The sequence below is a fragment of the Ipomoea nil genome, unplaced genomic scaffold, assembly GCF_001879475.1.
Source record: "Ipomoea nil cultivar Tokyo-kokei standard unplaced genomic scaffold, Asagao_1.1 scaffold1101, whole genome shotgun sequence".
Classification (NCBI taxonomy): Eukaryota; Viridiplantae; Streptophyta; class Magnoliopsida; order Solanales; family Convolvulaceae; genus Ipomoea; species Ipomoea nil.
Window position 1 is genome coordinate 454,775 of NW_017617529.1, and position 72,089 is coordinate 526,863.

Below are 72,089 nucleotides of genomic sequence, written 5' to 3' on the forward strand. Positions count from 1 at the left end.
GTTCCTTATACGAGACTCATGTTACTAACAAGTCATACGGAGATTATTGAATTGCTTTTGGAATTGAAGAACCTTGAAATAGAATGCTAGGAAGTTGAAAATAATGTTGCAAAAGTGGTTTCAATATAAGAAAGTGAATAAAATGTGAATTTCCTACTTTACCCCTAAAATTTTAAATATTTTTTTAATTTTTCCGCCAGTTTTAACAGTCAGGGACCAAATGCGCCACTTCGCTCATAACTGAGGGATTAAAAATGGATACGGTCATAACTCAGGGACTGAGTCGTCACTACTATTATAACTTAGGGACCCAACTCGCCATTTTCCCTATTTTTAATTATTAAAATAAAATAAAAAAATTTATTTTATTAATATGATAACATCCACGTCAGCGAGCTAACAAGTAAACATGTCATTTTTGGATCAATTGCAATATTTTGCGCTATTTAGGGACCCAATTACATTGTTTTTTAGTTCAATGGCCTAACTGCATTTTCGTGTGTAGTTCGGTGGTCTATTTGACCCTTATTCCTGTACAAAATGACTAGTTCACGTATAACGACAGTTGAGGTTCCAACCATATACACAAAGAAAACTTATGAATTCATACGCTATAATTTCATTGCATAACTCTTTAATTACTTTTTGACGAATCAGTAAGTCTATTATAATCATGTCACTTTAAAAAAAAAAAGTTTTAATGACTCATCAGTATCACATTAAGAAGACTTAATTTATTTTAAAATGAAAATCGTTACGACATAATTTTTTATTCTCGATTATAATTATCTATAACAATACTCATCTTTACTACTACTTTTATTACAAGTTGAAAATACTCTTTTTTATTATATTGAAAATAATTATTTTTATTTTATATTAATTAACTTTGATATTTAAAAATTATACTAAGTATTTACTTTTTAAAATTTTCGTGTTGACATTAATTTAATTGCACAATGCACTCATTATAACTAGTATACTTGAATATGAATGACTGAAGCATTGACATTGGACACTAATCAATGATTTTTTTAATTTTTTTTTTAACATGGGTGAAAATGTGTAAAATCAGTTTGAGTATCCCTTTTACCCTAAAATGAAAAATATATACACAGTTTTAATTTAGAGTTCTATTACATGTACTTCCAATTATTTTTTCCTCATTTTTACTTTCAATGTAAAAATTGGAAGTAAAAAATAGGAGTACACATAGTAATTTTTTTTAGTTTAATTTTAAAAATGCCTCCAACTTGTAATTGGGTGTATTTGTATAAAATGGGAATATGTTACCTATTTTATATTTAACCTTATTTGCTCATAATATATCTTGCACTTGTTTTTTTTATTTAATAGGAAGGGGCTACCCAACATGAAAAATATAGCAGGCTAGTTCAAATATTTACAAAGCACTATAAGAGAAAACCATTATAATCATCATCAAGAAAAGGTTCAACCTCAGCAGGGGCTGCGGCATCAAATGTATTACTCGATGCCAATTTTCAGCAAGCTTAGCAAGGGCATCAACTATATCTTGCACTTGTTTCATTGTTTGGTTGTGAGTAAGCAAAAAAAAAAAAAAAAAGTCAAGAGAGGGGATGAGACGGTGAATAGATTTTTTAAAATTTTTTGAAATGTAAACGTGATCAAGAGTTTTCGTAGCGGAAGAATTAAGCTTTCCTAATTTGATTTTGTATGTAGCTAATTTGAACTTTTTGCAACATAAGAGATGGAGAAATTGAGATGATATTTTATAATGGTTTGGGAACTCCCTACTTGACTATTCTCCTCAACACAAGGAGATTTCCCTAGTATTATATGAATACAAGTGGAAGTTAGCCTTTCACACTATCTAGTTGTAAACTAAGCTAAATAGGTGACTTCGCTAAACCCCTCTCTAACCGTCCTTGGAATGACTTGTTAAGAAATATTACTACGAAAAATAATATTTCTAGAAAATAACAAGCACAAGCAACGAAGGTGAAAGGTTTTGGGTGGTTAGTACGAGTCAACCAAAACACTCTTTTCTTAAAACTTTGATTTTCCATGATAAAACGAACTACGATTCTATGTTTGAGCACTCAAACAAAAGAACCCAGTGAACTAGAGCAAGGGATGAACACAGTAGGTTTAGAGAAGGAAGATGAGCAAAATTTTGAGAGAGAAAAGCAAAGATTTTCAGTGTGTAAAATGTTCTGCTCAACCACATCATGATGGATAATCATCATGACATTAAAATTGACAATGGCTAAATTTATATTGGCATACACAAATTAAGCCTTCTCAAGCTCATTCTAGAATTGAATTTGATTTGCACCCACCTGCGCAAGAGAGAGAATCTTTATATTATACAATTCAATAAACTTTAGAAATGCTCTTGTATATATAGTGGTGCAAACCCACTTCCCAAACGGCCAAACCAATGTGGGACAAAGGCTACTTTAAAGCCTTTCCCTTTCATTTTCCAACTCAAATGGGTCTACTTTGAGAATCAATTTCTCATTTACCTATTATCCGTTTTAAGCGTACAATATATCAAACTCTTTGTCTCACTACAAAAAATCCAAATCTACTTTGACCCAACCCAAATTGGAAGTGGACCCCACTAATATTTATACCACAAAATAACCACTTTCCGTGCCATTTTCTTACTATTTTTCCAACATGACTTTCTCTTCTCCCCTAAGTTGCTCGTTGTTCACTGTCTGATCTTTAACATCAAGGATCATCCACCAAGTCACATTGAGAGAAGATCTCTAAGCTTTGCAACAAATGATGATACTTTTCTTTAGAAGACTGCGGGATAGAATCTAGATGATTCTTGAAGCTTAAATTGGTTGAAAATAGCATTTGAAATTTTTAGCTCAACAATATTATCTACTTTTGAGCTTAAGAAGTTTCCCTATTTAAAGAGTTAGGGGAACCAAAATTCAAACAACTTTGAATTTGTCCATTGGAGTCCACTCAGATTGTAGGTGTCCAAAAATTGTTATCTTCTCCTCCTTTTTCGCTTCACACTTTTGACCTAAAAGTAGGACTGTATTTTATGTCATGAGTCCTTGAGAAATGTGCACAACGACTCTTTCTATCTTAGGCATTGCTAGGGGTAAGATTCTTGATTTTTGAACTGGATTTTCTTGATCATATCATGGATTTCCTGCGAATGCTGCTCTTTTGTAGGTTTGAGTTGAATTTCGAGATGAACTTTTTGTCTAAGTTCCCCACAAATGGTGACAATGACAAAGTTTGATTTATCAACTATAAGGCAAACCGGTGAACAAAGGGAGCAATATTACTACAAGGATTAAGTAGCAATATATACGTAATGTATGAAGAACAAAGACAGCAATGAAGGAACTAGTACTATTCAATGAAGAGAGCTTATTACTTACAAGAATAAGGAAAAAACAAATGCTTATTTATAGATTGCTATCTCTATTCCTTAGGGAATTAAGACAAGGATTTCCTTTTGAGACAAGGAATCCATTTCTAAAATCTATACTATTTGTTTTAATTCTTTTCCAATGGTTATACTGTGCAACCGTGTGCACCACAAAAACGACATCGTTTTGACTAAAAACACGCGTCACACTTAAAAAAAAATCCAGTTTCGATTCCCCTCAATAGTATTATGTTGTTCATTCATTCTGGATTTTTAGTTCATTCATTCTGGATATTTAGACGGAAATCGAAACTGATTTTTTTTTCATTCATGCTGGATATTTAGTTCATTCATTCTGGATATTTAGTTCATTCATTCTGGATTTTTAGTTCATTCATTCTGGATATATAGTTCAAATTATGCACAACATAATGCTGTTGCTGGGAATCGAAACTGATTTTTTTAAGTAGAACACGCGTTTTTAGTCAAAACGACGTCGTTTTTGCAACCATAGCATAATTTGCAATCATTATTGTGTGGACAATGGTCCACACAAGTTGTATGGACCATATTTTGTATACTGTAAAATAATGTACATTCAGTACAAAAATAATGTACATTCAGTATAAAAATAATATACATTGTATTCAAAGGGTGTACATTATTTTTGTACTGAGTATACATTATAATGTATAATGTACATACAATACAAAAATAATATACATTTAGTATATTAAAAATGTATTTTTTGTTATGGTCCATATAACATTGTGTGGACCATGGTTCATACAATAATTTGCCATTTCCTATGAAGATTGGATATCTCCCTTTGGACTAACATCCCAGCCCATACTTCAACCCAAATACCCAATGCTATAGTTGAGGCCCCTTTTCGTTAGCTTGAAACCTGAGGCCCATCAACCTAAATGAAATAAACTATTTAAAGTGTTAACAAATTAAACATAATAAATTACTTCATTAAGTGGCTTATGGTCCACTTGTATTGAATTGCTCCCTTATTAGAAGATCTAAGTTTCAAGCCTCATTATAGGTATAGTTTGTATGGGTATCCTCTTTCCTTTGTAATAAAATAATAAATTACTTCACCATAATTGTGAAAAAGTTTTCATTTGGCATATAGAAATATGCTAGTCATTTTACGCATAATGCGCGAAGATCCCAGATCAATATTAAAATCATAATTTAAATGTATTAAATAAAATTTTTTATCAATAAAATAATTTTAAAATGTTATATTACTGTAAAAACTTATATTTTGGAAATAGAGATACTATCTTATCTTATCTTACTCTATATAATAGCAAAATGTTTTTTGCCACATCAGTTTCCCGCCTAAATGAAATTGCATCGTTTGGTATTAGATACCAATGTGAAAATTATTGTGCGTGCCCCTGCCATCTTTAATATATTTTGATATTTTGAAACTATTAGCATCTATTTATTTATTACGCCTATTGAGTTATATAATGCAGCATACTTATCTATTTTCAATACATGTTAATCTACAATTATTATTATTTAATGATGAAGCCATACCGAGGCACCTGTTCGTCATTCTAAATATGAACTTCTAAATAATAAAACATTAATATAGTTAAGTTGGTAAACTCTTAAATTATAATTCAAATAAAAAATCTCAAGAGGAACAATAAGTGCAGAATACCCAGATTCTCCATTAAATTGGGCCTCCTAAACTGTTCAATCTCCTAAAAATAATAATAACGAACATTACTGCTTAATGCATTTACAGATTCAAAAAATAGTATAAATAGATGCTAATCCGACATTAGACTTCATGAACGAAAGCATTAGACAGAACAAACTAACTCTGCAAAATTTGATTAAAATTCCCTCCCAATACCTCCTTGCTTCTTAGGTTAGCCCTCTCCACCTGAGGATAGCAATCAGGGTGCATTTGGTAAGAACTTATGAAGTACCTGAATTACGAGAAGGAACAAGCAAGAGCAAAGAATGTCTCTTACATGACGCAGAGGTAAGCTTAATACAGAGTATGCTGTAGTATTCATTCTGATATATACGGTTTGGGTATTGCTTATCTTTGTTCAACATAACTGTTATTTTTTGAGCTATTGATTTACTCAAAATTTTAGGTGCTTCAACAAGAACAATGCAGCAAAAATTGATACAGACATAGTATAGGCCATGAGAGATTGTTGAAGCCCTTAATGTCCCAAGATTATGGAAGTTAAAGATTATAGAATTTAAATTGTAATCTATACTGTACATAGAACCAATTACATGTCTATTTCTTAATCTGTTTTAAATATTATCAGTAATCAGTAATTAGTAATTTAAATCTGTCTAGACTATGAGGATTTAGACTAATGCAATAATTTAAATTACATGCCTATTTAAATCTGTCAAATGCAATATAAACACCAGCATCATGGTATTCTGCGATTCATCATGGCCAAAGAAATAAGCCAGTACATACTTGCAAGCCAAAATAGCCATCTTCACAATAGAAAAGCCGTAAGAATTCAATTGCTAAGGATATATGAAATACAGGAATTTCAGATATGAAACATCTAGCAAAAGTGAGGAATGTGCATATCAAATGTAAAGGATTGTACATATTTTTTGCACTGTGTTTATGTTTTGTTGTTTATTTTTTGTTATAATTTCTTAAGAAAAAAAACTCATTCCTAGAGGCAATTACATATCAAATGTAAAGGAATCGGGTAATTCACTGGATAGGAAGCAGGTAATACATTCAAGTATTTTTAAGTTAACATTTTATTATATAAACTAGTATTTGCACCCGTGCGATGCACGGAATGAATATGTTGTAATATATTAAGAATATATGAATCGATATATAATTATTTAAATTAGAACATCAAATATTATATAGTGCACTTAAAGATATGATTTGAATCATTTATATATTTTGATGTTATCATTGTTTGAATTTGTGCAAATAATTGCTCAAATTAATAGCTAATGTCTAGATGTACGGATGCGGTCCTATAATTTTGAAGATTTTATTTATCATTGTTTAGTATTTTCATACATTAGGTAAATGTGCTCGTTCTCTAACAACTCACTTATAGAAATGAATTGCTATCCATATTCATTTATATGGAAGATATATTTTTTTGTCTAGATATATATCAATTTTTTCATTTAAAAAATAATAATATCACCGATTATATTTACACATTATTGAAACCTCTTTGTAGACGACATTGGTAGTGACAACACAATCTTGTTCATCTTCGTCTAGAGCTAACATCTTCTCCATCAGGACAGGTTACTTGGGTGAAAATATATAATGGTAGAATATCACTCAATTAGTTATCCTTTTATATTTTCAGTCAATTCGTAATATCAGATTCATTTTCAGCCAATTATTCTTTTTTATTTTCAATCAATTAGAATATCAAATGCAGTGATATTTTTACCTAACTTCCGTTCCAATTTTAATTGATGATGTAGATATTATTATTGAAATATTTCCGTTCAATTTTTAATTTACCTTTACTAATGTTTAAAATATGCATTTACTATTGATAATGTAGAATATTATTATTGGAATATTTTCCTCCAATTTTTAATTTTCGTTCCATTTTTAATTAAAATGCAATGATCTTACCATTTTTTAGTCAATTATAGATAATTTTTTATTTGCAGTCAATTATTAATATTCATTTCCTTTTATATTTTCAGTCAATTAGTAATATTAGATTCATTTTCAGTTAATTATTCTTTTTTATTTCCAATCAATCAGTTAATTAGAATATAGATGCAGTGATATTTTTACCTAATTTTCGTTCTATTTTAATTTGATGATGTAAAATATTATTAATGAAATATTTTCGTTCCATTTTTTCTTTACTATTTTTTAAAATATGTCTTTACTATTTGATGATGTAAAATATTATTATTAAAATATTTCCTTTCCATTTTTAATTTTCCTTTACTTCAAACCAACAAAAAAAAAAAGAAAAAAAAAACTTTGGACTTCTCAATACTTGCCCACATTGATTTTTTTTTTTTGGTAAACCCAGGGTTTCCACCGTTGGACACAGTGACTAATCCCCTCGCTAAATTGTAAGCACCTCTTTTGGATGGGACAACTGGCTTAGAGATTTAAGGCTGCTCCATTCCCAAATCCAAGGATCGAACCCTTGACCTTTGGTTAAGGATGGATGAGTCCCTTACACTCAACTACACCCTTCAGGTTACTTGCCTACATTGATGGGCAAGCAATTATGTTTGTAAGAGGAGCATTGCTCCTCTTTCCAAACATTTTCAATGTGAGATCAAAATGATCCCACATCATTTACAAAGGGAGCCCGTGACTCCCTTTTGTGTTCTCCTTATTTTTTTTTAAATTTTAATTTTATTTTGTATATCGTTTTGTTTGGATTATTATTATTATTATTATTATTATTATTATTATTATTATTATTATTATTATTATTATTATTATTATTATTATTATTATTGACAAATTCGTCATTTTAACAATTTATCTTTAATCAAAGCACCAAAAATATTATTTAATAACTAAGTAATTTTCTCCAAACTGCTAAAATCTAAAACAACACATATATTTTGAGTTAATCTTTCCTAACCCCCAATAATAAATACCAAATAATAAACAAATAAAACTAAAATAAGAAGACAAAACTAAGGTTTCTTAAATAAGAACCTTTTGACTTCTTAATACTCGCCACATGGATGAGCAAACAATTATGTTTGTACCTCTTATATAGAAGAGCTCAGGAGCTCATCTTTTCAAACATTTTCAATTTGGGATGAAAATGAACCCACATCATTTACAAAGGGAGCATGTGGCTCCCCTTTGCCTTTTTTTTTTTTTTTTTACTTAGCAATTTGCTCCAAACTGCTAAAAACTAAAACAACACATACATTTTGGGTTAATCTATCCAAACCCCCACTAATAATAAATAAATAAATAAATAAAAACTAAAATAAGAAGACAACGCTAAAGCTTCTTAAATAAGAACCTTTTGACTTCTCAATACTTGCCCACATTGATGTGCAAGTAATTATGTTTGTAAGAAGAGTTTTGCTCCTCTTATATAGATAAGCTCTCTCGTTTCAAACATTTTCAATGTGTGATCAAAATGATCCCACATCATTTACAAAAGGAGTCTGTGACTCCTCTTTGTTTTTTCTTGTTTTTTTTTTTAATTTTAATTTTATTTTGTATATAGTTTTGTTTGGATTATTATTATTATTATTATTATTATTATTATTATTATTATTATTATTATTATTATTATTATTATTATTATTATTATTATTATTATTATTATTATTATTATTATTATTATTATAATAAATGTTTGTATATCATTTTGTTTGGATATATATATATATATATATATTCATAATTTTTGAATTTCATATTCACAATTATTAAATCTCTATATTCATAATTACATAACTATATGTTTATAATAATGTTCACAACACTATGTTTATAATTATAGAACTATATATTCAAATTATAGAACTATATATTCATAATTATGAACAATTTTTGGATTGTGTCTACTTTGCAAGGTGGACACGGTGCCACAACATAATTTGTCGAGTCAATAATATTAAAAAAAAAAGTCTTTGGACTTCTCAATACTTGCCCACATTGATGGGCAAACAATTATATGTTTGTAAAAGGAGCAATGATCCTCTTATATAGAGGAACTCAAGAGCTCCTCTTTCCAAACATTTTCAATGTGGGATCAAAATGATCCCACATCATTTACAAAGGGGAGTCACCTTTGTCTTCTTCTTATTTATTTTTTTTAATTTTAATTTTAATTTGTATATAGTTTTGTTTGGATTATTATTATTATTATTATTATTATTATTATTATTATTATTATTATTATTATTATTATTATTATTATTATTATTATTATTATTATTTACGAATTAATAGATTTTATTTAATTTCCATTTGAGATTTACTTACCAAATAAGCTTTACTACAAAAGTTTGGGGGGAAAAATGAATTAGGATGAATTTGTTTTTAATTATATATAGATAAATTGATTCTATTTCATTTTTTAAGCAAAATCTTCCTTAAAGATTAATAGTAAAATAAAGCTAACTTATTAATAACCGATTCTATTACATTTTTTTACGCAGAATTTTTCTTAAAGATTAATAGTAAAATAAGGCTAAATTATTAATAACCAATTCTATTCAATTTTTTATGCAAAATCTTTCCTAAAAGATTAATAGTATCTTAATGATTCTTTTTCTTATACTGCTTATTGATTCTTTTCCATTTTTCAGAGTGTAGAAAAAATTCACATGGCTAACATTTTCTTCCATTCATTTCTATTTTGCCATATTATTATTAATTTCCTTCCCAATATTATTCTATATTGTTTTAGTGTACGGCTTCCTTCCATTCATTTCTATTTTTTCATATTATTATTAATTGTTTAGGCGGGAAATTGTAAATGAGGATATTGTTTTATTAATTAATATAGAATATAGATTACCAATTAAAATTAAAGTTTTTATTATAATTGAACAATAATATTACCAATTATTATTTGAAGATTTTGTAAAACTGTAAGTAAAATTGTATTACGGATAGGAAAATATATGTACTTTAATTTTAATTTAAATTATTAATAATTAATTATATTTTATTTTTTAACAAAATATTCCTTAAAGATTAATAGTAAAATAAAGATAAATTATTAATAACCGATTCTATTATATTTTTTATGCATAATTTTTCTTAAAGATTAATATAGTAAAATTAAGCTAAATTATTAATAACCGATTTTATTACATTTTTTTATGCAGAATTTTTTTATAAAGATTAATAGTAAAATAAGACTAAATTAGTAATAACCAATTTGTTTTCTATTTTTTACACAAAATCTTCCGTAAAAGATTAATAGTAAAATATCTTAATGATTATTTTCCTTATACTGCTTATTGATTCTTTTTCATTTTTCAGAGTGTAGAAAACATTCACATGAATAATATTTCTTTCTATTATTTTCCATACTTCCATATTATTATTAATTTTCTTTCCAATATTATTATTAATTGTTTGGGGGTACGGCTTCCTTCCATTCTTTTTCATTTTTTCATATTATTATTAATTGTTTAGGCGGGAGCTTGTAAAGGATGATTTGTTTTTATTAATTAATATAGAATATAAATATAGAATATACATTACCAATTAAAATAAGTTTTTTTTTAATATTATATTGAACAATAACATTACCAATTATTATTATTATTATTATTATTATTATTATTATTATTATTATTATTATTATTATTATTATTATTATTATTATTAATTCACATAGTTGAATTATTTATTTTTTATTTAATTATTATAAACATAAATGATATTTTACTAATTAATTTATGATATTTATCAAATTGTATTTTTTAAATATAGTGTTTTATCCATGCATTGCACGGAATTTTATTTTTGTTATTATGAATTTAAAATAAAAATAGAAAAAATAAAAAGATGTTAAAATGTACAATATAATAATATAGTTGGACTTTTATATATTTAGTCAAGTATCTATTTCATAACATACAAAATTTAAATTTAAATTTTGTATGGTTAATATATTCTCTAATCATGTACATATTTAGATAAATTTATAGAAAAAATTCATATAATTAAGTTGATTTATTCCAAATTGTATTTCATATCTATATATGAAATTTAAAAATATGAATAATAAAAACTAAGAGAATTGTACTTAGAAATCAATAAAAAAAATGTAAATTCTAAATTTTGTTTGAATAAATAAATATTCTAATCGGACGCATATCCTTATATGATTGTATAATACTTTGTATATACACATAATATTTATTAATATGTATATAGGAAAGTCCTATAATATAATTTCATTAATTATAATTTATATTGATAGATTTATACTTAAAAAATTATATTTAGAAATTTAAAGAGTATATGTATGTATATTTAAAAAATGATAAATATTCATGTTTTGTTAATTTTAAATTTCATTTCTTTAATTATATTTCATATTTTATTAATTATAATTTAATGAAATTGTCACAAATATATCTACGGAAGAAATCATATATTTCTTAATTTCATTAATTATATTATTTATAATTACCAAATATTGTGGCAATTACCACAATAATTTCATTAATTATAACATTTGTTTTCTTCCAATATTTAAATACGTTACCATAAAATTACCATAATAATAACACAAAAGAAGGAAAGAAAAATTATGAGAATAATCTATATCTATATATATATAATTAAAAGTAAAATTCTCCTAACCTAATTTATCCCCAAAACTTAGAGGCATATATATATAAATTGCATATTTACCATATATGCATATTTTGTGTTTATATGGTATAATTTTTGGTATCAAACATTTGAATGGTAAAAAACGGGGGAAAATGTCAACATACAAATGATAATTAATTCTTTCATTACTATACTAATTTTAATGGTAATTCATTAATTACTATATTTCACGATTAGTCAGCCTGTTTATGCCCATCATTTTTCAAGAAACATAGAAATGAAATAGTCAATTATTAAAATTGTTTATGATTTCGTTTTTAATTTTTGTCTAAAGTTAAAGATATATATTTTCGGCGATTATAACATTTTGTGTATTAACTGAAAATTTGAAAGTTTTACATTTTTTGAGATCTCTTACCATTTTATAATTTCAATATTTTGCTATTTTGAACTCATCCACGGTGTATAAATACACTCTATATGACCATACAAAATTCATTGAGGAGACATTTGTACTAAAGAGTAAACTTCTCCTTAAACTAAATTCGGGTGTCAAGAAAATCTCCGTTTTCATTCATAATGATATTCCTATTTCTGAGTCTCTCATCACCATTTGGTACATCAATGATGTCTGGACTTCTGGGTCTTCCATTGTTCCCTTTGATCCTTATGATTGTGCCATTGCCGGTGTTTTTTTATTTGGGTTCAGTACAACGTGGATTTTTTTGGAGGTTTCTCTAATTAAATTTTTGGTTAAAAATTTATATTTCCTTTGTATTTTATTTTATTACTTTTTTATTTATTTATACTAATATGTGAATGGAGTAACACAAAATCTGAAATTGTATTTGTTATTTATTTCTTCTTTTTAAATAATCATTATTTTTGTGTTTTACAAAAATTTAGAAAAAATCAAATATAGCGAGATTTTTAATAGGTTAAACAAACACTATACTCAAGTTGTGATATATATATATATATATATATATATATATATATATATATATATATATATATATATATATATATATATATATTAATTATAAAAATGCTGTAAAATGAACTATGCTTGGTAAAAAAAATCATAGAAACTTGAATGGCATGTACAAATCTCGAAGTCAACATACTAACTCTAAGTTTCAGAAAATCTTACAAAATTATCAAAATTACCGTCTTTATCATCCTCGATCGCATCTCTACAATCTTTCATAAAAACTAAACCAATAGGGTTCTGTTACAAATGCTCTTCCTCCTCAATTTCCTTTTGTTGAAGCAGAGCCTCCTTAAGTATCTTGAAACTCATACCAGATGATATAAACTGCAAAACATATTGAATTACATGAGAATATAGTTAGAAAAATGTAGAAAATTCATACAAAAAGAAAGCAGAGAGATGAGTCTGAGATTCTTTGATTGAAAAAGCCATTGTATTTATAGGTAGAAAATACTAATTCAAAAGGAAAGTATAATAATTTATTTATTTAAGGGAAAGTATAATAATTTATTTATTTAAGGTAATAACATTATTATTATTATTATTATTATTATTATTATTATTATTATTATTATTATTATTATTATTATTATTATTATTATTATTATTATTATTTATTTATTTATTTATTTATTTATTTATTTATTTATTTTCCATTTGACATTTACTTACCAAATAAGTTTTACTACAAAAGTTTTGGGGGGAAAATTTGTTAGGAGGATTTTACTTTTATATATATATAGATATAGATATAGATTAATTTATTGTTTACTGAAAAAAAATTAGAATATCCGATTTTAAAAAATACGATTAACCTATTTTTTTTTATACTTACTGATGGTTTTTGGGTTTTCGGGCCCAAGGAGGTCCAACACAACCTTAAGCTGGAGGATACACCTTTCACAAAAAGTCTAGATTTTAGTGAAGTATGATGCTCAATAGTGCTCTCTATTCCCTCTCCGGGTTTTCTCAATCTGCCTCTTATAAGGGTGGAGGAGCCCTTTTTATAGTGGCTCCTCCTCTACTGACTTAAAGGCTCATGATGGCCGACTTAAAGATTACATTCAATGTGCCGAGCCGTTGGGCGACGTTACGGACTCTGCCAACGGCTCTCTTTGGCTAGTAACTGGCGGACCGAGTCCGGCCTTTAATGCCTCAACGGCTCCTTGTCTTAACTGCTTTGAAGGCTCCCTCAACGGCTCTCTGGACCGAGTCCTCTCCTGGGCCGGGCCTGGGCCGACTCCTCGTCTCTGTTTGGCATTGGGCCGTCCTTCCGGGCTCTGAACTGGGCCTCCCTCTTTGGACCTGGGCCGAGTCCTGGACTCGGCCCATGCACTCTTTCTAGGCCTCTTTTCTTGGGCCGGGGTTCTCACCCCATCAACTAGTCCCTAACTTTTCCATACCCGGTCCACCAACATGGGTTTGGAAAAGTAGTAACCATCTCCTGCTCACCGAATCCGTGCCTTGAATGACTCAGGATTGGCCGAGATTATTCGCTATCTCCCGGATCTCGCGGGACCGTTCTGATCTCCTCGGCCTGGCCTGGCACCTATAAATGACCTTGGCCGTTCTTCTCTTAACTTACTAATTCCTCATGGGTCGCTCGCCACTGAAAGGGAAGCGGATTGACTTTGGGTCGCCCCGGCGCCCCTTGCCTTCGAAACGGACTCGGCCTGAGAGGGAGCCTAAAAGGAAGGCTCCCCGTCCGACTCCACAGAGATCACCTGTTGGCGCTACCTCCATGGCTCTTCATCCGCAGACTCCTGCTCGTCGTGATGTCGCTCCGACTTCTCGCCCTTCTTCTCCTCCGGGGTCTGCTCGAGTAACTTCCCCGGGCGGGACCGTTGTTGACGTGCCTGTCCCAGAGCAGCTGACCTTTCGTATGACTTTTTCTATTCCTCTGGATGACTTGGACGGTCCGGTTACAGGGCTAATGAACGAGGAAGACTTTGCTCGTTTATCAGGAGATGTACCCGGACGACGAAGAGCTAGTTGTGCCACCACTCATGCCGGCGTTCTGGGACTCGCTTTGCCCACCCTCTCCTGGACCATCGAGAGGGTTCTTTGGAAGCGACTCCTCCTCGCCGAGTGAGTGATCTTTGTGAACTGGGGTCGGTCGGATTCTCTAGAGGGGTAGTTCTGTCAGGAGCACTTGCTTACTCTGTAATAAGCTCCTTGTAACCTGCACCTTCTTTATTTTATAATAAAATATTTTCGGCCTTCAGTTTTCATCTTTTTTCAGTATATTTAGTGCACTCGTCCGTCTCCATTGTCGAGGAGTCGGCTGCGATGTCGAGTCCTCCCTCCGCTTGACACCTGTAAAATCTCGCTTCCCAGGGCGAGCCAGGCTTTTTTCAGTTTAGCGTGCGAATCTCACCCTTCCCGAGCTAATTGGATGGGATTAATCTCTGACAGAGATTCACGCTGCCCATCCAATCCGGCTCAGTTATGTCAGTTACGATTCCCTCCGTGATTTGCGCCTCGGTCGTCGCTCTCTCGAGGCTCTATATAAGGGCTTTTGGTAGCTCTGTGCTTTCTCACCATTTTACATCTCAAAACCTCAAGCTATGAGTTTCAGGGACGGTGATCGTCGTTGGTCCATCCGTAATAAGGAGCATGCCCGGCAGGAGGAGCTCCGGCGGAAGAGGGCGGCTAGCGGAGGGTACCTGGTGGGCGACTCCGCTTATGATCCCATCGTGGTGCCTCCTGACATGCTTGATCCGATGGTCGTGGAACTGGAGGAGGACGAGATGGTGCCCATGGTAGAAGATCCAGAGCCAGAGGGGGACCTAGACTGGGAGGCTCCTCCGCTTTTTGGCGTGGCCATGTCACCGAGTGCTCTGGAGAGGCCCCTGCAGATGGTCGTAGATGGGAAGCCTGCTGTGTATCTGGATGAACTGCCCGAGCCCGAGCCTGAGCCGAATCCGTTGCCTTTCCGCCCCCACTACTACTTGGAGGGTCCGCAGCCGGTGCGTCACGCGGAGGAGGAGGAAGTTAAGCCCTAGGCCCGTCTTTTCTGTGTAATGCTTGTGGCCGAGTCCTCGGCCTTGTACCCCTGTCTTTATGGAATAAAATCTCGTTCTTACTTTTCGGTTCTTAGTTTTTGCGTGTTCCTTTGGCCGACTCTTAGTCGTCATGACCGACTTGTAGACTCTGTCCGACTAAGCCCTGTGGGTGAAGGACTCGGCAAATTTGTCGGCCGACCTTGCAACCTGAAGCTCGTCCGGGCTTCTCTATTTGGCTGGATCCAGCCGGGTCACTTCTAGAAACTTCCAGCGTGATCTGGATGGGCCCCCATAGCTTTTGCCTTGATGGGCCTTTGGCCTGGCAGGCCAGGTCATCGTCACTCAGCCTTGGCCTAGGGTAGACGCGCCGCCTGCAGGCTAGCCCTAGGCCTGAACCGTCGTTCTGCCCATTGAGGCATTAAATGCGGCGTCCCTTCGACGTCTTGTCGCCTCCGATTCCTCCACTACGGAGGTGCCGCGTGGCAGCCTCTTGGACTTCCTTCTCCCTTTAAAAGGCCTTTTCCTTCCATTCTTCTTCTTCAATTCTCCCACCAAGCTTCTGCTCTTTCATCGTCTTCTCAGCCTCAACTCCAATCTGTAAGTAATGCCTTCCTCTTCTCATTCTTCTTCTTCCTCCCGTCGGCCGTCTTTTGACAATCCGGCGGGGACCTCTCCATCATCCTCTTCTTCTTCCTCCGTCGCCCGCCGCCTGGAAATGCCGGCGGGCTTCCAGGCGGTGTCTTCTTCTTCTTTCTTAGCCCCTTCTTCTTCTGGGGCGGCCACTCCGATGAGCCCAGCCCCGTTAACTACGGTGGCGGCTTTGCCGGGCGGCGTTGTACGACCGCGAGGCAAGTTTGACTCGGTTGTCCGGCCGTCCGGTCTTCCGTCGTCGGCCATAGCGGCGGACCTGGATATGGCCCGCTTTCTGCTTGGCCCTTCGGCCATGGTCGTTGCGGCGGAGAGCCGGCCTATCCACGACCCACCGGAGGGTTTTGTGGGTATCCATTTGCACTCGGTTGCATTCGGCTTCCGAGTGCCCCCACACCCATTTCTTTCGCTTCTCTTTCGGCATTATAACTTGGTCCCGGGCCAGTTAGTGCCTAACTCTCATCGACTCCTGACCAGCTTCATCAATCTCTGCCATTGGTGGCAGTGCGAGCCAGATTTGGACCTATTCTGGTACCTCTTTACAAGGTCGGCTCTCACTCACCCGGCTTCATCCAAGTCGCCGCCCGTCCGGGGCGACAACTTTTCGAGGGGTTGTCCGACTCGATAAAAGAGTGGAAGCCCCTTTATTTCTTCGTCCGACCTCGCTCCTCTTCCTTCACCTTTCCGACCCTCTGGCCGGCGACTCTCTTCAAGCCCTGCTCTCAGCGCGCCGTCTTTACGGAGGATGCTGTCATGGGCGGCGACTTCTTGAAGGGCTTCGGGCCGTACTCCGTCAAGTACTGGTCCCGAGTCCGGGCCATGGCCAAGCATGGCCTTCTGCCGGAGGGCGCCGCCACCATAGGTAGCGTCTTTTTCATCTCTTTCTCGACTTGCTTCTTATTTCCTACGGGAACACTCACAAGTGAGTGGATTTCTTTTACAGGTCCGTACGATTCCGACTCTTCCAGCTCCGGCGAAGCAATCGCACCGACTCCTGAGATGGCAAATAGAGCGGAAAAGATGAGGCGTCGCTTGACGCAACGCTCTACCGGTGCTGCCACTGCGTCCTCTTCTCAGCCGTCGCCGGTGGTTCGACCGACTCCTCCACCTTCCCACAACGTGGTCGACCTCACGCCTTCGCCCGTGGTATCGCCCAGTCGGCAGCCGCCTCCTCCCTCTACTGAGAGTCCGAGCTCTAAGCGGCCTGCTGAGCATACGGAGGGGCCGACTCCGAAGAGGATCAGGCTGTGCCACGAGGTGGACGAGGATGCCCAAATCTGGATGGGCAACACCTCCATTCGCAAGTGGTGCAAGGATGTCCTTCTGCCAAAGGATGTGGAGTCGACCCGTGCTCTTGGCGACGGGTTCATCATCGAGGCCTTGCTCCGGCAGTCGTATCGCGTAAGTGTTACCCATTCGGCCTCTCCCAATGTTTACTTTCTTTTTTCCTTTTCCGTTCGACTGACGGTTTGGTGTGCAGGACCTCACCCTCCAGATGGAACTGGGCAATCGGTTCCAGGGCTTTAGGAATGATATGTGGGCCATGACCGCCAAACAGCGCCAGACAGAGGAAGCTCTCCTGGAAGAGCCGGCGAAGCAACTCAAGATGGTGGAGGTGCACAACACCGAGCTGCTGAGGGTCACCCGTCAATGGGAGGAGGAGAGGGGCAGAGTGGCCACGATCGCCGCGACTTCTGTCGCAGATTATAAGAAGTCGGCGGCCTTCGAGGCGGATGTGCAGGCGGCGGTGGCAGCTCGGAGGAGAGAGGTGGCCAAGGAGTGGCTGGCGACCCCAGAGGGCGATGATTTCCTCCTCGACCTGGGCGAGCGAGATTACCGCCTCGGCTTCCGCGAGGCGCAGATGGAGATTCACGCCACCTTGTTGGCCCGCGACTCTTCGTTCACTTCCGAGAGCTGGGGCCTCAAGCCGGTGCTGGACGCTGAGGGGTCGGCCGCGCTTACTGACCCGACGACTCTTCCTGCGGCGACGCCTCCAGAGCTCGCCGAGTCCTTTCCTCAGGCGGAGGACCCTTCCTCTGTTCCCCTTGCTGGACCATCGGCGGGGGCGCAAGTTGAAGGGGTCGCCGTCGATACCCTTCCCCCTGTAGCCTAGGGTCTTTTTTAGAATAGACCCTCTTTTGTAAGGGCTGGCCTCCTTATCGGCCGTATTTTAATAAAAAACAACTTTCCCTTCTCTTTTCACGAAGTTTGTTTTTGGGGTTCTTTTAATATTGGCATTCTTCTAAGGTTTTGAATCTTACTCAGTTGAGGTGACTCCTTTACGCTTTTCTCTCGGAAGCATCTAAGGATCGGGGGTCGAGGCCCTCGTTTCCTAGCTTCCTTTTGCCGAGTCCCTCAGTCGAGGCGACCCTTTAAGCTTTGTCCGTTCTCGGAAACGGTTTAGGGTCAGTGCCCCGTCGTTTCCATATATATTTGCTGAGTCCCTCAGTCGAGGCGACCCTTTAGGCTTTTTCTGTTCTCAGAAACGGTTTAGGGTCAGTGCCCCGTTGTTTCTATATATACTTGCCGAGTCCCTCAGTCGAGGCGACTCCTTTTGGCTTTTTCACGGAAACGTCTAAGGGTCTGGGCCCTTGTTTCCTATCTTTCTCTCGCCGAGTCCCTCAGTCGAGGCGACTCCTTTAGGCTTTTTCTGTTCTCAGAAACGGTTTAGGGTCAGTGCCCCGTTGTTTCTATATATACTTGCCGAGTCCCTCAGTCGAGGCGACTCCTTTTGGCTTTTTCACGGAAACGTCTAAGGGTCTGGGCCCTTGTTTCCTATCTTTCTCTCGCCGAGTCCCTCAGTCGAGGCGACTCCTTTAGGCTTTTTCTGTTCTCAGAAACGGTTTAGGGTCAGTGCCCCGTTGTTTCTATATATACTTGCCGAGTCCCTCAGTCGAGGCGACTCCTTTTGGCTTTTTCACGGAAACGTCTAAGGGTCTGGGCCCTTGTTTCCTATCTTTCTCTCGCCGAGTCCCTCAGTCGAGGCGACTCCTTTAGGCTTTTCCTGTTCTCAGAAACGGTTTAGGGTCAGTGCCCCGTTGTTTCTATATATACTTGCCGAGTCCCTCAGTCGAGGCGACTCCTTTTGGCTTTTTCACGGAAACGTCTAAGGGTCTGGGCCCTTGTTTCCTATCTTTCTCTCGCCGATTCCCTGGGGCGATTGGCTGCAATCCACGCACTTTATTCAGATTTCTTGGAATCCTTGATCTCATACATGACCTATCATTGGCTACTGGTAAAACCTTTTCAAATGCGTAGCATTCCATATACGATCTATAAGCTTGCCTTCCATGGTCTCTAATTTGTAAGTTCCGGCTTGAACTACAGCCGCGATGCGGTACGGCCCTTCCCACTTGACTGCGAGCTTGCCTCCTTCGGTAGGCTGGCTGGCTTGTCGATCCCGTAGCACTAGGTCGCCAACCTGGAAGGTTCGCGGGCGAGTTCTACGATCGCGGTATCTTTTCACTGCCTGCTGGTACTCAGCCATTCGCGCACTCGCGGCTTCTCTTCTTTCTTCTAGAAAATTTTTCTCAATCTGCAGGCTCTCCTCATTTGTTGCGTCCGAGTGGGTGCAAACCCGGTGGGTGGGTTTGACCACTTCGACAGGAACCTTGGCCTCAAAGCCGTATGCGAGCGAGAACGGACTCTCTCCCGTCGCTCGCCGCTGGGTAGTGCGATAGGCCCATAGGACTCGATCAAGCTCGTCCGCCCAGTGTCCTCGGATGTCTTCGAGTTTCTTCCGGATCCCATCGACCAAAGTTCGGTTCACATTCTCAACCTGCCCATTTGCTTGGGGGTAGGCCACCGACACCTTGGTATGCTTAATGCCGTGTCGGCGGCAGAATTCGGCGAATGCCTGGCAATCAAACTGTCGTCCATTATCGCTGACGATGTGCTCGGGCAAACCGAAGCGACAAATCACCTTTTTCCACAGAAAACGTCGACACTGGTACTCGGTGATGGTAGCCAAGGGTTCCGCCTCGACCCACTTGGTGAAGTAATCGATGGCCACGACGCAAAACTTCAATCCTCCCGGGGCGACGGGTAATGGTCCTAACAGGTCTATTCCCCATTTGGCGAAGGGAATGGCGGTGGTGACCGGTGTATAGAAGGTGGCTGGCCGAGTGTCTTTCCTAGCGAATGCCTGACAAACGCCACATTTGGACATCCGTTCAACACAATCTCGCATCATGGTCGGCCAGTAATACCCTTGAACGACCAATTTTCGGGCGAGCGTGTGAGCACCCTAGTGCGCAGCGCAAATGCCTCTGTGAGCTTCGTCCATTACCTTCTCGGCCTCAGGCTTAAGTAGGCATTTCAACAGGGGTCCTCCGAACGACTGTTTATACAGGTCTCCGCCAACGATCCGGAAGGAGGAGGCTTTCCGCCGAATCCTCGCTGCGACTGCCGGGTCAGTTGGCAACTCGCCCGTTTCCTTGAATCGCCGGATGTCATCTATCCAGAACATCTCCGGATTTTCCTCTCGATCCCATCCTTCGGTGTTTACTTGCTGGACACCTAGCGGCGCCTCTTCAACACTCGGCCGACTTAGCTCCTCCTTCTGGCAAATCTTTATTAAGCGGTCAGGCACCCCTTCCAGGGCGATTTTAGACAAGATGTCGGCCTCTACATTGTCCGCCCGGGATATGTATTCTATTTCATAAGCTTCGAACCCCTTCAACATCTTAATGGCACATTCTTTGTACAATGCCATCCTCGCGTTTTTAGCTTCGCACGTGCCCGAGATCTGCCCGACTACTAGCCGAGAGTCGGTTTTGACTCGTAGCCGTTCGACTCCTAGATCCTTGGCGAGTCGGAGGCCGTTCAACACTGCTTCGTACTCGGCCTCGTTATTCGATGCAGAGAACATGTACTTTAAGGCGTAATACAGCCGAAACCCCTCCGGAGTGATGAGCACAACACCACCTCCGCAATGCTGTCGACTTGATGCTCCATCCGCATGCATCTCCCACCATTCGCCCGGATGGCTCTCCGAGGCGTGTTCCTTCTCCTCCTCACTTGCGGTACACTCGACCAGAAAGTCGGCCAAAGCTTGGCCTTTGATGGAGGGCCTGGGTTGGTACTCGATCCCGTATTGAGTCAACTCGACGGCCCACTTTACCAGCCGGCCGGAGGACAAGGGGTTCCGTAGCACGCTCCCAAGTGGCTGATCCGTCAGGACCCGGACGGTATGGGCTTGGAAGTAAGGCGCCAGCTTGCGCACGGTGACCACCAAGGCATACACGATCTTTTCCAGGGCGGTGTACCGTGTCTCGGCAGCTTTCAGTGAGCGGCTTACATAGTAAACCGGGTGCTGGACTCGGTCCTCCTCTCGAACCAACACCGAACTTACCGCTTTGGCCGAGGCGGCGAGGTACAACAGTAAGGGCTCGCCCTCCTGGGGGGTAGACAGTACTGGGGGAGTCGACAGATATCGTTTTAATTCCTCGAACGACTGTTGGCATTCGACAGTCCAAGCGAATCCCTCTTTCTTCTTCATGGCTTCGAAGAAATGCACAGTCTTATCCGCCGATTTGCTCAGAAAACGGCTGAGAGCAGCCAGTCGTCCGGTCAGGCGTTGTAGGTCCTTGATAGTAGTAGGAGGCTGCATGTCGAGGATGACTTGTACTTTCTCTGGGTTAGGCTCAATGCCTCGCTTGGTGACCATGTAGCCCAAAAACTTACCGCCCTGGACGGCGAACGCACACTTTTTGGGGTTCAATCGGAGGTTGTGCTTTATCATTACGTTAAAGCAGTCGGCTAAATCTTCCGCGTGCTTGTCCTCTTCTCGACTCTTGACGAGCATGTCGTCGACGTATGCGGCCATCGATTTTCCTAGCAGGTGGTGGAACAACCGGGCGACCATTCGGGTGTATGTAGCCCCGGCATTTTTGAGTCCGAATGGCATGACTCGATAGCAATAAACTCCGTCCGGAGTTAGGAAGGCGGTCTTCTCCTCGTCCGCCGGGTGCATGAATATTTGATGGTACCCCCTGAAGGCGTCCATAAAACTGAGCAGCGCCGACCCGGCCGTCTCGTCGACTAACTGGTCGATTCGGGGCAGAGGAAACGGATCTTTTAGGCATGCTTTGTTGAGATCCGTGTAGTCTACACACATTCGCCACGTCGGGGGCTTGGGCACAAGGACCACGTTAGCCAACCATTCCGGGTACTTGACCTCACGGACGTGCCCGGCTGTTAACAGCGTGCTTACTTCTTTCTTCACAAACTCCCTCCGGTCGTTGGCCAAGTATCATTTCTTTTGCACGACCGGCCGGTGCTCCGGGTCTACGGCGAGTCGATGCGATATGATCGATCGATCTACGCCGGGCATATCTTCTGGGCCCCAGGCGAAAACCAGCCGGTGCTCCTGGAGTACTCTCGTGATTTCCCCCTTTAACTTCTCCGAAAGGCCGACTCCGATTCTCACTCGCCTGCTCGGCTGTGCTGGGTCGATCTCAATTTCCCCTATCTCGACGGCCGGCTCTGGGCGAGGTATCACTGTTTTCTTAGGGGGCCTCTCGGTGATCTCGAGGACCTGCATCCCACGCTTGCCCATTCCTCTACATGCTTGTAGATAGCAGTCGCGGGCGACCTTGCGGTCACAACGCACCGTTCCTATTCCGTTTGGCGTGCGAAACTTCAAGCATAAATGTTCAATTGAGATCAGGGCCCCGAGGTCTTCCAAACCTGGGCGGCCGAGTATGGCGTTGTGTGAGCAGGCTAGATCGACCACGATAAACTTCATGCTCAGCCGTTGTACGTCCGGATAGCTGCCGATTTCCACAGGAAGAGTGATGGACCCTTCCGCCTCCACCGAGTCCCCGGTGAAACCGGCGAGAGGGGTGTTCACAGGCCTGAGCTGTTCTCGGGTCAGCCCCATCTTGGTAAAGGTCTCCAGGTACAGTACGTTGACGCTGCTCCCGGTGTCGACCAGGATTCGGCGAACAACCACACCGTTGATGTCCATGGCGATGACCAACGCGTCTCGATGCGGGGTTTCCCCGGCTGGCAGGTCCTTATCGGTGAACACGATGGGCTCCCGGCATATCTTTTTGGAGCTCTCTTCTCGACCATAGACTGTTCCGACATATAGCTGCCGAGCCCAGGCTTTTCGGGTGTTCGCGGAATCGCCGCCTTCTGGCCCGCCGACTATCATGTTAATGACCGGCTTCTGGCGCCATTGGGCTTCGTCCTCTTCGGAAGCCGGCTGCTTGCCTCGGCTGTTTTCTGAGTCGGCGACGGGTCCCTCACCTCCTCGACTGGTCGACCTCCGCTTCCATTGGTTAGGGGGCGGTGTCCCTTGCTGGATGATCCCCTCCATAATCTTCTTTAGATAGTAGCATTCTTCCGTGCTGTGAGTATAAGATTTGTGATAGCGACAATATTTAGAAGTCTTACCCGTATCCTCGTCCGCTGCACGGTCGTCCATCGGCGGAGGCGGAGGCGGGGCGACCGCCTGTACTTCGTGGACTGGTTGCTCTGGAACCGGTCGATAGGTGTGAACGACGGGTCGGTCATACGGTCGCCGGACCTCGGGCCGCCGGGCGGCATCCGAACGCCTTTCTCTCGTTTCCACCCGCGTCCTTTTTCCGCTGGCGGACCTACCGACCTCGCGCTGCCGTTTATGCTTCATGGCCTGCTCTGTGTCGGCCCTCTTGTTGGCCATCTGGACAGCCTCCGCGTATGTCGCCGGGCGGTTGTCCCTTAGGTCTCGATACAGCTGTCCGGATCGCAAAGATTCAATGAAGAAGGTGAGCGCTGTTTGGTCCTCCACCTCTTCTATCGACTGGATCTCCTTCTGCCAGCGAGCAAGATAGGCTTTCAAGGACTCGCCTTCATCCTGATGGATGTCGCCTAAGTGCGTCAGATCCTTCTGTGGCTTGATGTTAGCGGCATAGTGGCTCATGAAGCGGTCTGCCAGTTCTTCAAAGCTGTGAATCGACCCTGGGGGCTGACTTACAAGCCATCTTTGGGCGGGCCCCTTCAGCGTAGGTAAGAAGGCACGGCACATGACCGGATCCCGCACTCCCAGGACTTGCATCTTAGCTTGGTAACTCAATAGATGTTCTCGCGGGTCGCCTGATCCGCCGAATGTGGCTTGCTCCGGGAACTTAAAGTCGCTCGGTATCTTAAAGGCCATAACCTCGTCTGAGAAGGGTAAGGCGGTCAGCAACGTACGTCCTGGGGATTTGGTTTATCCCTCCATCCGCTCTTTCAGACTTCGTACCTCCTGTACTAGGTTGGCCACTTCGATCCTCTCCCGGGTGCGATTTCCCGTGGATTCCGTGCTTTCGCCGACTTCAGATTCAGCCGGTTGGACGGGGTTGCGAGGAGGTTGCTCCACACGACGAGTCTCAGTCCTGGCTCTTTTGGTTCGGCTTTTCTCTCGTGCAGCTTGTCGGTCGCGGGCGACTAACGGGGCACGACTGGGCTCCTTCCGGCCTAATCACTCTCTTGCCGACCGACGTCCGACGCTGGGACCTAGCCGGGAATGAACGGATTGCACCGGTTGGCTTTCAGCCCGTCGGCTCAATTGCCGATTGTCCGGCCTCTGAGGCGGTTGCAACTCGCGTTGCAGTTGGCGAGTGATGGACTGTTCTCTCACTCCTAGGCTCGCTTCCGCGCAGGCGCGTCCGATTGCACGCAACTGCTCCGGGGTGAGCAACACTTGAGGTAATTGCGGGTTTCTCAGCAGCGTCGGCGGCGGTGTCGTCTCGTTTTCATGGCTTCGGGCATTTCTTCTATTCAGCTGGTTTCTCAAGTCGGCCTCTCGTCCGTTGTCTTGACGGCTCGACTGTTCCCCGCTTCCAGCCATGTCTGGAGTTTGCCTGATTCAACTATTGTTTCTCGGACTCTCCTTACTCAAGAGGACACGCGACTCTTCGTTTCGATCCCCACGGACGGCGCCAGTGATGGTTTTTGGGTTTTCGGGCCCAAGGAGGTCCAACACAACCTTAAGCTGGAGGATACACCTTTCACAAAAAGTCTAGATTTTAGTGAAGTATGATGCTCAATAGTGCTCTCTATTCCCTCTCCGGGTTTTCTCAATCTGCCTCTTACAAGGGTGGAGGAGCCCTTTTTATAGTGGCTCCTCCTCTACTGACTTAAAGGCTCATGATGGCCGACTTAAAGATTACATTCAATGTGCCGAGCCGTTGGGCGACGTTACGGACTCTGCCAACGGCTCTCTTTGGCTAGTAACTGGCGGACCGAGTCCGGCCTTTAATGCCTCAACGGCTCCTTGTCTTAACTGCTTTGAAGGCTCCCTCAACGGCTCTCTGGATCGGGCCTGGGCCGACTCCTCGTCTCTGTTTGGCATTGGGCCGTCCTTCCGGGCTCTGAACTGGGCCTCCCTCTTTGGACCTGGGCCGAGTCCTGGACTCGGCCCATGCACTCTTTCTGGGCCTCTTTTCTTGGGCCGGGGTTCTCACCCCATCACTTACAATTTTGTTGATCGACAACAATTTAATTGTTCATTCTAATAAAGTTTTAAGAGGGAAAAATTAAAAAAAAAGTTACTAAATCCGTTACTAAATTGAAAAAAAAAAGTATTTTAAAATTTCAATTCGTTGCATGAATAATAATATTGTGAGACCAATAAATTTAAACAAATAATTATTGAACTGATATTAAGTAATTAGAAAATATGATGTATTTCTTAATTTCGTTGAAAACAATAAATTTTACCTGAAGATGATACTGTATTTATTAGGTTGTTTTAGATTTGCTCCAGTCACCTGATTTTTCAGATCGGCATTTGGAGAGGAAAGCAATTCCACAACGGCCGAAAGCTACGGTCAAATTATCTGAAAAGATTTTTAGCAGTGGATTACTTGGACATGATTTAAAATCGAGTCTGTCAATTTTATTGTAAGCAGAAGACGTCGGAAACAGAGAAGGTTCGCGTAAGTCAGTGAACATTTTAGAGAGAATGACGAACGCAACAGAGTAGACGGAAGCGCAATCATAAAAAAAATATGGGTTAGGGTTTGGTAATCAGGTTTTATAATTAGTTAATGGGCTCGGGTATTGGGCTAAAATGCAACGTAACTGGGTTATATGGATAGATAATTAAGTGTTTATTGGGCTTAGCATGACATGTTTTATTTTTTCTTTCATGTCATGAAATATTTCATATTTAGTTTAGATTTATATATGTTGTATGTATATAATTATTATAATTAAGCAATGTTTAAGAAAAGATTTTCATAGTTAGTTTCAATGTGTGATGATGATAGTGTATTTTTTATTTATATATTGTCAAGTATATGTACTATAGGCTTTAATTGCAAATCATATTAATAAATGTTTTGTATATAAGAAAATTTAATTTCATTATTTTTTATTGTATATTGTTTCATTTCCTAATTTTTAAATTTTTTTATACAAATGTGTGTGTGTGTGTGTATAATTATTTTAATGTAAAATTTTTAAATCTCATGTGGTATCTAATAACACAATTCTTTATAATATATGCTAATAGTATGTGATGTTCGATATAACAACCAATTTAGTATTGTTAAAGAAAAATACATTTCAGAATAAATTTTAATTTCATGATTAATATTTTATTTTATTGTTTTTAAAATATTATCAACAATAAAGTTACTTAAATTTTATGCCGTGCATCGCATGGGGGCAAAAACTAGTTTGATGAATATGAAATTAATTATTACCATATTATTTATGTTTATATTGAAAAAAGGAAGTAATTCAAATATGCTAGTCAATAATTTTGAAATAAAATTAATTAAATGAGTAATAAATATGGTTTGTTATTATTTCAGACTTGGATCAAAATTCCAGAAATCTATATTCTATTATACTGATATATATACACTTCTTGTTTACTTAACAAAATTGTCTGCACGGACTTAGCTTACTAGTTCAATAGATCATGAATTAATGCAAGTGTTAATTTTTTATGGAACCCGCTACATAGAAGGAAGAAAAAAAAAGCCTAATCGTTGCGGATGGTGTTAGAACATCCCAATCAGAGTATAATATGGGGAGATTAGTACACAAATATGCAGCTCAACAGATGAGAAGCAAGAAGAATGCAAAAAATAATCCTCCTGCAAAGAGTGAGAGAATAAAAAAAAAAAAAAAAAAGAAATAGCGCACAAGGCCAAAGCCGCACGCGCCCGGTGGCGCGTCAGGCGCGCCAACCGGCGCGCATGACTTTATTGATTACCTTTTATTATTATTATTATTATTATTATTATTATTATTATTATTATTATTATTATTTTGTTTTAAATTCTGTTCTGTTTTGTTTTTTTTTTCTCTTCAATCTCACATTATCTTTCCTAATCACTTTTAGGGCTCGTTTGGTTCGCGGAAAATATTTTAAAGGAAGTGGGATTGAAATTCCATGAAAAACAATTACTAGAAAGATGAATTTCATTGGTTGGTTGGTGGAAAAAGAATTATTGGGAATACTAATTCTACTGTTTGGTTAGATTTGAAATTGTAAGGAATAACAAGTATAAAGACCTATATGCCCCTACAAATTAATAAGAGTAATATAATTAAGAAAAAAAACAAGGGTAAAATAGTCAAACCATATCACTTTTTCTTTCCATCTTTCATGGAAAACAAAATTCTTGGTCTAACAAAGAATTTTGTTTTCCTCAAATTTGAGGAATTCATTTTCCAATAGAAAATAAATTACATGAACCAAACACCAAAAAAATAACATTTTCCTCCACTTTAAGGAAAATATTTTCCTTTGAAAAATATTTTCCATGAACCAAATATCCCCTTACATTCTTCCCCTAATATCCTTAATTGATAATGTTGCTCTTAGGAGCATTTCTTGTGCCTAGCAGGCATGTGCAATGGCGCATAAAATTGCAGCAAAACTTTATTTTTTCTCCTCTTTTTCCCTCTTGAGCTTTCTTATTTGCCACTCAAAAAATTATCCAAAAATCTTAACTTTTGGAGATGCTTTTAGATATTATTAATGGGAAAAAAAGAAAAAACAAACAAAGAAAGAAGGTTTACAGTGGGTGTTTTATGTAATTAGACTAAAATAGGTGTACCCATTCTTAAATATTTAACATTTCCTAATATATATATATATATATTTGGAAAGGAACATTTCCTAATATTAAAACCTCCAATATGCGTAACCGTGTGAAGATTAGCTTCAACTGTAAGCTAAGATGTGGTCTGCGTACAAACTACGAATCTGCTTGAACTTGAAGCTACTCGTTTGATCCTCTTGCATAATGCATATATATATCTAAGATAGATAGTATATTCCTCCAATATTTCAAGAATCCCAAACTATTCCTTCCAAGAATATATAATTCTTTCTGGGCTATCCTTCTACTGTAAGTACGTTACTTCTCTCCTCTTGCTGTCTTGCTTTTCACGTTTGTATATATATATATTCATTTACCCATAATCTTTGATATTATATATGAATGAGTTATTGTGCTTAGTTTTCTTTAATTATTGGCAAGCTAAGATGATTATAACACATAATGAGTTGTAGTTGTATTGTGTGGCTAGCTGTTGTATTAGATTCATCCCGTCCAGTTTTTGTCTTTTTTGGACCAATATCAAAATGTGTGTATAAGGTAAATTTCACTTTTATTGTAATTCTAGTTGACAAAGGAGCACAAGAACATAAACTTCATCTCGGCCAATTTTTGTCTTTTTTGGGTGATGAGTGAAACTACAATCACTACCTAAGGGGTGTACACGTGTAACCTCACTTGCTGATGACCCTGGCCAGCAAAGAACCATAAGGAGCTAAACTTGTATTAGATTCATCCCGACCAGTTTTTGTCTTTTTTGGGATAACGAGGGAAACCCGCAATCATTACCTGAAGGTTTGCACGTGTAATTCTCGCCGCTTTGAGACCCTTGACGAGAGAAAACCGCAATCACTATCTAAGGGTGTGCATGAGTAAAACAACCTAAACCGTTCCCTAGCTAACCGACTCAAACTAAGAAGGATGGAATTTGAACTCAATTTTGTGATTATAAGTTGTCTTTGATGTAAATAAGTGATATATAGTAAAGTACTAAGGGATTGGATAAATCAATTACACTTTACACTTTTTGTTTTCAGGTGATATGCATCATTCTGCAGAGGCAACCCCATTCACTTCAATGCTATCTGTCAATTCTCCTTTTTCTGCTCAAACACAAACCAATCAAGTAACTGGATTTTCTTCTTCACAATCAAATTCCACTTCTCCTTTCCCTTTGCTTCATTCCAATATGTTCTCTGCTCAAACTCAACACAGTGGAGTAACACCATTTTCTCCGTTTTCTAGCCAATCAAATGCCAATTCTCCATTCCCTTCTGTTCATTCAAATCCCTTTTCACCTCAAACTCAAAGCAATAGTGTAACTGCATTTGCACCATTTTCCAGCCATTCAAACACAAATTCTCCCTTCCCATCAGTTTGCTCATCAAATGCGTTTTCTGGCCAGACTCAAAGCAGTGGAGTAACCACATTTGCACCATTTTCCAGCCTTTCAAACACAAATTCTCCTTTCCCATCAGTTTCTTCAAATGTGTTTTCTGGTCAGACTAAAAGCAGTGGAGCAACTGGATTTGCACCATTTTCTAGCCAATCAAATGCCAATTCTTATCTCTCAAATTATACAAATCCATTTACCTCTCAAACTCGGAGCTTTAACTCATCTCTGTCAACAACAATCCCCGTATCTGGAAGTAGTGTAGCACCTTTTACTTCTACTAAACAACCGGAAGGAAATTTTCATTCCATTTCTAGCATGCCGGTTTACCCAAGTAAAAGCCATGAAGAACTAAGGTTTGAGGACTATTCTTCAAAAGTGTTTTCTGGTCAGACTAAAAGCAGTGTACTAACTGGATTATCACCATTTTCTAGCCAATCAAATGCCAGTTCTTATCTCTCAAATTATTCAAATCCATTTACCTCTCAAACTCGGAGCTTTAACTCATCTCTGTCAACAACAATCCCCGTATCTGGAAGTAGTGTAGCACCTTATACTTCTACTAAACAACCGGAAGGAAATTTTCATTCCATTTCTAGCATGCCGGTTTACCCAAGTAAAAGCCATGAAGAACTGAGGTTTGAGGACTATTCTCTTTGCATAAAAGGTAATCCACTTAATTGTATTTCTTGTTTTCTGTTCATTACGAACGTTACGTTTCAAAACATATGTCGCACAATATACTGATTATTTTTCACTGGTTAATGCAGATGGACAGTGTGCCTCAAAACAAACTGGAAATGGATTCCAGTTAAATAATTCCTTTTATCCTTCTCTATTTCCCTATGTGAAACCAACCCCACCAATCAATTCTCATACAACGATTCCGGGTTTTATTTCACCAGCAAATACTCAACCAATCCCCTCGAACCCACCTGGACGGTTCTTCCAATTCCCACCTTCTACTTCAGCAACAACACAGCAGAATACTTTTGCATCTTCATCTGCTTTTGATTTTCCCAAATCACCAAATAGTGTATCTCGAGTTACAACTTCTGAATCGACCTTGTGCTCGAATTGCAATCGCGCCAAAACTCAGTCATTCGAGCCAGGTTTAGTTGGAGCAAGTACTAGCCTTTCTCCCAATCAACTGAAGCCATCAAGCATTCAACAGACTGTGCAGGAACTCGGGAAAGATGATGCTTCAGTACCGGTGTCTTCTAGCCATCCTGGATCGGTGATATCGGTTCAATATGGAATTTCTTCTTTATCTGTAAGTTTCACATTTGAATGCTGTTATAATAATCACTAGGTATTGTGTATTGCTGCAAATAATGTAGGAGGAAAATTAAGTTCTTTTTCAATTATGTTACTTGTTGCAGGTTTCTGACAAGGCAGCCCGAATAAGATCCTTGCTCAAAGTTCGACATTCTTCGGTTCGACATTCTTCTGTGAAACGAACTAAGATGTTATATCCAAGATACAATCGTGATACCATTGCTTCAAGGGTGAGAACTACTTTTCTGGCCTATAGTTATATAGATAGTATGGGGTGTTTGGTAAATAACTGTTAGCTGATTGGTTAGTGCGTTTAACTAGTTGATAACATTAGCTAATTGTAGAAAGATGTTTGGTAAATTGACTGTTAGTTGATTACATGCAAAATGACTTTCTCAAAAATCTGATCGAAAAAGTTACTTTGAATAGCTTTTTGAATTTTAGCGTTTTGTAACAATAAACTATTACAAAAAGCTAATTAATCAAACATTTATATTGGTTGTTTAACCAAGTCAAACAGCTAATAGTTGTCAAATAAATCAAAATTGGCTGATAAGATAACCATGTTACCAAACACGGTGGCCAACCAAACAGGGCCAATATCTGTTGGGCGGAGGCTAGTAAAGGGCCAAGTCTATCAATTGGTGGCTAGGCTGATGAATGTCCAAGTCCTCCACCCTGTCTCTAGAATATGTGATGGTGGTCTATGAAATAAAGTTGCGCCTTCGCTTAACTAACAAGTGGTATCATAGCCCAGCTCGGGTTTGAATCCCCAGACTGAACTATCAGGTGCTGGGAGGGGGAATTGTTGGGCGCTACTAGCTATAGCCTTTGGTGACGTAGTGGTAAACGCTCGATACTAACAATATTCTAACTTATATACATGTTATATATTTTGTTTTGTAGGTTCCTTTTTTCATGGCTGGTGAGGAAAAGGCAACAGAAGGAGTTGCAAAGACAAATTCTGTTATATTTCCAAGAGAAAATCCCCAGTCTTGGATTCATCCTCCAACTAAAGAGTCTCCCCAAAGTCATAATCCAAACACATCGCCTGAGATCGAACATACTTCTATCAATGTGTATGGGAATGGTAAGTTTTTTTTCTTTCTGAAACTCTTATGATATATAATTAATCAATCAAATTTTACAATGCTCTTTAGCTCATATTTATAAAAATGCAGGTAATGTAGTCACACAAGTGCAACGGGCCAATGAGAAGCAAATCGATACTTGTGAGGACATTATTGATGTTGATGGCAAAATGCCAAAGTTAAAGAACGACGAAGACTACTACACAGAACCTTCAATACAAGAATTGGCAGCAAGGGAAAAGGAAGAACCGGGGTTCTGCCACCGCGTTAAAGATTTCGTGGTTGGAAGGCGAGGCTTTGGTGCCATCAAGTTTACAGGAGAGACAAATGTTGAAGGGCTTGAACTCGATGCTCTAATCCAATTCAACTATCATGAGGTGATTGTGTACATGGATGATAGCAAGAAACCTCAAGTGGGAGAAGGCCTGAACAAGGCTGCTGAGGTGACACTACTTAATGTGAAGTGCATCAACAAGAAGACTGGTGAGGAGTATAAAGATGGGCATTTGGTTGATAAGTACAAGAATCTGCTCATCAGAAAGTCAGCAGAGCAAGGTGCAGAATTTGTGTCTTATGATCCGGTGAAAGGAGAGTGGAAATTCAAGGTCAAGCACTTTTGAGCTTTCCAAGTTTAGGGTTTAGGGTTAAGGGTATGTATGTATTTCTCCCAAGTCTCAAATACGGTCTATTGAGTCAGTGAGCTAAGCCCGTGCGGGCGGTTTAGGGGATCGCTACTTACATAGTTGTTTTGTAGTTGTGTAAAAAATGCCTAGATATAATATCGAGATGACATTTGGTTCATTTAATACGATTACGTCAAAAGTTTGGAATGAGTTTTATGATTGTTAAAATACTTGAATCTGGTAGTGGGTTGCAAACGAGATAAAACAATATGATAATTGATATCAAATCTGATAGTAGGGTACCTTAGATGTTTCTCCTTATCATTATCATTGTATTTTTATTTGAAAAATTATTAGATTCTCCAAAATCATTTTTTGTTTTTGTTTTTTTTTTTTTGGAAGATTAGTAAATGAATTTGACAAATCTTTACAAATGGATCAATTGGCAATTTGGCACAACTTCATAAAGTTTCTGTTGAATTTTCTTGAAATCAAAAACATCATTTGCAATTTCTTTATTTGTGAATGATAGCAACTTGTCAACATAATAATTGAACATATCATGCAACTTCAACAATTAACCTATATATTTGTAAATAATTGTTAGATTATTATCAAATAATACCTTTATGTGAATACATTTATTTGAGTAAGAGAGTATTTTATCTTTTTGATAGAAAAATGCATTTGCATGACCACAATACATGTAACGAATAAATTTAATACATTTTTAGAGTTAATTTTCTTGTCACAATAATTGAATCAAACATAATATATAGGATTTCCGATCCATTATCTATGAGTTTGATCTTTAGTCTTTACTTTGAACTATATAAAGAGTTAATAGAAGATACCCCATACTTTATGTCAATTTTCATCCAAATTAAATTAAAATTATTGTACATTATGCTATAAGAGATGTGATTTCTATTTTTTATTACCAAAATGTCACTGAAGGCTTTTTTATTTTATTTTTTATTTTTTTTTTTATTTTTTACAAGCCAACTTCATTAATGAGAATTATGGTTCAAAACATACATTTTTCAAAAATAAAGGTAGAGAGGCATGCCACTCCATATAGTCTAACATAGAACGTGGCTCCCTAGTCAACGCATGAGTTAGACACGATTCACAAACTGTTTAACAAACAAGAAATTTAAACAAACAAAGTAGCAACAATTTCTTTCACATCATCCACAATCGGCCCAGATGCATCACCTTCGAAATCACCCCATAAGGCATACACTACTTGTTATGCGTCTATTTCCACCTCAGATCAATTCCATCCAAGCCATCGGTAGCTTCTAATATTATAGGTTTTTTAAAGGTTTTTTTTTTTTTTTTTTTTTTTTTTTTTTTTTTTTAATGATTTTTTATGTGTCATGTAAGAGTGAAAAAAAAAAGAAAAAAAAAAACAGAAAAGAAGGCTGACAGTTGACACAACTTTAAAAAAAAAAAACAGGTAAGGCAGACACGCTCCAACAAACACGTGCACGAGTGGGCGTGCTGCATCTCCCACACGCGGAGACCAAGGAAAGCTTTGCTGCCACGTAAGTATGAGTGGACCTATTTAAAACCCAACCTTGGAGAAATCAAAAACCAAAAAAAAAAAAAAAAAAAAAAAAAAACTTCCACCTACACTAATTAAAAACTCAACTATAATTTTTTCATCAAAAATAACATAAAATGCACTTATGTACATGCTCTAAACCAACTAAGGGCCTTCTAGGCCCCACTACCTCCTCCTCATGGGCAGTGAAAACACCCTTCCAAGAGCTCCCCTTAACGGCACAAACGCACCCCATATATGCATCACGCAGAACCTACCCAAACCCCATGCAATTATGGCTGTGCGCAATGGAAGCATCAACATTAATTAAGTTTCAAAGCCCCCACCATTATTGGTTTTGTCTAGCGCTCTCCCCAACCCAATGCATTCTTCCCCAATAGTTATTGCTTGCAGTGGCGGACCCAGAATTTTTGTTCAGTGGGGGCGAAACGCATTAAAACAAAAAAAAAAAAAAATAGTATGATAAAAAATAAAACACTTAAAACTATAGTCATAAATATTATTGAATGTGGACGAAAAATAAAACGCATCAAAACTTTATAAAAAATATTCATAACAAAATATGAAACATAATTAATTTGATAAAATAATTTGAATAAAAAATACATTATAAACACATCTCATTATTAATATAAAAAAAAATTATAGAACCCTGGCTTCTCACAAATTAGACACATAGACAGGCCTTGCCACTTGATCTAATCATCTTTTGTTAACTTTTATCTATTTTATTATACTTATCTTAAACTTGTACTATATATACATATATACATACAAGAGTTATATATGGGGTGGGGGTGGGGTGGGGGGGGGGGGGGCAGTTGCCCCCATGCTGGGTCCGCCCCTGATTGCGTGGATTGTGGTCCACATAACTGTGTGAACTATAGTTAAAAAACGAAGTCATTTTGCTTAATTTTATTTTTTCGCGCGTCTAGCTGTAACATACATTTTTAGAACTCATAATGTACATTATTTTAAAACATAATGTACATTATATTATATTATCCCAGATGTTTCATTATTCTAACACGTAATGTACATTATTTTAACACGTAATGTACATTATTCTAACACATAATATACATTATTTTTACTCATAATATTCACGACGATATTTTTAGACTGTGGTCCACACTGTTACAAATATATATTATTAATGGACATTATTAGTATTTATTCTTGTAACGGTTGAAACGGTTTCTAGAATTTATTGTATAGATTATCTTGTACCCTATATATAATGTACCATTGTACATAATGTAAAAAGTATGAATAAGAGATTCTCCCTTTTCTGTCTGTTCTATTTTTTTCTTTTTAACACGGTTATCAGTACTTTGCTCTACCTACTTAGTGAAGAAGATGCCATCGGCGGCCGGAATCTGAACTATCGGAGATTGGGAAGGCCGGACGAAGGCCTCAGATGACCTTGGTAGAGGTTCGCCGGCCAGTACACATCTGATTGCCTCCTGGGAGAATTGGATGGCGTCGATTGAATCGGATGGCGTTGATAACTCCAAAGTTATATGTTGCATCACTTGGATCCAAACCCCAAAATGCAAAATTTGAATAATAGCTTTGTATATATGATCTGAATACTGTTGTGAATTGTGAAGAAAATACTGTGAATGCTAATTATGTGAGTAGGCATATAGTGAATCCTAATGTTGGAAAAATAGCATTAAAATGGCATAAAATGACACATTAAGTGGCTATTTTGTGGTACAATTATCAGTGGGGTCCACTTCCGATTTGGGTCAGGTCAAAGTGGATTCGGGTTCTTCGTAGTGAGACGAAGAGATTGATATATTGTACGCTCAAAACGGATAATGGGTGAATGAGATATTGATTCTCAAACGGATATGCCAAATTCTGTTTTCCCAGCTCCAAAATCTCTGCTCCTACTCCCTTCTTGTAGCTGTGTTCGTCCCATGCTCTTGTTCGCCGGGTTCGTTCGTTTGGGTGCTCAAACGTCGAACCGTTGTACGTTTTATCCTGGGAAGCCTAGGCCACAACGCTCCTAGCACTTTTGGGAGGTGGCAAATAAGGTTTTAAGGAAAGAATGACACTCGCCTAACTCGTACATTTCTTTCTTCCTTCTCCTTCTTTCTCGTTTGGATTATGCTTTTAAGCAAAAATCTGTTCTCTCTCTTTTGATATATTAGTTGGATTGGACTTATAATCCGAGGATTATTAGTTTCAATTTTGGTTAATATATATTGGTATATCTTTTTCGTAGATATACATGTATATATAATCTTCGGATCCGTTTATATATATTTGTGTGTGTATATATATTTCGGGTAAATATCCAATAATATTTTATATACTTGTGTGTGTATATATAAATATTATTTTTGGGATATTAAATCGATTGTGGTTCATTATCTCCAACACCTAATTCGTGAATAGAGTCCATCTTAAAGGAAAAAAGGTAAGGGATAATAAAGCTGTGAAGAGTAGGACTAATGTCCAAGAACAGGTTCCAGAATTTATTCTTTGAACTTACCAAATTGTGATGGTCTTAATAATGGTGTTATTGATGTTATTGTGAAATTATTGTGGATAACTGCTGTATGCAAATTGTCTCAAAGCCAGAACAATTTGATGTAATTGTAAGAAGCAAATTCTGCCTGCACAGGGCTACTCCTCCTTATTACCGCTGGAGTATTTGACTGCCTTTTCAACAGTTTAGTCATAAATGGCTCTGCCTAAATGTGTTTTAAATTGCTCCATATTGTGTCTCTTGCCATAGAAAGCAATAGATATACCTTTTTTCTTGAGATGGTGAAGCCCCCTTGCATTATGGTTTAATGGCACTGTATATTTTCAAAGGTTCTGAAGTTTTAGCTCTCTCTCTATAGTTATGAAATAATTTTTATGCTTAATACTACTTTGCCAAGTGCTCTAAGTTTTCCGTGGGAGAATGTGGTTGTTGATTGTTGAACCTACTTAATGAAAGTGATGTACTTAAAGTGCACTGTTCTTCTAGCATATAACTTGCAAAATTGTAACATCTCTATGTTATCAGTGGTTATATTACTGGTAAATGTTAGATGCATGGTCATCATCATCAAGTGCTCTGCTTCCCCACCAGTCCAGATTTCCTGTTTCTTTTGTTTGTGAAACTTTGTAGCAGGTTAACCATACAACAAAAGGAATTTGTTGTTGATAACAATCATTCGCTATAGGCCATGACTGCGACAACGTGAAGCAAACTCAAATATTGTTAAAGGCATAGTATGTGATACCTTATTGAATTTTGAACCACAAAACAGTGATATAGTTCTGTTAAGGTGCACCTGTTGTTGCTAAACCTTAGCTTGCATGTGATAAAAATTAAATGCTATTACCTGTTTATGGTGCTAGTTTTATCATAAAATTATATGACATGAGTCTTGAATCTTGAATATCTCAAATCGAGTATCAAAACAAAATAATAGTGCATATTTTCAATAAAATTTTGCCGAGAGGTAAACACTTACATCACTAATTTTTTTTTTACACCCTTTGGTCTAAACCATCAGTTATGAATATTTGATCTAAAAGGACCTATAGACCCTAAGTAAATCCCTGAAGGATATTTGGTGTATGTAGATCTCATTGTCAATTATGATGGTCATATTTTTGCTCATATTATTTATGACATTTTTTTTTCGGAAAGCAAATTAAGCATTTTTGGAGGAAATATTTTTTGGGGACCTTCAAAATTGAAAAACTAATATGCTGATCCACTACATATCACATACGCTAGTACAAGATGCATTTCCCTATCTGCGTTCATTTTTTTAGTATGCAACCCTTCTAGCTATATCCCACCATGAGAAATCAACAGTGATGTTGGTTGCATTATAAGATCTTTTCTCGGCATTAGGGGGAGATTTGAAATTTCTAATTAATTAAATGCCGAGAAATTGATAAAAATCTTCAAACCCATGTACTAGCCTTATAGAACCAGAAGTTCAGACATTGAACAAATTATCTGCTAGAAATCTCAAGCAGTGACTAAGTCCATAGAAAATATTTTAAGAGTTGAAATCCCCAACTAGGACTAAATATCTCTACCATTATGCCAGAAGCATATATTGGTTTAAGAATTTACAAAACTAGATCTAGTATAGAAATTTCGTCACTCCAGAAATATAGAAATTTTATCCTGAAGATATTCGTCTAAAAGGCGAAAACCCCTAGTAAAATTGTAGGTGCACCAAATAACTAAAATACTGGGGAAGCGGAACAACCAAATCCAAATACTCTTGGGAAATGTCATATATTTGGTTGATACAAAATTGCCATGTGTATAAAAGATATTTACAAAACTGTTACAGTTGTCGACAACATATTTTGCCTCTATTGCTCATAAATACTTAAATCTGGATCCAGAAATGAAAATAGTAGTATAAGCTTGCAACGTGCTAACTGTTTTCATAGAAAACAGCAATTAAGGCATACAAATCAAAATTCGCTAATAAAAGACGAGTTGAGGGTTTTCGTAGAGACCCAATATTAATCATGACTTTATATTCCGCTATTTAATAAAACTAGCAGTAAATAAATTAGATATGTAGCTAACAGTTATAGTTATCACATATTCTTGTTACTTATATTTAAAATTCTTGATTGATTTTCTCAAAATGTGATGAATGAAAATCACAAAAATAAGAAGTATAAAAGTTAGTAAGTTACTAACTATGATCTTTCTTATAGTCAATAAATTGACTAAAGGTATTTTCTCCCCAAAAACAAAGTAATATTATATATGTTTGGGAAACTTAAATATTGTTTCCTCTTGAAAATATCCTAAATATATCCTCTAGTTTATCTTGAAAAATCCCTAATGGATTTATAATTCCCGAAATGAGGATTTATTTGAGTGTCATTATTTACTCTTTAAAGAGTTGCGAATGGGGTTATTATCCTCATATAGAAGGAATAATATGTACCATTATGTGCTCAATAAAGAGTTGATAATGGATTTATTTATTATCTCAGTCAATATTTGTGGTGTAAACATCATTGAAATATATCAAGTGCTTATGCTGCCCATGTTTAAAGACTGGGATTTTTGAAATAAAAAGCTTGTGAAAACTATAAGTATTATCTTTAAAGAATTTTTATAAGATCGAGTTTTTCTTTAAAGAATTTTTATACACCAGTAAGTCAATATATAATGGGCTACTTGGCTACTGGCTATTATTTTTGTATCCCCATAATGCCAAGTTTCAAAATTGGTTGTACTATATTTACCCCATTGTCCTATAAAGAAACAATAGGGATTGTATTGCACAAATGATAACAGGATATATAATGAAATCCTTTTGACTAGACATTATGATGTCAATATTATACCTACGTGAGCTCCAGAAGAGTCATAAGATTATTATAGAGTATATTCATTCTATTGACAGTTGTACATATTTATTTACTAAATTTCTCTATATATTTTGGAAATTTAGTGTATGGACTTAAAGATTGTTATCTTGAGGGGGAGTATCATTTTACATGAATCAATCCTGAAGATTGGATCTTGACGGCTAATGATTGTACTCTTTTCCTTAGCTAAGCTTTTTCCTTACTGGGTTTCCTTAGCTTAAGGTTTTTAATGAGGCAATCAGTACAATATATGTTCTTACATATATCATGTACTCTTTTTTTCAACTAGGTTTTTCCCACGTGGTTTTCCTAGTGAAGTTTTTAATGAGGCATGAATGTATTTAAATATACTATCGATATACCTTGTACTCTTTTCTTGTTTAGGTTTTTCCCACAGGATTTTCCTAGCAAGTTTTTAACGAGGCAAGGTTGTGGACAAATAATGTCTAAGGGGAGTGTTACAAATATATATTATTAATGGACATTATTAGTATTTATTCTTGTAACGGTTGAAACGGTTTCTGGAATTTATTGTATAGATTATCTTGTACCCTATATATAATGTACCATTGTACAGAATGTAAAAAGTATGAATAAGAGATTCTCCCTTTTCTGTCTGTTCTATTTTTTTCCTTTTAACACACACAATAATTTGTGATTCTTCTCAATCTCGCTATTGGCACCATTAACCTCCAATAGTTATACGGTGGACCATGGTCCACACTGCAGTGTGAACCATGGTCCTAATACGTCGCTAGGGCTGGGAATAGGCCAGGTCCCTTGTAAGGGCCTACGTCCGGACCTAATTAAGGCATATCTAGACCTAGCTCGTTTAGTAAAAAGGTCAGGCTTGAGCCAATTTCGAAAGCCTATTAAACTAAACAAGCCAGACCTATATTTACTAGGGTAGGCCTGAGGGCCTGCCGGCCTGGCCTATATATATATATATATATATATATATATAACCTCAAGTATATATAATTACCAAACTTTAACTATCCACCTCTAAAATTTCATTCTAAATTATGATTCAACTATAAATATTGCTATTAATCCTAATGTAAGTGTTTTTATTATTTATTTTTTTTATTAACTGTTCTTACGGTCATAATATTTCATAAAATGTCACAAATTAATTATGTGAGTTGATTGTTAATTATTTGTGAGATCATATAAGATAACAAACAATAATACAATTGAATTTATTTCTAAACATGTTAACGAGCATGTTGTAGCGGTCACTTGTTTTATTTTATTTTATTTTATATTTAATGCTATTATATTTGCATTGTGTGGGTATGCTTATGTAATTATGCGCAAATTATGCTGTGCAACTGTGCACATGGTTGCAAAAACGACGTCGTTTTGACTAAAAACGCGCATCCCACTTAAAAAAAATCAGGTTCGATTCCCGACAATAACATTTTTTTGTGCATAATTTGAATTATATATCCACAAATTCATAACTATATAGAGTTAATCAACGATTTGGTCCCTCAATTATTAGTGAACTGTCAATGTAGTCCCTTAATTGCTTATTCATCGATTTGGTCCCTGAAAACAATTATTTTTAGTCGATTTAGTCCCTCCGTCCGTCGAATGAAGATGGCTTGAGGGACTAAATCGACTAAAAATAATTATTTTCGGGGACCAAATCGATGAATAAGCAATTGAGGGACTACATTGAAAGTTCGCTAATAATTGAGGGATCAAATCGTTGATTAACTCTAACTATATATCCACAAATTCATAACTATATATCCACAGTGAATGAATAACACAAAATCCAGAATGAATGAACTAAATATCCACAATGAATGTACTAAATATCCACAATGAATGAACTAAATATCCAGAATGAATGAACTAAATATCCATAAATTAATAACTATATATTCACAAATTCATAACTATATATCCAAAAATTCATAACTATATATCCACAATAATTCATAACTATATATCCACAATAATGCTGATGATGGGAATCGAAATTGATTTTTTTTTTTAAATGAGACGCGCGTTTTTAGTCAAAACGACGTCGTTTTGCAACCATGTGCACCATGCATGGTGCACACGGTTGCACAACATAACTATTCGTAATTATGTATTAGTTTTGTATTATGTATATTTCTTAAATTATTTAGATATACTTATTAAAGTTTTAACATGTAGGCTTTAAATAGGCTCAAAGTAAGACTTGCTTTGAAGCGTTTTTAATGGCCTAAATATAAACAGGCATTTAAAAAGGCTTCAGGCTAGGCCAGGCCAATTGTAGGCTCAAGCTTGAGCCTAACAAAAAGCCTACATACAGGCTCAAGCCCAGGCATAGGGTTTAGATTTTTGTAACAGGCCCAGACCTAATTTTCTAAAGCTCGGCTCGGCCTATTTCCACCCCTATACGTCGCCATTTCATTAATTAAGATGAAATGGCGACCGTTTCCTCCATTCAATAGTGTAATTAAAATGATACTATAGTGTTTGTGTAATGAAACTACATGATGTATAGAATGAAAGTGAGTAGGTGGTGTCACATGTTGGGTATCAGGGCCGGATTTTGGGCTGTACAAGTTGAGCTACCGTACAGGGGCCTAAATTTTAGAGGCGCAATATTTCATTTTTACCTAGTTAGTTTAGAAATAAAAACAAAAAGTTTTCAATTAAACTTAAAAAGCTCTATAAATAAATGGTAGGAACATGTGTTTATTGTATTTCAACTTGAAGGTCTAAGTTTGAAACTTGCATGTTGCTTTAGCTTTGGACATTTCCTTATTTTTTTTAATCCTTTTGCATTGCGAGTTTGCTATTCCATACTACTACCACCACTACTACCACCACTACCACTACCACTACCACTACTACTACTACCACTACCATTACCACTACTACCACTACCACCACCACCACCACCACCACCACCACCACCACCACCACTACCACTACCACTACCACTACTACTACTATTATTATTATTATTATTATTATTTCATAATATGTCTTTTGACTTTTTCTTTGCGCACAGTAACATTTTACCACATTATTAGTATTATTATTATTATTATTATTATTATTATTATTATTATTATTATTATTGTTGTTGTTGTTGTTGTTGTTGTTGTTGTTGTTATTATTATTATTATTATTAGAAAAAATTACGATATTAGTTTTAAAGATTTTGATTTTGGTAGGGTCTCATTTATTTACTCGAACATGGCCACAAAAATCTAAAAACTGGCCCTGTAATGGGTATAATGCGCAAATTATGCTGTGGAAACATGTTCATCATGCGCATGGTGAACACATGGGTAGATCCATAATTTCTATACTGTAGATTCATATATTTTTTTTTGAAAACGTAGATTCATAATTTTGTTTTTCATTTGTTGTTACAGATATTATGAATCTATAGTATAGAAATTATGAATCTATAGTATAGAAATTATGAATTTACAGTACAGAAATTATGAATCTACAGTATAGAAATTATGAATCTACAGTATAGATGTTAGATGTTATGAATCTACAGTATAAAAATTATGAATCTACAGCTTAGAAGTTATGGATCTATCCCTTCAACAACAACTGAAAAATGAAATTATAAATCTACGTTTTAATATATATATATATATATATATATATATATATATATATATATATATATATATATATATATATATATTATGAATCTACAGTATAAAAATTATGGATCTACAATATAAAAATTATGAATCTACCCCTCTGTCCACGTTTCCACAACATAACTATTGGGTATAATGTTATTATGAATCTACAGTATAAAAATTATGGATCTACAATATAAAAATTTTGAATCTACCCCTGTGTCCACGTTTCCACAGCATAACTATTGGGTATAATGTTAATGAAAATGTAGTGTACTCAGAATGGTACTGTAGTGTTTGTCAAATGAAAGAGAGTGTATATAATGAATGAAATTTGTTTCAATAGACGAGGGTGAGAGATAACGAATATTGTATTAGTAATGAAAATAAAGAATTAGTTGTCTTTAAAGAGTTTCTCTTGGCAAATAAGAATTAAAATTTCAGAATGATTTAATTTCATAATAATTATGTGACAAATGAATTTATGCCGCCGTAGAGAGTGTATATAATGAATGAAATTTGTTTCAATAGACGAGGGTGAGAGATAACGAATATCGTATTAGTAATGAAAATAAAGAATGAGTTGACTTTAAAGAGTTTCTCTTGGCAAATAGGAATTAAAATTTCAGAATGATTTAATTCCATAATAATTATGTGACAAAGGAATTTATGCCGCCGTTTCATATTGGGAAGTAGACAAAATCATTGAACATAGTCGTCGCCTGAGAGATTCGAAATCTCGCGGGTAAACCCCATGTACTTAGCAGGCACACGCCTTAACCACTCGGCCAAAGCGACTTTATGTTACAACTTACTATTGTTTTTTATAAATTAACAAACCAGCCTGTGATTGCACCATTCATAACGTTGTAGTTGTAGACTTGTAATTACTCTTATTTATTATTTTTATTGTTGTTTGATGGAGTTTAATATGCCAACTCAATGTGAACCAAGTGATAAATTCTGAATTAATGAAAGTAATTAAGGTTAAACATTTATTTGACTCAATTTTTTTTGGACAACGCCATTAAACCGCACCATCCTTGTTTCTATGCTTCATATCCATTATCTTAATTAGGCGTGTATTCCATTCAAACTATTATACATTTTAAAATTTTTTTATAATCTTTAAAAGTTTGGAAGTATTTAATTCAAATTTTTAAATTCTTTAAATGTTGGATGGCAGGCATTTGATTATGCTTTTCAAGAGTTGTTAAAAAGTAGGTTTTGTATCATTTGTTTTGTGTCACATTATCTCACTGTGGAACAATAAAAATAGTTTCCTTTAATTTACATAACTGATGTCTCATCTTATCTATAATCACACCTCACACTTAATTGGTCAAGTTCAAATTAGATGAGTACTACACCATTGGTCTGAAATGCAAGGAGATACAAGAAAATTGCTTAATTTACAGTAATTGCAAAAATCATGCATCGTGGTTGGTCCTGATACTCTTATTGGAGATGGATCATGCATTATACCATCCTTAGATACAACTTTGATAACACACAAAATAAACATACTTTAGCTCATATTTATTTATTAATGGAATAAGGTTCAAATTGGCCATTGAACGAACCTGAAAATGTAATTAGGACACTGAACGAAAAAAGTGCAATTAGGTCACTGAATACTCCAAAAACGTGCAATTAGGGCATTGAACACTCCAAATGTATGCAATTTCACCGGATAGCAGGTTATCTGCTTATGTGGCAGTTGGGTTGGTATTTTAAATAATTTTTAATAAATTTTAATAATAATAATTTTTTTAAAATGAAAAAAATTAAATAAGTAAAAAAAAACTTGTTGTTTTTTTTTTTTAATTTTTTAAAATTTATTATTAAAATTTATTAAAAAGTATTTAAAAGTTATTAAAAATGTCAACTCAGTTCCCACGTAAGCAAATAACCTGCTAAAATTGATACTTTGATAGTAACCAGCTAAAATTGATGATAACATGCTATCAGGTGAAATTGCATACATTTGAAGTGTTCAGTGGCATAATTGCACTTTTTTTTTTTTTTTTTTTTTTTTTTCCGTTCAGTGACCTAATTACATTTTAAGGTTACGTTCAGTAGCCAATTTGAACATTATTCCTTTAATAATTGTTGGTTTGTCCTAATGATGTTTTTGCTTAAATGATTAAATTCTTTATATTTTAATTGAAAGATATATGATTTGAATTGTTTTGATGTGATTTGATTGTCTTGACAATAGAGGCAAATCAATGCAAAACCAAAACATAATGACAATGTTTGGTAAAATAGTTAGCTTATCAGTCAATTTTGGAGGGTATAACTAGTTGATAAATTAGCTGATTGTAGAAATGTTTGGTAAATTAGCTGATAGCTGTTTGGTACAATATCTTTTTCTCAAAAAGGTGAATAAGTTGTGGAACGTTGATTCCTGCATTAATGCCAACTCAGAAGATGTTTTTTTTTTTTTTTTTTGGGTACAATGGAGGGGGCTAGCCCCGCCCCCATTAACTTATTCTGCGAAAGTGAGCACTACCTGCATCTGCTCGAAGGAGACCGATGATGCTGTCCGGAGGTTCTTTTAGAATAGAGGTTCCTCGATCCGCGTCTTGCCCCAGATTGGCGAGTCTATCCGCGCATTTATTTCCTTCCCTGAATGAGTGAAGCACTTTAACCATCCTCAAGTTTGCCATTAAGTGAAGGCATTCCGCCACCATGGGGGTATCTGATTGATCAGGGGAGCTTTCTTTGTTCAAAATTTTAACGAGCACTTCGTTGTCCATCTCAACGATAATCTTCCCCCAACCTCTTTGATTCACCATCCTTAAACCTTCTCTGAGCCCCCACAATTCGGCCAAAAAGCTGGATGTAGTGCCGATGTTCGTCAGAAAGCCGGGAAGCCACGTTCCTTTGGCGTCACGAACCAGGCCACCGGCGCTAGCATGACCTATGTTGCCTTTTCTTGCACCATCAGTGTTAAGCTTCACCCAACCAGCCATGGGAGGTGTCCATCCCACCCATTTTTGTCTCTAGTTTTGTAGAAGCCAGGGTCGGCCCTGGGGCAAGGGCAGGCTGGGCCCTTGCCCAGGGCCCATGCTTGGGGGAGGGCCCCATCCTATCTCTTATATATATATATATATATATATATATATATATATATATATATATATATATATATGTATTGAGTATAAGTAATTTATATACATATGTTTTACAGTAATGTGAATTAGTTTGGTGGTAAAATACTTGAATTTTAACCTCATTTAATTAAAGGTCTGTGATCCAATCCTTCCCTTCACATTTTAGAATTCCTCAACTTTACTTCTTTGCTTATATTCTAATGTATATTTGAAAAATTTATTTTTATTGATTTTTTGTGTTTAATACCGAGTAGTATTTTTAATGTAGTTTTTAAATATATAAAATTTTCATATATTTATACTAAACATATTATGAAATTTTTTTATATTAAATATATAAATTTTTATATTAAATTTTTAATGTAATTTTTAAATTTATAAATTTTTATATACTTATACTAAACATATTATGAAAAAATTGAATTAAAAAACTTCAATCAACTCATGTTAACCAAACAAGACACGTAAAAAATAGGAAGGAGGGGGTTATATGATATATTTTGATATTGAATTATAAAAAAAATTAAACGATAATTTACTCCGTACCTTTTTATGAATATCTAATCAATGTAATATAGAAGCTTTTATCATGTGTATTTCTATTCAAATTATTCTAAAAAAAAAGTTTAAAATTTATCTATTTAAAAGAAAAAAGTATTTGTATTATAAAAAAAGTATTTATAAAAATTATATAAATAATATAGAAGATGTGTGATTTATAATATACTTTATGTTCAAACTATTTTATCTAGATAATTGTGTTTCATATCTTTTTACATTTTTTTATTGCGTTATGAAATATTTTAATTTCTTGCTCCTAGTCAAAAAAGATTTTTAGCTTTCTATATGTTTGTAATTATTATTTTATAAATTTGTAATAATAATTAATTTATTATTTATTATGGTAACAATGTTATTGTTTATAAGTTTACTCGATTTTAAATTATTTATTCATTTTTATAAACTGTAATTTTATTTATTTATGAAGGCACTTATACGATTATTTATTATCTTGCATTAAGGAAAGCACCTAGAAATATTTTTCATGATTATTGTTGTGTATGTAAAATTGTAAAAAACTTGTTAATCTTATTTAAAGTTATTGATATTAGTAATCTTTTTCTTATTTAATTTAAATTTATATGAAATATATATTAACCGGGACCCATTTTTTTTTATCCTGCTCCGGGCCTATCAAATGATAGGACCGGCCCTGGTAGAAGCCATTGTTAATTTTTCGGTGAACACTGTAATCTTTGATGTAGGCTGACGCACGTCTCACCACTTCACCTGGGTCTCTCCATGAGCTGTTGAAAATACCTTCATTACGTGTCTTCAACATCTCCCATAGCATGTGGCAGAAGTGAGATTCCCATGGTGAGTGATCGTGAAGCCATCCTTGTTTTTCGAAGTTCTTCCGGATCCAGTCGCGGATAGAACCCATGTAGATTGGTTGTTTTACCTTCCAGCGCGAGGATGACATTATCAATGGTGGACCTGTCTGGAAGGAAACTATTTTGGTGGGGATCAATTAGCCTTTGCATCCACGGGCAAAGTCTGTTAACAAGGACCTTAGATATAATTTTGAAAGCGACATTCAGGAGGGTAATTGGGCGGAAGTCGCCCGCGTTCTCCAGCCTATCGATTTTGGGAATAAGCGTGATATGCGCAACCAACAGGCCCTCAGGAATCAAGTCCGTTTTAAACCCAACATTGACCATATTGGTGATGGAGACACCTAAAAAGCCGCTTGAATCCCGTCTGGGCCCAGGCTACCATATATTTTCATGCTAAAAATTGCTCGGTGCACTTCTTCAATAGGGGCCGGATTCATGAGCCTAGAAGCTTGGCTAGAAGATAGTTTTGGGCCTCTAGTGGTGCTCAAGTCCACTGTCCTAATCGATTGGTCCCTATCAAAGAGGCATTTAAAAAAATCATTAATATGATCTTTAAGACCATCCTTATTGGAACACCACTCACCATTTATTTTAAGAAGCCGAACCCGACCTCTATTTCTGCGGATAACAGTTGATTTGTGATAAAAAGAGGTATTCCAGTCTCTATCTTTGATCTAATCCGCTCTTGATTTATGGAACCAAAGGATTTCTTCCTGGTGAAGAGTGATATTAAATTCTTTGATCAGCTTCTTTTCTAAGTTTTGGAGACCCCGAGAATTGTAATACGGGGATTCTTGAATCCCACGAATACGAGCTTGGAGCCTTCTTTTTTCTTTTGAAAATGTTACCAAAGGTCTTGTCATTCCACTCTTAACTTTTTTTATGACACAGTTAATGGCCATCTCAGAATTTTCTTCATGACCTTCCCACGCCTCCCGCCAAATGACATCATAGTCGTCAGGAGTCAACCAAGCAGCTTAAATCTGAAAGGTCTATTATTACGGGGCGTTGCGTCCCCAACATGAGCTTTAAACATGATCGAATGGTGATCGGAGTAGACTCTACCAAGGACAATTGCTTTTTTTGTAACAACCCAAAATTTTATTTTATAAATCCAATTTTAAGAAATTCCAAAATAGCCATTTTCATTCCATTAAAAAAAAATAATTTGCGATCAATTGGTGTTTGAATAACTTATTTTGAACCCATTTTAAATTAATTCAACACCACAATTTATTTTTATTACCAAATCCTATTTTTTTGGGTATTTCAAGTACCACATTTTAAATGGAGAAACCAATCTGAGTGAAAACGGGAGAATTCAAAAAGACTTTAAACAAATGTTCATCTAGAAAACTTTTTGAGAAAATTCATTTTCAACCCCAAAGTATTTAAAATTAGCATTTCTAGCCCTTGGTCCATGGAGCATGGTGAACCACTAGACATCCAAAACCTTTCCTGCCTCATCTTTTAGCCAATGAAAATTACATTTTTGCCCTCCACCAATCATTATTGATTCTCCTAGGGTTTAGAGCCTATAAAATGGAATGTTATCTGATGTTGCCTCTTTGATTCTCTTCCTTGTCTTCCCCAAGCCAACATTTGCAAGAAAACACAATAAGTTTCATTTCTTCATTCTTCACCTAGCTTCTTTGAATTCTATCTCCCATCTATGAGAACTTAGCACTTAAGACTTGTTGTTTTGGTTGGTTGTCAAGTCTAGGAGGTGAAGGAGGGTGTAGCTAGTTGGGAAGAAGGAGAAATCCCAACAAGAAGAAGAAGTCTACAAAGGTATAACTCCATGGACTCCCTCTTTGGTTTTGGCTCTGTGAAGCCTATTTTATTGAGTAGAAATGATGAGATTTTGTTGTGTTTAAGTTTATAAATGATCTAGTATTTGTCTTTGAAGTGTTGAGAATGTTTTGGATGTTTTGGACATGCTTGGATTAATTTTTGCAGATGAAAATATCCATCTGGTGCACACACAGTGTGCACCAGATCAGACCAGCGGCCCTAGCCGTGGCCTATCAGGAGGGCCGCCGCGGCCAACCGGGCCTAGGGCACGACCCTAGGAGAGGGCCGTTGCCTAGGCCCGGCCATGTAACGGATTACATGGGGCGGCTCATGAGGAGTCCCGCCCCAGGTCCCTGAGTATTGATCTGGGAGATTTTGTGCAGTGACCGGGCCCTTGTGGCTCAGCTATGTGTCGTTTCGGGCCAGGTGTCACGGGCCCTTGTGGCTCAGTACCTCGGGATCGTCTCGACGTACGTTTTGGCTTTGACTTCGTTGAATTTGGATAAAAAAATGAGTATGTTATGATGAATTTATTGAAGAAATTGCTACACAGTATATCTTGTGAAGTTCACTGTGTTTGAGAAATGCCTTGTTTTGTGTCTGATGTTATTTTTGTATTAAGTAGAGAAGCATGATCACTTGAGAATATGATTTATTATGAAAGCATGACTAAAATGTGATATTTGATCAATGAGATTCGAAGCATATTTTGTTGATAGAAATGTATAGAATTTGCTATCTTGCAAACCGAGTATGATATTGTATCCTTGAGTATTTTATGGATTATATACATGAATTTGGAGCATGTTGTAGAGTATTTTGCATCCCACATATATCATATTTCAAATTTGCATAAGGGGCCAACGTGAGCCCAAGTATTACTTTCAAAATCCATAAGCATGTGGTATATCATTATTTGATGCATTGAGAAGTTGTAGAGTTGTTGCATGCATAAGATTGATGCATGAGAGATATATCTATGTATTATCTATATCAGTGAGGTTTTGGAGGACCCCGTTTGGACTATGTCCTCTCGGATGATTATTATGGACATTGCGGTCCCAGTATATGTAACGCGGCGTATTCCGACCTTACGAGGTTGGAGACTGCCCGCCAGGCTTGGAATCCTGGTTAGGGGGTGTGCACACTAAAAGTACGATACCTGATTCCACAGAGAAAGCAAGAAAGAAAGATAGAACCAAGAGAGTGGTTCTGTGGGCGAGTTGAGTATATGGCCGGCTAGATTGCCGAGCCGGTTAGGTCCATTCACGATACGTGAAGACCTACCTCCCCACGAGTAAGAGGTTCCATACTTACGGTTGTGGCGGATGCACGAGATTGCACTGTACGCTAGGGCTTCGCTGCAGCGGAGTAAGAAGAGAAATGAGAAGTATGAGAAAGCTTGAGCAAGAAGATTATCGAGTCAAGAGACTCAAGAGAAAGAAAGCAAGTCATTTATGACTCAATGAGACCTCCACAGAAAGTATTCTATTTTACAACGAGTGCATGAGTATATGTATAGTATTGCACGAGATTGCATTAAAGTAAAGTATTGCACGAGATTGCATTTGAGTATAGTATTGCATGAGATTGCACAATGAGAATGTTTGCATGAGATTGCATTTGAGTATAATATTGCACTAGGTTTCATTTGAGAATGATTAACCAAGTTTGTACATTGAGCATGATTGCTTTGGTTACATTTTGATGTCTTGTATATATCTAGTTTGCATGATGAGAACTTGAAAACATGAGAATAATTTCTTGTTGATTGACAACATGAGACTGCTTATTGAGATAGTTGATGATATGAGATTGTTGTCGAGATATATGTTAGCATGAGATCGCTTATTGAGATAGTTGTTGAGATATATGTTAGTATGAGATTGCTGGTTAAAGTTAGGTATGTTATTATCTGTTAGTCTGAACATGATTAGTGTATATCGCCATGATAAGATAAGTATGTGAAAGCATGAGATTGTTGATGAGCTCAATGATTGAGAAAGTATGCCTATTTGATAATTAGGTTTTGAGTATATAGAAATACTGTTGATGATGGATTTAATTACCCGGGATGGACCCGAATTGCTAAATCCGATAAATAATAGATAGGAAAATGCAATGAATATGTGTCGCGGGGACAACTTTCGTATTGATTGTCTTTCATAGGAGAATTACAAGGAATATTTGATATTTAGACAAGGTAGTAGATGTCCTCAACAAGACCATGATCCCCATTTTTATACTAGCTAACCTCCTAACCGCCCACCCTATTCTCGTGGGGCGGTTGGATCGCGGTTTGACCGAGTCCACGCGAGGATCCGGGGTAGCCTTGTGCCCCGGGGTCGAGGTAGGCCCCAGCCGTGGCCGACGGGTCGAAGTAGACCCCTGCCGAGGTCGACCTTGACCGGGCCGCGGGAGTCCCCTAGCCGAGGCCTTAGTCGGCCCATGCCAGGAACGCCCTTGGCCCCTTGCACCACGCCTTTCCGGGTCGACCTTGGCCGGGCCGCGGGAGTCCCCTAGCCGAGGCCTTAGTCGGCCTGTGTCGGGGTCGCCCTTGGCCCCTTGCACCACGCCTTCCCGGGTTGACCTTGGCCGGGCTGCAGGAGTCCCCTAGCCGAGGCCTTAGTCGGCCCGTGCCGGGGTCGCCCTTGGCCCCTTGCACCACGCCTTCCCGGGTCGGTTTGCTCCGAGCCCGTTCCTAATATATCCATCATCGGTCCCCACTCTCATAGTTGCGAGTCTTCGTCAACGAAGGAGAGTAGCCCGAGTCAAAGGTTGGCCCCTCCCGAGGCCAACCCCAACTGGGTCGCCAAAGTCCCTTCACATCGCGCCGCGACCACATCAGGGCCCTTGGCCCCTTGCACCATGCCTTCCCGGGTCGGTTTGCCCCGAACCTGTTCGAAATATATCCATCATCAGTCCCCCACTCTCTGAGTTGTGAGTCGTCGTCGACGAAGGAGAGTAGCCCGAGTCGAAGGTTGACCCCAAGCCCACGGGTAGACGTCCGCCCTGCCCCCTTCCTCTTTGGCCAACTTTGATGTGATTCCATCGCGACCGGGACTTCTTCTCTACAAGAACACTCATAAGTCTTGGAGTCCTCGGCATTGTGTATGGGACTTTGATTTCTGAGTTCACTTTACATCTTTCGTGCGCTTTCCTTGATGTGTCCTCCTCTTGGGCGAGCTCATGAGGTAGTCATCCTCCTCTTGGGCGAGCTCACAAGGTGGCCTCCTTGATGCGTCCTCCTCTTGGGCGAGCTCATGAGGTAGCCCTTCTCTTCTTGGGCGAGCTCATGAGGTGGCATCCTTGATGCGTCCTCATCTTGGGCGAGCTCATGAGGTGGCCTCCTTGATGCGTCCTCCTCTTAGGCGAGCTCATGAGGTAGTCGTCCTCCTCTTGGGCGAGCTCATGAGGTGGCATCCTTGATGCGTCATCTTCTTGGGCGAGCTCATGAAGTAGCCGTCCTCCTCTGGGCGAGCTCATGAGGTGGCCTCTTTGATGCGTCCTCCTCTTGGGCGAGCTCATGAGGTAGCCGTCCTCCACATGGGCGAGCTCATGAGGTGGCCTCCTTGATGCGTCCTCCTCTTGGGCGAGTTCATGAGGTAGCCGTCCTCCTCTTGGGCGAGCTCATGAGGTGGCCTCCTTGATGCGTCCTACTCTTGGGCGAGCTCATGATGTAGCCCCCTTGATGTATCCTCCTCATGGGAGAGCTCATGAAGTAGCCCCCTTGATGCGTCGTCCTCTTGGGCGAGCTCATGAGGTAGCCGTCCTCCTCTTGGGCGAGCTCATGAGGTAGCCGTCCTCCTCTTAGGCGACCCGGAGTTTGGGCTCTACTTAGAGGTTAGACCTCTTGCTATGGACTAGCTTTAGTAGATTTTTTTTTTTTTTTTTTTTTTTTTTTGGGTCGGCATAGTTGTTTGGTTAAGGGCACCCCTTGGTCCAAGAACTCTTCCGTCGGGTGGCGAACGAGGTCGGGTCTCGAACCCACTTAGGGTAGCCCGTCGGCACCAAGTCACCGGACTTAGCCCATTAAGATCTTCCGTCGAGGTTGGTACGCGAGGTCGGGCCTCGTGCCCCTTAGGGTAAGCCTCTCGGCTCCAAATCACCAGACTTGGGCTGTTAAGCTCTTCCGTCGGGGTTGGTACGCGAGGTCGGGCCTCGTGCCCCCTTAGGGTAAGCCCGTCGGCCCCAAGTCACCGGACTTGGGCCGTTAAGCTCTTCCGTCGGGGTTGGTACGCGAGGTCAGGCCTCGTGCCCCCTTAGGGTAAGCCCGTCGGCCCCAAGTCACCGGACTTGGGCCGTTAAGCTCTTCCGTCGGGGTTGGTACACGAGGTTAGACCTCTTGCTATGGACTAGCTTTAGTAGATTTTTTTTTTTTTTTTTTTTTTTTTTTTTTTTTGGGGTCGGCATAGTTGTTTGGTTAAGGGCACCCTTTGGTCCAAGAACTTTTCCGTCGGGTGGCGAACGAGGTCGGGCCTCGAACCCACTTAGGGTAGCCCGTCGGTACCAAGTCACTGGACTTAGCCCGTTAAGATCTTCCGTCGGGGTTGGTACGCGAGGTCGGGCCTCGTGCCCCTTAGGGTAAGCCCGTCGGCTCCGAATCACCGGACTTGGGCTGTTAAGCTCTTCCGTCGGGGTTGGTACGCGAGGTCAGGCCTCGTGCCCCCTTCGGGTAAGCCGTCGGCCCCAAGTCACCGGACTTGGGCCGTTAAGATCTTCCGTCGGGGTTGGTACGCGAGGTCGGGCCTCGTGCCCCCTTAGGGTAGCCTGTCGGTCCCAAGTCGCCGGACTTGGGCCGTTAGGCTCTTCCGTTGGGTAGCCAACGAGGTCGGGCCTCGTGCCCCCTTTGGATAGCTGAAAAGGTTGGATGGGTACCCTCCACCCCTTCTACGAGTAGTGAAAATGAGTCTACGGTGAATTTTTACTGCTTTTATTAAAGTTAACTAGACGGACCACCTTATAAGATAGAAATACTGGAAGTACTTGAGCGGGTGCTCGGAGTTCCATTATCATCTCTTTTCGTTTTGGCGTCTTGAGCTTGTAGCTTCCAGGACGGACCACGACTCTACCACGTACGGGCCTTCCCACCTCTTTGCGAACTTGCCCCCATCCTGGGGCTGGCTAGCCTCACGCCTTCGGCAAGCGTGGATGCCGACCTGGGAGTAACGAGGTCGGACACGCGTGTCGCGGTAGGCCTTAGCTTGGTGTTGGTATTCTCGATGAGGAGGTCCGGTGGTTGCCCTCGTTGAGGTCGGGGTCGTATTCTTCTGTCCATGGGGAAGGTATGGCTGGCTACCTTAGAGGGGGTTTGGGCTTCAAAGTCGTAGGACGAGGAGAATGGGGTCTCCCTGGTGACCCTCATTGGGGTATAGGTAGTGTAGTAGGGTGTCGTTGTAGGGTCATCCGTGGAGTGTGTCCTCGAGGAGTATGTAGGTAGGGAGCTCGAGCTTACAGGGGGAGGACCGGGTAGGCCTCCCTAGTAGACTTCTTGAGGTCCTTCACTCGGGTTATCTTGGAGATTTATTCGGGACCAAGGTTGAGGGGCTGGTCCGAGTAGGTCCCCTAGTAGTGAGCGGGGGCGTCCCTCCTACACTACCGTTAGGGAATGTCAAGGTCGGGCTGGCGCGCACGACCGCGACCATGGGTTGATAACTCTTCTTCCTGCTAGGCGAGGTTGGACTTCGCCGGTTCTACTAGGGAGAACATATGTCGTTGTTCGGGGTCAAGCCCCCCACTTTGGGCTTCAGGGGTGGGGTCTCTAGGTGCCCCCACTTTGGGCTTCAGGAAGGTACCTCTTGCGTTGTTGCACCGGCTTGATTGTGGGGTCGACGGCGAGCTTGTGGGTGATGACGTCCCTGTTGAGGCCCGGCATGTGGGGGTCGGGGCGAGTTGGCCTGCCCCTTGACCTGGGTGCCAGGCGCGCGAGGTGGTCATGTGCTTGGGCCGCTGAGCCCTCTCGAGGGAGGCGGAGGCGGGGTCGGCATCCTTCGGGTGGCCTCCGGGCCGACCTACGTACCTCCTTGGAGCCCCACCGCGAGGCGGGCCAGTGTCACTGAGGCCTACTGAAGGGCGGCCGCCCCCTCCCGGAAAAGAGCGAGATTTGGAGGAGGAGGGGGGTCAACGCACTATTGCAGTGGTTGGTGAGGTGATATCTGAGGTCACCCGCCGACCTCAAAGAAAGGGTTCGTTACTGACTGGTGGTCCCGTTGAGACCACCCCCGGTAAGGGAGGCACGGGTGTTACAGGAGCCGCGAGAGTTGGACCTCGACTTTGCCATATATAACTAGTGGAACATGGAGCACGCTCGAGCTTGTACGTCAACTCTCAACAAGAGCACCAATGATGGATTTAATTACCCGGGATGGACCCGAATTACTAAATCTGATAAATAATAGATAGGAAAATGCAATGAATATGTGTCGCGGGGACAACTTTCATATTGATAGTCTTTCGTAGGAGAATTACAAGGAATATTTTATATTTAGACAAGATAGTAGATGTCCTCAACAAGACAATGATCCCCATTTTTATACTAGCTAACCTCCTAACCGCCCACCCTATTCTCGTGGGGCGGTTGGATCGCGATTTGACTGAGTCCACGCGAGGACCCGGGGCAGCCTTGTGCTCCGGGGTCGAGGTAGGCCCTAGCCGTGGCCGACGGGTCGAAGTAGACCCCTGCTGAGGTCAACCTTGGCCGGGCCGCGGGAGTCCCCTAGCCGAGGCCTTAGTCGGCCCATGCCGGGGCCGCCCTTGGCCCCTTGCACCACACCTTCCCGGGTCGACCTTGGCCGGGCCGCGGGAGTCCCCTAGCCGTTGCCTTAGTCGGCCCGTGTCGGGGTCACCCTTGGCCCCTTGCACCACGCCTTCCCGGGTCGACCTTGGCCGGGCTGCAGGAGTCCCTTAGCCGAGGCCTTAGTCGGCCCGTGCCGGGGTCGCCCTTGGCCCCTTGCACCACGCCTTCCCGGGTCGGTTTGCTCCGAGCCCGTTCCTAATATATCCATTAGTTGAGTATGATTGAATGTTGTTTAAGTGATTATGAATACTTGATCTTAGTATGTGAACAAATGTTTTCCAAAGTATATTCTATAGTACTTTACAGGGTTGAGTGTGGTTATACTTAGCTTCGTGCTAACGGGTGTTTTCCTATTTGTCTATGTGTTGCTTGCAAAACCCCTTTCAGGTGGGCCCAACAATGAGAGGTGATCGAGTTAGACTAGTCTCTTAGTTGGAGATGTCTAAACTCTTATGTTTTGTTGATGACTTTATTATCCGGATTTTAGACTTATGATGTTTTGATGACGTTTGATGATGTAGACTTTTGGGGTGACTTTTTCCCCCTTATGACTTTCAGTTATTAATATGGATGTTAGTCATTTATTTTATTTCTAGTTCCATCCTTAGCCTGTGCAATCACCACGGAGTGGTGGTTGTGGCGGTGACATTCCCACTAGTTTATTTATTAAGTTGTTTATCCGCTGCTTAGTTTATGCTAATTGTGGTTTAGATTTGTAATTAAGATTTATAAAAAGTGGAGTGTTACATTTTTCCTCTGGGAAGTTGAGTTGCACATCCACGTTCCATAGAGCTCTGTCTAATCTTCTTCTCAGAGTCGTCAAGCCACCAACCTGTCGAATCCAAGTAAATCTCAGACCTTCAACCGCCATGTCAATCAGCTTGCAAGAATGAATAGCATCAGTAAACTTGTTTGTGATGTTGCTATTGATTCTTTCACTACCCCATTGCTCGTCCTCTGCGGCGATGTCATTGAAATCCCCTAGGGCAATCCACGGTTCTTTCACTTTATCCGCATTGTCCAAACAAGCTCTCCAAAAAAGGTACTTGGTTACTAGACTAGGCCTGACGTAACAGAAGGAAATTCTAACAATATTATTAGTATCCAGAATAATTCTCCCATGAATTACCTGGGAGTTGAAATCTAGAACTTCAAGCTTAATACGATCAAAGTTCTAATAGAGGAGAAGACCGCTCGCGAAACTGATGGGATCTACCATAAAGTGATTAGTAAACCCAAGTTTCTCCGCCATCTTAACCATCTTGTGCTTATTCTTTGTTTTCGTTTCGAGGAGACAAAAACAATCCAGTTTTTGAGACACCAAGAGCAATTTCACGTGTCTCACGACCAGATTGTTCCCAATCCCCCTACAATTCCAACAAAGAACAATCATTGAGCTGGAGAAGGAAGGAGAGGGGATTGAAAAATGCTCCCCCACCCTTGGCGTAGCAGCCTCCTGCAAAGTCTGAACGTTAGATGTGGTCTCCAACTCCATGGTCGAGCCATGTCCCTGAAAGCTGAACACAAAGACGAGCGAATTTGGAGCCTGTCTTAGTCTCTGTTAGCCATCTGGACTTGGGCTTCTCCCAAATCCGTACTAGAACCTTTAGTATTTGCTGCCTCTTTCCCATGTTGGTACCGTTGGTAGGAAAACAAATAATAATCAAATAAAATTGACTATTATTTTCTGGAAAGAAGGGAAGAAAAGATGAAGAAAAGTGGCTAGTGTTTGGTGTTGGGTTTTTGCAAGAGTCGAGTGAGCACTCTTTCCTTAAAACCTTATTTGCCACCTCCCAAAGATGCTAGGAGCGTTGTGGCCTAGGCTTCCCAGGATAAAACTTGCTATGACTCAGTGTTTGAGCATTCAAACAATGAATCCGGCGAGCAAGACGTGGTTATGAACACAGTAGGTCAAGAAAGAGTAGAAGCAGAGAGGTTTTGAAGCTGAAAAACGAACTTTCGTGTTCTATGTTTCTGTGTGTAAAACTCTACTGCCTCTACCCTCTCTTATATAGGGTTGAAGGAGCCAATAGCCTTTATTATGGCAATTAAAAATGACATTAAAGCTGCCTTCCAACAGCTATAACAGCAGGCCACTACCTGGGAATTGAATTCAGAATTCAAAGTTGGAATTAATAGACAATTAATGCCGTAACAGATGAATTCAATCCCCTCAACAGTCAGAACTTTCGGGTTCCTGACCGTTAGCGTACAGGGTTCGGTCTCAACTTTCGACCTCATCCAGTTTCGGCCCTTGCACCTCTCGTGGACTCTATTGCACGAGAGTTGTGCTCTCGGTGCACCACTACACGAGAGTAGGTGGCTGTTGCACGAGAGTTGTGCTCTCGGTGCACCACAACCTCTCGTGCTCTCTTGTAGCACGAGAGTAGGTGCTCTCGGTTCGGTTCTGGCCGAACCAAGTGGCTATACCAGTTGGAAAATGATACCGAAGTTTGGCATAACTTAGCCCGCAAGGCCAGCCAATTTTCGGACGACATTCGTGCCCCCAGGTGCCGGCGCACACGAGCTCGGGCTTGAATCAAGCCTTTTTCAATCTCTGCTAGTTGGAATTTGATTTGCACCCCCGCGCGCGTGCGCGAGAGAGCCTCTATGCTATACAATTCTACAAGCTTCAAAAGAGCTCTTGTATATAAGGGGGAAAAATCTTCATTCCAAAGCAATGTGGGACAAAAAGCTCACTTTTTTTTTTTCCCTTCATTTTCCAACTGAAATGGGTCTACTTTGAGAATCAATATCTTATTCACCCATTATCCGTTTTGAGCGTACGATATATCGATCTCTTCGTCTCACTACGAAGAATCCGAATCCACTTTAACCCGACCCAAATCGGAAGTGGACCCCACTGATAATTGTACCACAAAATAGCCACTTAACATGCCATTTTATGCCATTTTAAGCTATTTTTTCCAACAATCCCCCACATGAATGAAAAATTGATTTTCGGGGTATTTTGAAATCGGAAACAACTGTGTTCAAACGGTCGATCCCTGCATAGGATAGGTAGGGAGTCACTATACCCTTTGAACCTTCCCTCGTGAAGACATGTTTACTCTACTGGCTGTACGGTAGAACGCGATGTCTTTGAACCGACTGCCGTTTGTGTAGACGATGACATATCTCACACAGGAATCTCCCAACCATGCTCTTGCTCTCATGAGTGTGCCCGTTTTGGTCATGGGTCACCGTTCCTGGTTCTGCGAGAGTTTCTAAAGAATTGTGCCCAACAATTCTCCTTTGAAGCGACCCTCACTTCTCTCTAACATAGGTGATTCTTTCTCGAGTATCCCGCATACTCAAGAATCATTAAAGCATTAACATGCTAGCCTCTTGCGGGAGTCACTGTTTTAACGAGGAGTGGTAGGGAGTCCGAGACCCCCACAGTGACGCGCTCCGTTCCATAATTTAGTTGTCCCATTGAACCTAGGTGCCAGCTAGGTTGGGTATCCACTATAGAACTTTTCAGTCCAAGGGCATTAGACCCATTCCTCGTGTCAACTTCTCCACAACTTCTCTTCCTAACCCTTTGGTCAGCGGATCCGCTATATTGTCTTTTGACTTTACGTAGTCAATCGAGACAACTCCAGTTGTGAGTAGTTGTCTAATGGTATTATGTCTACGACGCACATGTCTAGACTTACCATTATACATATGACTCTGTACTCTCCCAATTGTGGCCTGACTATCGCAATGCACACATATTGGAGGTACCGGTCTTTCCCAATTAGGAATATCCTCTATAAAATGGCGTAGCCATTCAGCCTCTTCACAACCTTTGTCCAAGGCTATCAGCTCAGATTCCATCGTGGATCTAGCTATCACAGTTTGCTTAGAGGATTTCCATGCAACGGCTGCACCGGCTAGTGTAAACACGTAGCCACTCGTGGACTTAGAGTCCTTAATATCAGATATCCAATTCGCGTCGCTATACCCTTCAAGTACAGCGGGATATCTCCCGTAGTGCAGTCCAAGATCACGAGTATACCTCAAGTATCTCATAACCTTTACTATTGCCTTCCAGTGCATAGCACCGGGGTTACTCGTATATCTACTGAGCTTACTAACCGCATAGGCAATATCCGGCCTAGTACAGCTCATAAGATACATTAAACTACCAATAACCTGAGCATATTCCACTTGTGAAATACCTTCTCCGTGGTTCTTGGTTAGATGAATGTTTGTATCAAATGGTGTCCTAGCCACTTGACTATCATCCTTGTTAAATTTCTCAAGGATTTTGTCAATATAATGTGATTGGCTCAACACGAGACCATCAGGTCTTCTAATGATTCTAATCCCGAGGATTAAATCGGCCAAACCCATATCCTTCATGTCAAATCTTGCATTTAACATGTTTTTGGTAGACTTGATCATCCGATCATTACTACCAACGATGAGAATATCATCGACATATAAACAAAGGATGACATAGCCGTCTATCGTTTCCTTAACGTAGACGCATTTGTCACTTTCGTTTATTTTAAACCCGTTAGTTAGCATCGCGTGGTCAAACTTCTCGTGCCACTGCTTGGGTGCTTGTTTCAAACCATATAGCGATTTAACCAACTTGCACACCTTCCTTTCTTGGCCCGGAACCATGAACCCTTCGGGTTGTTCCATATAGATTTCCTCATCTAATTCGCCGTTTAGGAAAGCGGTTTTCACATCCATTTGATGAACTTCCAAGTTCCGCAACGCGGCTATGGCAAGTATCATCCTAATGGAGTTTATTCTCGTCACGGGAGAATACGTGTCGAAGTAATCGAGGCCCTCGCGTTGCCTGTAACCCTTGATCACAAGCCTAGCCTTATACTTCTCGATGGAACCGTCCGGTTTTATCTTCCTTTTAAAGACCCACTTGGATCCTAAGGGTTTACTACCCGGAGGAAGATCAACCAGTTCTCAAGTGTGATTCTGTAGAATAGAATCCACTTCACTTTTTATAGCCTCTTTCCACATTGGTCCTTCCGTAGAAGTCACGGCTTCTACATACGTTCGAGGCTCGTTCTCTATCAAACAAGATAGAAGATCGGGTTCATTTTCTAATAAACAAGTTAGAGTACCCGAATCGTACTCTAACAAGTAAGTTAGAAAATCAGGACCGAATGATTTTCCAACTCTCGCCCGCTTACTGCGTCTCGGCTCGAGCTCGGGTTCTCTCTCGGATTCCCCACTATCATTATCCATAGTTTCGTCAAACGTTCGTTTTGACGTACTTGGTCCCTCGTTGGACCTACAAGGAAATATATTCTCGAAAAAATATGCATTCCTTGATTCTATTATCGTGTTCTCGTGTACGTCCGGATTATTGGACTCGTGTACTAAGAACCGATAAGCACTACTATTATGTGCATAGCCAATAAAGATACAGTCCACCGTCTTAGGACCTATCTTTACTTTCTTAGGTGTTGGCACCAAAACTTTGGCAAGACACCCCCACACTTTCAGGTACTGGTAGGAAGGTTTCCTACCGTTCCACAGCTCATAAGGAGTCTTATCGAGCTTCTTTCGGGGCACCTTATTCAAAAGGTAGTTACTTGTCAAAATCGCCTCACCCCAAGCATCTTGAGGTAGGCCCGAACTTATAAGCATCGCATTCATCATATCTTTCAATGTACGATTCTTTCGTTCGGCAACACCGTTCGATTGAGGTGAGTAAGGTGCAGTACGCTCGTGTATTATACCTACACTTGCACAGAAGTCACCAATAGGTGCTTCGTACTCACCACCTCTATTGCTTCTAACCTTCTTAATTCTCCGATTAAGTTGGTTTTCCACTTCATTCTTATAAAGAACGAATTTATCAACGGCTTCATCTTTGCTCTTAAGCAAATACACATAGCAGTATCGTGTGCTATCATCGATAAATGTGATAAAATACTTATTACCACCTCTCGTTTGTATCGATCTAAAATCGCACAAATCACTATGGATTAATTCTAGTGGTTCAGTTTCCCTTTCAACCGACTTGAAAGGTACTTTCGTTAGTTTTGCCTCAACACAAATTTCACACTTGTTATTTGTGTCAATTTGAAAGTTAGGAATATGGTCCATGCTAATTAATCTACGCATAGAATTAAAATTAACATGACCTAGTCTACCATGCCACAAACTGGAAGACTCAAGCAAGTAAACAGAATTAACTTTGCTTTTATTGATAACAGGAATTACATTGAGCTTAAAGAGCCCATCAGTTACATATCCTTTACCAACAAACATCCCTAACTTGGACAAAACTACTTTGTCTGACTCGAACACCATGCGAAAGCCATGCTTGTTCAACAGAGAGCCAGACACAAGATTCTTCCTCAGCTCAGGAACATACAGCACGTTGTTCAACGTTAGTTCCTTCCCGGAAGTCATCTTCAGAACCACCTTGCCCATGCCTTCCACAGCAGACTGAGCAGAGTTTCCCATCCACAGCTTTTCACCCTCAACGGTCTCAAAGGTGTTGAACATCTCTCGGTTGCAACACAAGTGCCTGGTTGCACCGGTATCAATGAACCACTCACGAGGGTTTGAGCCCACGAGGTTCACCTCGGTCACCATAGCCGAAAGGCTAATCTCGACCTCTTTCTGATTGCTATCTCCAACAACATTGGCTTCAGAACTCTTGTTCTTCTTCCTTGGAGCCTTGCATTCAGATGCTCTGTGGCCATGCTTGCCACAATTGTAGCATTCACCAAGAAACTTGTTCTTGGTAACGCCACCTTTCGGACCTAGCTTTCGCTTGTCCTTCTTGTTCCTCTTGGAGCTCTTACCCTGCTCCACAACGTTGGCCTTAGCGCCAACAACAATAGGAGCCTTCCTATCATTCGTCCTGTTCCCTTCCTCAATCCTGAGTCGCTGGATCAGGTCCTCCAGATTCATCTCCTTTCGCTTATGCTTAAGGTAGTTCTTGAAGTCCTTCCAACCTGGAGGCAACAAATGGATCACAGATCCCACTTGGAAGGCTTCACTTAGCACCATGCCCTCGTCACGGATCTCATCAAAGATTAATTGCAAATCTTCTACCTGACTTAGCACGGTCTTTGAATCAACCATTTTGAAGTCGAGGAATCGGCCAACTACAAATTTCTTTGAGCCGGCATCCTCACTTCGGTATTTATGATCCAAAGCTTCCCACAACGCTTTTGATGTGCTTATCTTTCGATATACATCATATAGCGTGTCACACAATCCATTCAGGATGTAGTTTCGGCAAAGGAAGTCCGAATCCTTCCAATAGCCAACCGCCATCACGGATTGTGCATCTTGTTCCTTCAACTCGGGAACACTCTCGGACAAGAACCTTGCCAGGCCGAGAGTTGCTAGGTAGAACAACATCTTCTGTTGCCACCTCTTGAAGTTCGAACCAACACCGGTGAACTTCTCCGGCTTTTCAGCCGAACCACTCGGTACCGAAGGTACCCGAGACATGGGAATATATCCCTCAGTGCTCCCACCATCTTGTGAACCAACGTTCACTGGTGTAGCTTAGGAATTAGCAACATTGTTGCCATTCCCTCCACTGTTATCCGCAACAACGTTATTGTTGCCGTTTCTTCCATTGTTGTCCGCAACAACATTATCCTCCCCATCAATTGGCAGTACGGGATGCTCCATTTTTTCTTCAAGGAAATTCGGAGAAGACCACCAACGGGAAAACAAGTAAATAAGGTTTTAAGACTGTTGGTACCGTTGGTAGGAAAACAAATAATAATCAAATAAAATTGACTATTATTTTCTAGAAAGAAGGGAAGAAAAGATGAAGAAAAGTGGCTAGTGTTTGGTGTTGGGTTTTTGCAAGAGTCGAGTGAGCACTCTTTCCTTAAAACCTTATTTGCCACCTCCCAAAGATGCTAGGAGCGTTGTGGCCTAGGCTTCCCAGGATAAAACTTGCTATGGCTCAGTGTTTGAGCATTCAAATAATGAATCCGGCGAGCAAGAAGTGGTTATGAACACAGTAGGTCAAGAAAGAGTAGAAGCAGAGAGGTTTTGAAGCTGAAAAAACGAACTTTCGTGTTCTATGTTTCTGTGTGTAAAACTCTACTGCCTCTACCCTCTCTTATATAGGGTTGAAGGAGCCAATAGCCTTTATTATGGCAATTAAAAATGACATTAAAGCTGCCTTCCAACAACTATAACAGCAGGCCACTACCTGGGAATTGAATTCAGAATTCAAAGTTGGAATTAATAGACAATTAATGCCGTAACAGATGAATTCAATCCCCTCAACAGTCAGAACTTTCGGGTTCCTGACCGTTAGCGTACAGGGTTCGGTCTCAACTTTCGACCTCATCCAGTTTCGGCCCTTGCACCTCTCGTGGACTCTATTGCACGAGAGTTGTGCTCTCGGTGCACCACTACACGAGAGTAGGTGGCTGTTGCACGAGAGTTGTGCTCTCGGTGCACCACAACCTCTCGTGCTCTCTTGTAGCACGAGAGTAGGTGCTCTCGGTTCGGTTCTGGCCGAACCAAGTGGCTATACCAGTTGGAAAATGATACCGAAGTTTGGCATAACTTAGCCCGCAAGGCCAGCCAATTTTCGGACGACATTCGTGCCCCCAGGTGCCGGCGCACAAGAGCTCGGGCTTGAATCAAGCCTTTTTCAATCTCTGCTAGTTGGAATTTGATTTGCACCCCCGCGCGCGTGCGCGAGAGAGCCTCTATGCTATACAATTCTACAAGCTTCAAAAGAGCTCTTGTATATAAGGGGGGAAAATCTTCATTCCAAAGCAATGTGGGACAAAAAGCTCACTTTTTTTTCCCTTCATTTTCCAACTGAAATGGGTCTACTTTGAGAATCAATATCTCATTCACCCATTATCCGTTTTGAGCGTACAATATATCGATCTCTTCGTCTCACTACGAAGAATCCGAATCCACTGTAACCCGACTCAAATCGGAAGTGAACCCCACTGATAATTGTACCACAAAATAGCCACTTAACATGCCATTTTATGCCATTTTAAGCTATTTTTTCCAAACATCCCATTCCTTCTTCTCTGTTTTTTTTTTTTTTTTTTCTTTTTTGGTCTTGGATGTGCTTGTCTTGTGGCCTTCCCCTTCCATAAACATTGGGGTGTCGTGGAGGGTATCCAATTCCTGCAAAGAATTTAGAGAGTTAATGTTAGAGGTGGTACCAGGAGCAACCTACTTACCTTTGTTCTGAGTGGTCTGATCGTTGTTCTGAGAGGTCATTCTCTGACTCCGATTTTCTTTTCAATCTCTGTTATCTATTGCCAAGGTTGCGAATCTGTTCGTGTTGGCAGAGTGGGTATCCTGCTGATACTTCCCCTGTTTCTAAATATTCCCACGGGGCTGATTCTTCTTTCTCTCCACAAGCATCCATGAACCGAAAGGAGCTTTCTCCCGATCCGCCTTCCTTGCATCATTCGTACGGGAAGTTGGAGCCGGCGATGCTGCCTGACCCTCCTTGCCCACGTTCGGGGATTCCTCAGCGATAGGTGTAGATGTATGAGGACAAGCCATGTCACGATGTCCGAACTCGCCGCATGAGAAACACACCGCGTGGAGTCCCTCATACTCGACATATTGGATTTCCCCACACACCCTTATCCTCGCTACCAACGGGCTTGTCACGTAGACTTCAACAGCCGCTCTGGCGAATTTGCATCTCTCTACCCCAGCAGTGGTCAGATCCAGTTTTAGGGGCCTACCCACTTGTTTAAGGATCTTTTTAATATGGTTTTCCCCAAAGAGTTCTAATGGCAGATCTGGTAGACATACCCAAATGCCATCTTTGTTATCTTTGCCGTTGTTGGCTTGAAATTAGGTTGCCACCTTTGCGCAACCAAGTAGTGATCAAAGAATTTCCATGGACCGGCCAAGAAGACGTGCATGCAATCACGAGCCACCGTGAATCGTGCTACATAGAAACCAGAGCCTAGGTCGATCAAATCCATTTTACCCTGCAATTCCCACATTCGTGAGAGGCAGGATTTGAGCACTGGAAGAGACACAACTTTCCCAAAGAACTTGACGATGAGGGCGTTCTTCCATGGTTGGACTTGCTGTTGGCGTTCCTCCTTGGACAAGTTGACAGTTGGAATCCCATCATCTATGGGTACCTCTTCTATTCCACCATCCATATGCAAGTCCAGATCATCCTCGAACCATGACTCCTCACCAGCGAAGGTCTCCACTTCGCATTCAAACGTTGGGGCCGCCGCAGTCGTTTCAGCAAAAGATCATTTGGTTGGCCTGAACCGCTTCACCACCCGCGCGCCACCATCTGCACCTTCCCGCGTCTCCATCTGAGCAGTTTGAGGTGTCTCGGTTGCTGCCGGCATAGCCGGTACCCGTGAGGCCAGTAGTAGTAGTAGTAATAGTCCTCAGAAGATGATGATAATTAGTTAGTGTGGAAGATTTGACCATAATTGTAGTATAGAAATATATTCAACCATGTATCATCTGTGATCATCTAATAGAGTTGGTTTCACCTCTGTGTGACCCCGCAGATATAGGAGAAATCCTTTGAACTACATTAACATATTCTGGTTCATTTATTTTTCCTGCATTGTTTTTATTATCTATTTTGTTTCTAATACGTACCTAAATATAGATAATCAATTTGATTAAAAACAAAGTATGAACCAGTTAGGAATTCGTTGCATTCAAAACTCAAAATTAACGCACACCCTAATTTGGAGAGACGCTAGGGCCTATGTAAACCTCCATCAACGGTCTGTCTTGTAGAAATGACATACCCATTACGCCGCGCGAGCTTTTTCCTTATCATTGCCTCTATCTTTACTCAAGCCTCTAATTAACTCCAAGGATGTGGCCTCTTGGTCATCTTTCAAAGAAATCCAAGGAACCCAATATACTTTCGCTTATTTTTGTGTTCATCATAGGCTTTAGATTTTATACATCTTCTATAAATTCCATAAATAAATCCAAGAAACCACAATCTCCGACTATTTGTATTGATTTCACACTACCCAAGATTTAAAATTGCCTTGTTTTATAGCAATCACGGTTCATACCATCTTGGAAGTTAGAATAAAGACAGAGCTAAAATAACATTATACCATAATTTATCAAATTTTAAGTTTTGAGAAGTGGTTTTAGGCGGGAAAATTCTACTTTCTTATGTCGTTTCATATTGAAAATAGTAGGCAAAAATATTAAACATGATCGTCGCCTGAGAGATGTACTTAGCAGGCACATGCCTTAACCACTCGGCCAAAGCGACTTTACATTACATTTTACTCTTTTATTATATATAATAACTACAAGGGAAAATTGCATTTTTGGTCCTTCAATTGTTGCCCGATCTGCAATGTGATCCATCACTGTTAATTTCATTCAATTATGTCCCTCAAATCTTTAAATCGTAGTCAATTTGGTCGTCCGGTCAAATTTCTCTCAAACTATAGTTAATACCATGGACATAACTGTAATTTCACTTTAGCCTCTTTAACCCCAGTAGCAAGAGCCCACCTTACTCTTTCAGCCCTAGCCTTAGCGACGTCACTAGACTCGTAGTGGGTTCTTTCCAGGCAGTTTCAGCAGCCCTAGCGAAATGCAATTAACCCTAATCCCGTGTTTGTAGAGCTCGGCGGCAGATGATTTCATGATTCTGATCACCTAAGACTTGGATATATTGTACGTGTGCTGCGCCAGCCCTACCATTACCCCCGTCACGCTGGCCGTGCACAGGATGGTCCCGGAGTGGTGCAGGATCATCACGTGCGCGGTGTGCTTGACATCGACCACCACGCTGTAGACGTTGATCGACATCACGCGGTTGAATGCCGCCATGTCCAGGTCGACGATGCTGGCCGGAGTCCGGCACGCAATGCCCGCGTTGTTGTACATGATACTGATTTTTCTGTGCTTAGACGCCGCGAAATCCATGGTGAAAATGGCGTGGGCGGAAGCTGTCGCCGCCGACAATTTACCCCTAAATTCATTTCAGCCCTAGCTTTCATCTGCGATTTGGTGACCCTAGGTTCTGAATTTGGGGGTAAAAGGTGTGGGAGGAGAATGAGGGTAACTAAGTGGAAGGTTTCCCGATTGGAAATCATGAGGCAACGAGAGAATTGAAGTGGAGGGTTTCCCAATTCAGGTCTCCACAGCTGGCTATTCGATGAGGAGGAGGATAGGTACGCACTGTTTACCTTCAAATTCGAGAAGTAGAGCGTCGGAGATGACGGTGGCGGCGACGGCTTCCGTGGTAAGATGGTCAACGGGTGCAGATTCGGGTTTGAAACGATGCAGGATTGGTACACTCTGTTCTCTATTGACGCCAGCCTCGCTGCCGGAGACAGCGCGTCGGATCCGCCGGCTGCGGCGGAAGACTCACTGCACATAGAAGAATGCCCGGTGAGGTGCTGCACAACGTGAATTGGGTAAAGAAGAGGTTAAAGTGAAATTACAGTTATGTCCATGGTATTAACTATAGTTTGAGAGAAATTTGACCGGAGGTCCAAATCGACTACGGTTGAAAGGTTTGAGGGACCCAATTGAATGAAATTGACAGTGGGGGACCACATTACATATCAGGCAACAATTGAGGGACCAAAAGTGCGATTTTCCCTAACTACAATAGCCTGTGATTGCACCATTACATTACGCACATGCCCATGCCTTCCAAATCAGACTAAGCAGAGTTTCCCATCCACGATCTCAAAAGTGGTAAACAGTTCTCGCTTGCAACAAATGGGTCTTGTTGCACTGGTGTTGATGAACCACTCGTACTAGTTGGAGCCCACCAAGTTCACCTTAGTCACCATAGCTAATAGGCTGATCAATGCCTCCTTCTAATTGCTTTGCTCTAGCATGTTGGCTTGACAACTCTTGTTCTTTTTCTTTGGATCCTTTCAATCAAATGACTTGTGACCGATCTTGCCACAATTAAAATATTTTGTGTGAAACTTGTTCTTGGAAATCTAATCTCTCCTTTAAGACCATGTTTTTCGTGTACTTTTTAGCATTCTCGGTGAGTTTACCATTTTCCACAACGTTGACCTTAGTGCCACCTGTGACATGAATTTTGCCATCTGTCATCATGTTGTCCTCATTAATTTGGAGCTAGAGATTCAACTACTCTGGGTTTATGTTCTTCCGCTTATGCTTAAGGCAGTTCTTGAAATCCTTCCAACTTGGAGGCAACAAGTGGATTATAGGCATCACTTAGAAGGCTTCGCTCACCACCATGCATGTCTTTGTAATGAATCTTGTTGAAGATTAATTGAATCTCTTCAATCTGACTTAACGCGGTTTTAGAATCCATCATCTTAAAATCAAGGAATCGGTCAATTATAAATTTCTTTGTGCCGATATCATCTTTCATTTGACATATATACTTGTTGTATACATTCTACTTCGTATCGTGCAGACCGTTAAGCATGTAGTTTCGGATAAGGTAGTCAGAAATTAGAATGCTTCAAAGCCTCAACGGCACTTATGGATTGCACATCCATTTCTTGTTCTTTCACCCTAGGAACATCTAGGTCAATAACCGTGTCAAGCCAAAAGTTGCTAGGTCTTGGAACATGCAATACCATTACCATTCCCACCATTTGATCCATTATTAATAATATTATTTTCGTCCCCATTATTATTAATCGGCAATACGGAGGAAGACATTTCATCAAGCTAATAAGGTTTTAAGCTTCTTGGATATAATTATGAAATTCAAGCACAAACGAAATATTCAAGTTACAAATTCGAGTCGTGTGTTACGCATACTTAAAATCTTATTTCATATCTCCCAAAGGTGGTAGGAGTGTTGTGACCTAGGTTTCTCAGGATAAAATAAATTTTGACTAAATAGTTGAGCACTCAAACTATTAGGGGTGTAAATGAGCCGAGCAGCTCACGAACCGCTTGCGAACGGCTCGGTCAAAGCTCGGCTCGAGCTCGGTCAAAATTGAGTTCGAGCCGATCTCGAGCGGCTCGTTTAGTAATTAAGCTCTAGCCGAGCCTAGATATTCTAGGCTTGTGGCTCGTCGAGCCGCTCGCGAGCCATATACATATATATATATATATATATATATATATATATATATATATATATATATAATTCATAATATAATATAATAATATATAAAAATAACAATTAGAAATTAAAATTTTGAACTCAAAATCCCTAAAAGATTTCTATTATTTATGTATGGATAAAACAAAGTAGTTTGAATTTTAAATCAAAAGCATTAAATAAGTCAAATTCAATGTCAAAATCGAGCTCGAACTCAAGCTCAAAATCGAGCTCGAGCTCGAACTCGAGCTCAAAATCGAGCTCGAGTTCGAACTCGAACAATTGAGCTCGAGCATCAGTTCTCGAGCTCGAGCTCGAACTCGAACTTGAGCCGAGCTTCCATTAACAAGCTCGAGCTCAAGCCTACCCAGGCTCGAGCTCAGCTCGACTCGTTTACACCCCTACAAACTATTAAGTCACGGAAAACAAGAACAATGAAGAACACATGAAAAATTTTGAGATCATGTGGGAGCAAAAGTTTAAGAGAGTATAGACTCAGTTTCAAAGAAAAAAATAATTTCATTTTCGTAAGTATGCAAATCATCTTCTCAAACAGCATGCTATATATAGGAGAGGATAATCAAATTAGCTTTAATCATGGCATCATATTCTCAAACACCATGCTGTATATAGGAGAGAATGGTCAAATTAGCATTAATCATGGCATTAACTCTAATATAAAATCAGTAACGGCATAATAGATCATTTAATATGGAAATAACATAGAGGTTACCCATGTTAATTCTTAAAATTTTAAATTGGAATTAATCGAAATTAATTCCTAAACCTAACCAGAATTAATGCGTTCCAGAACATTACACTGAGAAGTGAAAGCTAAGCTACCTCTCGACGTCAAACGAGAAGCGACCTTCACTTCTCGGTTATAGCCAATTAAGAAGTGCTTCTCGGTCACAAGTGGTTGAAAGATGCAATGTTCTAATTAGTTGGAAAAATTCTTCGATACGCTGGCATAACATAACCTGCATTGGTTGCCAATCAGACTCATTATGGGATTTGATTTGCACCCCCATCCCCCACCCCCTCTTGCGTGAAAGAGAGAGGATTTATGCTATACAATTCAAGCTCCAAGGGAGCTGTATTTATACTAGTACAAACTCACTTCCATGTTCCAATGTGGACAAAGACTTCTTCCAACTCAAATTGGTATACTTTAAGAATCAAATTTTTATTCATTCATTATCCATTTTGAGCGTACAATATATTAATTTATTCATCTCACTTAGAAGAATGTGAATCCACTTTGACCCAACGGCCAAACCCAAATCAAAAGTAGACTCCACTGATATTTGTACCACAAAATAATCACTTACAATGTTACTTTTGCTAAAAAATTTCAACACTTGAAATTCTTAATATTTTTTTAATGGTATGACGAAAACTGTCCTTTAGATATGCTTCAAAATATCGCCAGTTTCTTTGAAATAAATATAAAACATAATTTTGCTTGCTAACATTATTACTATTATTGTAATACAACTAATTTTTTTTATGACATTCTAATTAATAATATGTGTGAACATTTTTTAGGAGTAAAAGAGCACAAATAAAATTTTCACTTTTCTTAAAATTTATAGTTATGTTTACGATAATAAATTAGAACCATGAAAGGAGTTTATAATTGT

General features: G+C 39.4%; 1 protein-coding gene and 1 non-coding gene across 3 annotated transcripts; one reads left to right on the forward strand and one right to left on the reverse strand.

Annotated features, from left to right (window-relative positions):
- The first annotated feature begins 29,424 nt into the window (after positions 1 to 29,424).
- LOC109183133 (nuclear pore complex protein NUP98B-like) lies at positions 29,425 to 33,011 on the forward strand. Of its 2 annotated transcripts, none has more exons than XM_019333320.1 (5): positions 29,425 to 30,447; positions 30,542 to 31,053; positions 31,163 to 31,288; positions 31,965 to 32,135; positions 32,263 to 33,011. In XM_019333320.1, the coding sequence occupies exons 1-5, from the start codon at positions 29,430 to 29,432 to the stop codon at positions 32,767 to 32,769; spliced, it is 2,334 nt and encodes a 777-aa protein (XP_019188865.1). In that variant the 5' UTR covers positions 29,425 to 29,429; the 3' UTR covers positions 32,770 to 33,011. The 2 variants fall into 2 exon arrangements, with proteins under 2 accessions (XP_019188865.1, XP_019188864.1); XM_019333319.1 differs by having other exon boundaries at positions 30,551 to 31,053; positions 31,965 to 32,148; positions 32,240 to 33,011.
- Positions 33,012 to 44,048: 11,037 nt separating this feature from the next.
- TRNAS-GCU lies at positions 44,049 to 44,130 on the reverse strand. Its single transcript has one exon. It is a non-coding gene; the product is annotated as a tRNA-Ser (tRNA).
- Between the last annotated feature and the right edge of the window lie 27,959 nt (positions 44,131 to 72,089).

Bases quoted from the DNA above. Each gene is read 5' to 3' on its own strand.
- LOC109183133 (XM_019333319.1), top strand. From the start codon at position 29,430: ATGCATCATTCTGCAGAGGCAACCCCATTCACTTCAATGCTATCTGTC. The intron at 30,448-30,550 runs GTAATCCACTTA...TGGTTAATGCAG, and splicing joins CTATTCTCTTTGCATAAAAG to ATGGACAGTGTGCCTCAAAA. The intron at 32,149-32,239 runs GTAAGTTTTTTT...ATAAAAATGCAG, and splicing joins TATCAATGTGTATGGGAATG to GTAATGTAGTCACACAAGTG.